This window comes from Haliotis rubra, unplaced genomic scaffold, assembly GCF_003918875.1.
Source record: "Haliotis rubra isolate DU_JTF1 unplaced genomic scaffold, ASM391887v1 Scf88, whole genome shotgun sequence".
Classification (NCBI taxonomy): Eukaryota; Metazoa; Mollusca; class Gastropoda; order Lepetellida; family Haliotidae; genus Haliotis; species Haliotis rubra.
The window spans coordinates 1,334,977-1,407,065 of record NW_025767612.1 but is presented as its reverse complement, the minus strand read 5'-3'; the positions used below and the strand labels follow the sequence as shown (position 1 = coordinate 1,407,065).

The 72,089-nt window shown below is 40.7% G+C and overlaps 3 protein-coding genes across 3 annotated transcripts; all 3 read right to left on the bottom strand.

Annotated features, from left to right (window-relative positions):
* Positions 1–22,558: 22,558 nt before the first annotated feature.
* Positions 22,559–23,766, bottom strand: LOC124263377. Its single transcript, XM_046697994.1, has one exon. It carries the CDS (start codon positions 23,723–23,725, stop codon positions 22,613–22,615), a length of 1,113 nt encoding a protein of 370 aa, XP_046553950.1. The 5' UTR covers positions 23,726–23,766; the 3' UTR covers positions 22,559–22,612.
* LOC124263346 lies at positions 23,727–25,299 on the bottom strand. Its single transcript, XM_046697925.1, has one exon. It carries the CDS (start codon positions 24,885–24,887, stop codon positions 23,727–23,729), a length of 1,161 nt encoding a protein of 386 aa, XP_046553881.1. The 5' UTR covers positions 24,888–25,299.
* Positions 25,300–41,728: 16,429 nt separating this feature from the next.
* LOC124263345 (organic cation transporter protein-like) lies at positions 41,729–55,528 on the bottom strand. The gene is made up of 7 exons (XM_046697923.1): positions 55,390–55,528; positions 54,815–55,007; positions 51,008–51,220; positions 49,309–49,535; positions 48,566–48,747; positions 42,269–42,420; positions 41,729–41,801 (listed from the first exon to the last, which is right to left on the bottom strand). The coding sequence occupies exons 1-7, from the start codon at positions 55,526–55,528 to the stop codon at positions 41,729–41,731; spliced, it is 1,179 nt and encodes a 392-aa protein (XP_046553879.1).
* Between the last annotated feature and the right edge of the window lie 16,561 nt (positions 55,529–72,089).

Below are 72,089 nucleotides of genomic sequence, written 5' to 3'. Positions count from 1 at the left end.
GAAAGAAAACACCCAATGAAAGATCATACAGACATGTGCAATTTTAAGATCAATACATCTGATAGGACTGCAGGAATATCTTTCTCATCACTCACGATGTCACACTTGTTCTGGCATTAAAGTTGTAAGGGTGTCATCTTCACAGTATTATACCATTAAATAGTTTATGTTGTCAGTCAACAGATGGCTGTAAAACCATAATAATGAATCAATATTTTACGCAGTACTCAGCAAATGCGTTTGTTATTATGTGTATCCGCCATCCATACGCCCGATGTCGATTTGTTTGTCGTTTAGTGCTGCACGCAGTAATAGTCCTGCAATATGGCGACGGCCTGTAAACATACGAGTCTGGGCCAGACAACCCAGTGACTGGCATCATGACCTCCGCAACTGGGACACGATGACTGTATCAAACATGACAACCCGATCCCGTTAGTCGTGTTAAAATATAAATTAGTGTATATGTAGAAGATATACATGCAACTGACATGCTTGAGAATATAACTTGTTTTCCTTTTAATCAGTTCAGTACAGTGTGCTACATATATACAAGTAACTTGAGAAAGTAGACGAGAATAATGGTTTAGATATACAGACAAACAGGTGCATCTTTTTGTATCTTTGGCATACATGTAATAACACCTGAGTTGAAAACAGGACTTAAAGTATCATTTCAGAATGATCTATTAATATATCAATGTACCCCAAGATGTTTCCATTAGAAAAAAAGAAAAACTCAATTTATACCTGTTTTCATAAATTTTAAGTGAATTTTTTTTCTTCCATTTGAATCATGTTTTCTATTCTGTCTGCGTGTGAATTATACAAATTTGGACTGTCAAGTTTGTGTGATAGATATCTACTTTCTCTAATCATTTCTCCTTTTTCAGAATTTCTCGTATAAAGGCTTCCTTTCTAGCTCAATCAGAACGGTTTGCTCATCCCACCTTATTCAATTAGAATACTGTTCATTTGTTAACCAGCATTGCTCCCGTATTGACAAAATGGGACAAAAATAGATTTTGTGGCTTCTACATTTCCTTGTACAGGTGTTTCCTATTTGTAATACCCTTGATTCTACTTTCCTTTTTTTCCAAAAGGACTTCGACAATGTTTCATTAACACATGTGTATATTATATAGTAGGGCTCGTACAATGAATACTGCTCTTAGCAGTGATATATTTTTGGTTGCGACTTTCATATTGCTGCTTTTGTTTAATTATTTAGTTTATATCTTACAGCTTTGATTGATTAGGGTCCATACAGGCAGTATTCGTACTGAACGTCCCGATCCGTAGTATGGTGATCTATCTTCAGTTGTTGGTGATCCACGGCCCGTTTTTACTCTGTATTGTTCTCTATAGTGATCGATGCTCATGCTGTTGATCACTGGATTGTCTGGTCCAGACTCGATTATTTACAGACCGCCGCCACAAAGCTGTAATATTGTTGAGTGCGGCGTAAAACTAAACTCAGTCAATCAATCTCTATAGTGATACCTTTCCATGACAAAAGCTAATTTTAAGTCAAAATCCGTCATACTCAAGTAGTTGTACAGTCCATTGAGGACAGTTGTTATGTTCTAAATTGATTCATTTAAATGTATAAATTGTTCCTGTCACCATGTGGCTGACGTATTGCCAATGTGACGTTAAATAATAACTCACTCACTAGTGTTGGGAATTGGTTAAAATCTCATAATTGATGATTGGTTCATTACAACCGATCAATCACCGAAAATAATTGGTTTGCGTCATTTATGCAATGTTCCTGTTATCTTTGTTAATGCACACAAAAAAAATAAGAAAAAATATGTAGTAATTTGGGTCTTTTGCAAATTGCACTAAATCCTTTGGCAAATTTCGCATATTTAAAGGATGATTAGTATGTTAGGAACACAGATTTCCCGGATTCTTTAAGATCAATTCAATCATGACTTGGAACGAGCTTGTAGTGCTTATGAAATGTAAATTTCATGACACAGACAAACCCAACCTTGTGTAAAATATTGTTGATGCAAACAAGTGTTCCAAAATTGGTTGTGTTCGATTATGAGAAAACACAATCGATTGCTTGGTCGTTTAGGCACTGCGACCAATCTTCGATTATTTCAACTAATCGGACCACCATTATCACTCACTCACAGTTGACCCTTGTCAATGGTTAGCCATTCTAATGTTAAGTGATGGAAGTATTATCATTAAAGACTCCTACGGCTCTCTTTAGACTATTCTGATCCTGAAGTCCCCTTGCGTCTTAAGACGACTGCTTGCAAAAGGTCACTGCTCATTTGGTTGACCACTGGCTGGGGTAACATGAAACACGGACCGAAGGCTGAATGGGAACCCTTGGTACCCATCACTAGGGGAGCAACCGTTTGAAAGACTCGCTGGTACACTGGTATGAGTTTCTTCACATTATCACGGTATTGTTTAGTTTTGGTGCCAAGGTACTATTTGCTATGGTGTCAGTGTTTTTAACATTGAATCGTTTTCATGTAGTTTGTACTTGGAAACCAAGAAAAACACGCAGCTTTCATTCATTCTCATAGACTGTCTGACTGCAAGGTAGCTGCATAAATTATAGGGTATTCTGTGTATTTATGAGGCTGAACTGTAATTAACGGGATCGCCACAATGGTCTCGGTTTAAAGTGTAATCTTACTTTCTGAAATGATCGTGAGCTCGCTAGTATGTCCATACAACCTCTCTAATCACAAAAGTTTTTTGTACCAGTTATAGTGCACACCTTAACGAATCATAGGACTCTACTGTTACTGAAAGTCTGTAAATCGTTCTGGTGTCACACAGCTATAATTATAATGCCATTCAATATCTCTACTGTTCAGCAGTTAACAAAAGCGACAAAATAATTTCCATAATAATAGACATCTGCCAGACAGCACGTTGTCAACAACTCAGAAATCAATAAAAAAACCAACAACTCTTGGCCATACCTAAACTTAAATCGACATTGAACCTACTTTTATCTCTGTAATTCTTATCATGAATTAAGGAAGCTGGAAGCTGCCCTGACTGAAGACTGTGCTCAAAGCACAAAGTACTAGGCTGTCCGGACGAAAAATACAGATAATAGAACGGTAATTGTAATATTGCCGTTTCTCGGAATTTCTTATTGAGCAGTTGTTATGTAAACTTTCAAAGTAATTACTCCCGACTATTTAAGCCCCGTTCGCTTGGACCCATTTGCACACCATGTAAATATACATACGTATGCAAATAAAATACACTTGTGCAAATTGGTCCACGCGGACGCAATTTATACACCGTGCACAAATTTGCACTAGGAGTAAATTTGCATCTGATTTGACACAGGTGTAAATATACTTTTACACATGTGCAACTTTGCATGGTAAGCAAATTGGCGAACGCATGATAACTGTACACGTGTGCAAAATAAACATGTCTAGAAATCTATTCCTCCATAAAACTTATTTGTAGGCAAAGTGCTTCTCCGTGGATCAGACTTCAAAAATGGCAGAGAAGGTAAAGAGGCGGGGCACGTCCTGGTCAGACGATGAAACACAACAAGCCTTGCTGAACATCTGGCAAGAGTTACATGTGGAGGAAAGCCTCGATGATCCTAAAACCAACAATACAAGTATTTAAAAGGCTATTTCTTCAGCCCTTGAGGACTATGGATTTCAAAAGACACCAGAACAATGTAAGGTTAAACTGCACGCTCTCAAAGGAAGCTACAGGATGTGTAAGGGAAAACTAAAGAATAGTGGTAGAGGCAGTTCACTCTGCAAGCATTTTGAGAAACTTGATGAAATACTGGGATGTTGACCTGCGTCCTCCCCTGTGAAGATTATTGAAAGCTCGACAAGAGATAAAAGCCATGATGACATAGATACTGACGTCTCTAGTTATACAGAGATTGGTCCTGATGCAGAAGTGTCTGGGTTTACTGGTGATACCGAGGCTGACAAAAGGGATAACCCTCTTCCTTCTGACCATGAGCAAGAGCCAAGACCTGGAATCAGTGCAGGTAACCTTGACAAAGATGATGCTCATCCAAAGATTCAGCCACCACGAAAGCGCTCATTGTTTTCAGCTAAAGATAATGAGCAAAGTCAGAGTTCACAGAAACGGAACAAGAAAGCTAAGAAAAGCAAACTTGAAGTGGCCATGACAGCTGTAATGTCTGGATTCACGAATAGCAACGGGGAAGATTGAAGATAAGTATGTCAACCTTGAAAATAGAAAAATTGAGCTTGAAATAAAAAAAACTAGAGATGAAAAAGTAATCGAGAGTCATAGGAGAGAATGCAACAAGGGACAAATAAGCATCAATTTAACATGGTGAGCATGATTCTTGGCCAGATGGGTCAAGGTCAAGGTCAAGGCAACTTTCCATGGAACTTTCCCAGCTCCATACCAGGAACCTGACGAGGCGATGATCCGGGATCTGATGTGCCATACACTTGTGGGAACACATGTTACAACATGTGAAATGAACTTGTTCACTGTAGCTTCCGTTAATGTTAAGTGTTTGTTTGATTTTATTATATTACTGTATGTTTGTTTTCAGATACAGAGACATTCATGCAAATTGTTTCCAAGGCGGCGTGGTCACCTTACATCACAATTCTAGAACAGATGTCGCTCCTTCTTTATGATTTTGACAGCTGGAATCATCAGAGAATAACAAGCATAATCTGAAGTATGATGTGGTCAACAATAGACTCATTACCTTTCATCAGTCGACCAGAAAACATGACTTTATTTTGTTCGTTTTTTCAGGGAGCTTCAAAGATAATGATTCACTTATTCCGAAGCAATACCTATTTGGACCAAACATAGTTGCGATAACCTGTTTAGATTAATGTTATTTTGCTATTACTTCAAAGTTAATTTTCTTTGGATGTTAATAAAATATACTTCTACTGAATTATATGTATTTGTCATTCAAAATGCAGGGAACGCATTTCAGCCGTTCAAAGTAGTTATGAAATTAAGGTAAATGAAACAGATACGATTCTACAACAATCATGATGCGCATGATTCTTGGCCAGATGGTAAATGAAACAGATACGATCCTACAACCGTATTAAATGAAATTAATAATTTCATCTAAAATGATTTTAAGAATGACTGAAGTGAAGTTGAACGCCGCTATCAACACTTTTTCAGTTATATCGAGACGGTGCCAGTTTATTCCAGGAGGAAAACATGTACCACCAATGTGGTTATGTGATACAGTGACACCTGCGAGCTGCGTGCGGCTGATACTGACGAACCCAGGGTGATACTACACTATAGTCACGTGTAGCATAGCACTCTACCGTCTTTGGATTTTAAGAAAATCTCTGGTAATGAAACTGTCTTCTCTACATACACTCAAATATGAACTCTTAAGGACAAAAGCAAATCCACAAACCCACAAACTATTTTATCCTCAGTCTAAAGCAAATGTGTTACATTCTGAGACAAAAGAACAAAAACAAAATAGAATGTTTACAAATATATGGAGTACATCAACTGTCGTTAGTATGGCAAGTTATTTCAGTTTGTACTGTTCTTCTATCATTCAAGGCTATCTAGCCTTAAAGTAGTCCAAGACAGAAGGCTTCTGTCAGATGTTGACGCAACAGTTTGTCTGAGGTGTGATTGTCAACATCACGGACCTCACACTCATCACCCTGGTCATCTGCACCAACAACAGTACGTGCAAACTCCACGCCCACGTCCAAACGCTTTTGTAAACATCGCCAACGGCCTTTCAACCTACCAAAGACATTTTCCACAGTCATTCTAGCCCTGCTGAGCCTGTAGCCTGCTCCTCCGTCAGACTGTCTCTGTTGCTGTATGGCTTAGGGTAGGCTCCATCTCCGAGAATAACAGTAGGGAGGTTAAAATCTCTTCCTGGGAGGTTTACCCTTTTATGAAACTGAGGAAACAGTTTTCCAGACTCGCCTTTGTAAAAGATTTCCGAATTTACGAAGATTCTCCCGTCATGGACACGGCCTGGCCAGCCGATGTTTATATCACGGAATACATACTGATGATCACACAAGGCTTGCATTACTATTGAATAAGCGCCTTTTCTGTTCAAGTAATCGCCGTGGGCTTCTTTGGGACTCTTGATTGGTATATGTGTGCCATCTATGGAACCAGCAGTTTCGAAAATTCCATCGCCTTTCATAACCTTGGATCACAAGATCCAGCTCCTCATCCTTGGGGCGGTGGGGTAGCCTCGTGGTTAAAGCGTTGGCTCGTCACGCCGAAGACCCGGGTTCGATTCCCCACATGGGCACAAGGTGTTAAGCCCATTTCTGGTGTCCCCCCGCCGTGATATTGCTGGAATATTGCTAAAAGCGGCGTCAAACTAAACTCAGTCAGTCAGTCCTCATCCTTGGGTAAGATAACGTAGGTCTGCATTAAGTGTTCCGTTGCTGTAGCTATGATCCCACCAGGATGTTGGCCTGTGAATCTTCCATACATTCTTCTCATGATACAATCCACCAATCAGAGCCGGTATCCTTCCATGGCAAAGGTTAGAGAATGAATGATCACATGGCAACAAGTTGTTTACTCACTTAACAGTAAACACATCCCTTTTTCTTCATGCGAACGCATAGTAAATTTTCTTTTTGCATACGTATGTAAATATACATTAGGGTGCAAGTTTACACGTGTAAATTGGGTTCAAGGCAATAGAGTTTATGTCACATTACAATCACAATTGGTTTCGCAATAGTTGATAGAACATTACTTTACACTGCAACAAGCGTTCAACAAATAACGTTAGCATTGACGTGATTAAGCAGACAACATAAGTGCTTCAGTTTTTGTTCAACCTATCCTCATAGCTAATGACGATTCAGGATCAAAAGGGGAACGCAAAGGCCACGGATCGTTTTCGAAAGGATGTGTACTCAAGAAGATATTACATCCATTTGTGCAAAGACAACAAAAAGCTGTATCAAATATACTGAGCAGCAAAAGAAACGTCAGTTTGGAATTTTCCTTCGCAGAAACGGATAACTGTAAACTCATTTCATGTTTTGATTGTATATTTATGACAACATCTCCAACTTTACCTGAGCAAAGACATTATTTCCCAAACTCAGAATTGAACCCAGGAAATGGTCTCAAAAACGCAACCTGATATCGATGGTACAGTGTTCTCCATGTTTTTCATGCAACTCATGCTGCACGTGCTGTTCACAAGGACCAGCCCTATAAAATGCACCCCCAAACCTGGTTGAAACATTCACATTACAACGTCAGCAGGATGCCGCGACTCACGCCAGTTCAGAGGAACCAGGCACCAGGAAGACTTGATGCCGGCCACACTGCACAAGCCGTTGCCAATCACATCCAGGTCAACGTTCGGACCATCTACAGGCTGCAGCAACGTTTCCGGGCCACCAGCACCACAAATGATCGCCCCCGTACTGGCAGACCAAGGGTGACCACAAGACGACAAGACCGCCATGTTGTGCGACAGCATGTACAGAATCCATTCATGCAGGCATCCGAAACAGCACGCAAGACAGCGGGAACACACTGAAGACCAATCAGTACTGATACAGTACGCCGACGTCTTAACAGCAGGAACCTCCATTGCCGTAGACCTTACCATGGACCTATCTTCACCCCTCGTCATTGGCGTGAACGTCTACAGTTTGCCCTACAATACCAAAACTGGCGATACAGGCAATGGAGAACTGTTCTGTTCACATATGAGAGTCGGTACTGCGTGTCGGTTACTGCGTATCGACTGCAGATGGCAGAACAAGAATATGGCGGCGACGTGGCCAGCGTTACTCAGACAAATGTGTTATGGAAAGAGACTCATGGGGAGGTACAAGCATCATGGTATGGGGATGAATAGGCCTGAACCAAAACCTTGGTCCAGGGAGAGGAGGCGGCATCACAGCGGTGCGCTACATCGACCAAGCTCTCAGACCCCATACCACATTTCGCACATCACCGGAACAACATTTTCCAGCATGATAACGCCTGGGCCCATATTGCCAGAGCAACACGGGACTTCCTACAGCAGAACTTGTGTCAACATTATACAGTGGCTGGCCCTTAGTCCTGATTTAAACCCAATTAAACATCTTTGGGATGAAATTCAGAGGAGACTTAATAATGTCATACCAAGGCCGAACACAGCCGATTTATTGCGCCAGGCCTTTCTCAGAGTGTGGTTCAAGGTGCCAATGACCTTCATCAATCGATTGGTGCACTTCATGCATAGACGCTGTGCTGCAGTTAATGCCGCTCGTGTAGGTCACACTAGATACTGAAATCAAGAGTCAGAATGGACTGCAAACGTTCACGTAATGTCTTGAAATTGTGCTGAGTTATTCATTAATGTGTCAAGATATTGTACACAAAAAATGTTTTGGATCTGCTTATTTCTGTAATGATTTGATTACATTGCCTATCTAATTTTGAATTCGTACAGACGTTTTTTTTGCTGCTGAGTATACGAACCTTTAATAAAACATTGGCATTCATATATATGTACAGTATATACATAGGGGCTGCTCGGCTGCTGATATGGAAAGTGTCCTGCGGACATGAGTATGTGCAAATACCGTCCTGCGGACGATACAGTGATTAGTGATTTCCTGCGGACAATGCAGTGATTAGTGATTTCCTGCGGACAATGCAGTGATTAGTGATGTCCCGCGGACAATGCAGTGATTAGTGATGTCCTGCGGACAATGCAGCGATTAGTGATATCCTGCGGACAATGCAGTGATTAGTGATGTCCCGCGGACAATGCAGTGATTAGTGATGTCCTGCTGACAATGCAGTGATTAGTGATATCCCGCGGATAATACAGTGGTTAGTTATGTCCTGCGGACATTCCAGTGATTAGTGATGCCCTGTGGACAATGCAGTGATTAGTTAAGTCCTGCGGACAATGCAGTGATTAGTGATGTCCTGCGGACGATGCAGTGATTAGTTAAGTCCTGCGGACAATGCAGTGATTAGTGATGTCCTGCAGACAAGTGTGGAAGCTGTTGCCGATGTACCGAGGACAATTGGATGATGGGTTAAGTAATCGAGTCTGGACCATACAATTCAGCGATCAACAGCATGAGTGATTATTTACACACCATATATAATATGATATTTATCAAATACATTTGAAGTGGTGCATCTCACAGCACTTGAGGTTTCCCCAACCTGTTGTCCAGAATAACATGAGTGTGAATGGATTCTATTATTCGTTCCAATCAGTAGATTTAATACATCAATTGTAAGTTAGGATTAATACCGCAGTACATTTAAAACATTCTAACACTAAATATTTTTACGTCAACAAGAATTAATATCGTAAAACATCTATAACTTGAGCATAAAAAACCATATAAACAGAATCAGAGTATTCCACATAGCTGTACATCTTTCAGCTGTACGTTCTCTCAAACTGGACGTATTATTTGCGGTTCCGGTAAATTGTAATATTATACATTAGACCAACAGGTTTATATCTAAGACGTTTAGAATGTATAACACCATAACTCTACAAGTTCTTCACACTGAGATTATGGATCCAGTTCCTTCATACATCGGGAGATTTGCAGTCTTTGCTGTCCAGGAGAATCGTGTCTTGTCCACGTGCTGCTCCATCATAGGCAGCTCTGTTGGTATGGATAATGTTTATTTACATCTTCCAGGTATATGGTGCGTAAATAATCACTTTTGCTGTTGATCACTGAATTGTATAGTCCAGACTCGATTACTTACAAACCGTCGCCATTTAGCTGGAATATTGCCCAGTGCGGCGTAAAACTAAACTCACTCACTGTAATTAATCGAGTCTGATCAAGAAAATGTGAATTAATGTTCTATATTTTGTTTACCAATTCACCCCATTACTGAAAAGAAGAGATGAAAGTAATCCAGTAGGGTCAGGCTTAGTCAGCAGTGCATCTTTCAGAGTGACTGGTCTGGATATTAAGAGTGAGTGAGTTTAGTTTTACCGTCGGCAATTGGGAACCGATTACATGTGTCAACCAAGTCAGCGAGCCTGACCACCCGATCCCGTTTGTCGACTCTTACGACAAGCATGGGTACTGAAGATCAATTCTAATTAAGATACTACAATTATGTATTCTACATTCATATTACGTTTACTCATATTTGCGGACATATTTTTTTCACTCACGTTCCGAGTTTTTCTGCTTCTTTGATTGTCTCCGGAAGTTTGGTATTTTTCGTTTCTGGGAGAAGAAGAGTCAGAAGTCCTGACAGCGCCGTCACTAACCCAAACACCAACATGAGCAGTATCTGACTGTATCGGCTACTGATGTGCATGGTCTGAAGAAGGCAAGTGATTAGTTTAATCATGCTAATTTTAACAATTAAACATGATATACATGATTATGCCGCAGTTCCGAATGAGTGTTAAACGTTCTTAAATGTTCGGGGTGAATGAGTGAGTAAGAATTTAGTCACATCGGCAGTATTTCAGCCATACCGTGACGATGAGAATTCCATATTAACAACATATTTACACAATATAAATGTCTGTCAACGAAGGACAGTCAAATAACTAGACGATCACAGTTGAACGGTTGAAAATTAGCATTTAATCATAAAACGATATTTCATTACAGAAAAAGACAAAATATAAATGGGCTACACAGATCGCCAACGACTGAAGGTAGATCACCTTGTACCTTGGCTACCTGCGTGGACCCTAGCTGGATTTACACCATCCCCTCAGATGTTAGCGATTATAGACACTTTTAACCATGAATTAAAATTACATTTATTCGACGATTAAAAACGTGATAAGATTAAATGTGCTTTGAATATCCTGGAACTTACGTATCCTCTCAGGAGGTATATGATTTTACACTACTTTAACCCCCTTGAGGAGACAGCCTCTAACAATCTCAGTTGATTATTTAATTTTACCAATTATAAAATGAATGAACATTTACCGATTTGCAAAACATATTTCATAAAATGTATTATGAAATTGTTCTATATTTTTAAAAAATCCAATAACTAAAGGAGTATTAACAATAACAAAAAGCTCCTTCATTGTTTTATTGACATCGAAATATTGATCCCTTGTGATGGAAATATCAATACAGTCAGTCAGAACATGCTCATCACAAAACGGAGGATCTTCACCTTGTAATAAGTATTTGTGAGTATATCGTGTGTGGTCAATCCGACATCGTCGCATAATGACCTCTTCAAACCTGGACTGGCAGCTCAAGTAAATGTACCGACCCTTTTGGGAGACTTGTTAACATGTGCAGTCACCGGTAAACTCGCTGATTTCACTGATTCTAACGTACGATCATTTTGTCTCCCAATAGTAATTAATTGTTCAATATATCTTTCGGCCATTTAATGTATTAGTTTCACATGTAATCATGATTTTTCTTTATCATATGATATCAGTTGTCCTTTTGCTGTCAAGATTTTGAGAAAGTCGTTTCATTTTATCAAAGAGGTTTTGTTATAATTACAACTGCGACTTTTCATATCAATAGCTCAATTAACACTCTTGCGATGCAAGATTTTGCCTCAACTGGACACTTCTATTTTAAAACCGTGCGTAAGATAACGTAGACTCACCAGGTCATTTATGTACGGTGATGATAAGCTTCTGACTCTACAGAACACAGAACTCGAGGACATTCCAAAGTTTCTTGATGTAGTTGGCAGCAGCTCTGCCGTGAAGACGTACACTGAGGCGAAACCAATTGACACACATGTGTTGCCTAGACACGCCAGACTGTTGATGATCCACACGTTAGCTGGAAGTACACGTTGACGAGAGAATCGGTGACACTGGCAAAAAATCGTTAACAATGGAACTACAGGTAAATTTTTCACGCGTATACAAAGTATGTATGTAAATATCAAATCTTGTTTATCTTAATAAGTTCACAGAATTTTTCCATGTTGGGCGCTAAACAAGGTGAAAATCTTTCACTTTTTTATTCATAAATGATTTAGAATAATTACTCATTTATGACAGTTGTAAAAGTGTTATGCTTGAGAATGTAAATATACAGTCATGTTTATCATTTATTGTACTCCTTTATGCCGACGACACTGATCCTTTGGCTGATTCCGCACCCGATCCCGTGCGAACTACAAAGTACTTTAGATTCTTTTAGCAAATATTATAAAAACTGAATCTTGATAAAACGAAATTCTTAATTTTTGGAAGTGGCTCTGGCAAGAATAGTAAACTCAAATTTGTCTTTGAACAATCTCCAATTGAAATCGTTGATAACTCGACTTCTCATTTAGTGACATTTAGTAGAAATAGGAAATTTAATCTATGAACTAAAAACCTTGCAGCAAGTGCATCCAAAGCAATTTTATGTCTAGAAATCATAATATCCCTTTCAGGCCTACCATACAAACGGTGAACAAATCATCAAAACCGAACTCATATACACCAAAACAGAACAAAAATCACCAAAATAGGAAAATAAACTTTCAAAATTGCTACAATATCCTCTAAAACCGAAACGAACGCCTCTGTAATTGCTAACTAATCGTTTGAAATGGAAACCAAACTCGTGTATCTGCTACAAGAGCGGCCGAGAACGGTCGCCGTGCCTTCGAAACGGCAGTCATAGCGTCCCGAAACGGCACGCAAATCGTCAGTCTCGCTTTCAGTCTAGAAACATGGCGGCGCTGGAAGACGAACAGGTTTTGGTAAGTAATGTTTTTCGTCACTATGAGTGTAATCTTGAAAAACTTATATCGGGATGTAGCGCATAAACCCCCTATTGTAGTAGTCACCCATGAAGGGCCACCTCCTCGTGGTGGGTGCTGGGTCACGCTAAGCGACCTTCAACCCCCCGTTGTGGACCCGGGGGAATATTTGGTCCACCAACCCGTTTGCCGTGGGTTGCGCCCCTGTGTCGGTGGAGGAAGGTAGTCTGGTGGTTGAGGGCACTGGTTCCAGGAACAGTGTTCCTTTGCCCAACACACCACTTCGGCCCTAACTTCACCTAGACGGGTGGTTGAACTGGCCCGGTTCAATCAATCGGCTGGTCACGCCAAGCCCTGTGCATGGCAAATATTTTTGCACATTTAAATTATAAATTGGTCTTGGATATTTTGATCTATTGTATGTAAATTATTGCTTACTTTAAACTGCCTAGAGTCCTATGCCAGAAGGCGGTGGCTCATGGGCCAATCTGGCAATGTTGACCTCCACATTCAATATGTGTCCAGTTACTTGTCATGGGCAGAACCACCCTGGCATTTGATTTGGTACACAAATATTGCTATATGTGTCATATTTGCTGGTGTATAACATCCCTGTATCCCTGGTGTCGGCATCTTGGAGATCCAGTGCTATTTGACATCGTCCTTGTTGACACTCCATGGTGGGTGGGGAGCAGGGATGCTGAATTATTTTCCTTTCATTATGGCATCCCCACAAGCTGGTTCATCTCGTCACGAAAAGAAGAGACGTCTTGACGAAATAGATCATTCCCGGAACACATTCAGAGAAATGTTGACTCATGGGCTCGGTTTCTTGTGATAGAAGCTGCGGATTTTCTTCCTCTCAAACTCAATCCTTTTGCCATTTCAAAGGCTATTTCTGGTATTTGCGGAGAGGTGAAAAATGTTACTCGTCTCCGTAGTGGCTCACTTTTGGTCGAATGTTTAAGGCAACAACAATCTGAAAATCTATTGTCTATCAAAACATTTGCAAATGTAGAGGTTGGTGTCTCCATACACAGGACATTAAACTCTTGCCGTGGCATCATCCGCGACAGGGCACGTTGCCTCGCTGATATGTCTGAGGAGGACATTGCTTTAGAATTACAGGATCAGGGCGTTTCAGCAGTGAAACGGTTCACCTTTAAGAAAGAGGGCATTATTACAAAAACCAATACTTATCTCTTGACCTTTTCTCGCTCTTCACTTCCAGCATCTATAAAAGCAGGCTATTTCAATATCGGGGTGGATGTGTATGTCCCCAATCCACTCCGGTGTTATAAATGTCAACAGTTTGGTCATGGGACTTACTCATGCCGTAATCCTGCAGTATGTTATCGCTGTGGAGATCACCATGACGGCACAGGCTGCGAGAATGATCCCAAGTGTGTCAACTGTAAGGAGACGCATCCTGCTTCTTCTAGGTCATGCCCTGTATATCAAAGGGAATCTAAGATAATGAAAATAAAATGTGAACAAAACCTTTCCTATTTTGAAGCCAAAAAACCTTTTCACCAGTCAATCTTCAACTCCATCAAACATCACATATTCCGCTGCAGTTAAACTCTCTGTAGCAATGTCCTCAGCTACATGTCAGACTGACTTGACCTGGGTCAAGTCAGACAAACCTGTGTTTTCTTCTAACAAACCTTCTTCCCCACCAAAAAAAAACCTACTGCCTCATCAACTATGTCAACGTCTGAGTCTCAGACCGAAATTCAGTCTGAGTCATCACAGATGACTGCTTCGCAAATAGTGTCATCACAGCCAGCCACTGTTCTAGTGAAAAAGAAGAAAGGGAAAAAATTAACTAGGAAAGAAACACCTGTCGTACCTTTACCTTTAGAGGTTCTTTTACAGAACACTTTTGGGCCTCTAGACATGGAGGTGACCCTGTATTCACAGGATAAGCAGAGGGGCTTACCCCCCTCACATTCTCGTGAAAGATCGCCAATTGAGCCACCATGAGTCAATTGGCCAATGTAATTCAATGGAACTGCAGAGGGCTTAAACATAACTTCAACGAGATACAATTACTCATACAAGATGATCACCCGTCAGCGTTCTGTCTCCAAGAGACATATCTTAAAAATACAATCTGAGACAGTATAATGCTTGTCATTCTTTTTCTCCTCCGGGAGATCGAGCAACTGGAGGCGCTTCTATTTTGATACATCACAGCGTTATTCATAGCCCTGTCACTCTAAATACGGATCTTCCAACGGTTGCTGTTCGCCTGACTCTGCACGTTGCCCTGACACTGTGCAGCTTATATATCCCTCCCTCTTCTAATATCCGTCAGACAGATCTTCAAAATCTGTACGATCAACTCCCTAAGCCATGTGTTATCATGGGCGATCTTAACGGACACAACCCACTTTGGGGAGGTGTCCATACCAACACTAAAGGTAAAATCCTTGAGGAATTCATTTCCGATAATAATTTATGTATTTTTAATGATGACTCAGCCACTTATTTACATCCAGCTACGTGAACATATTCTTCCCTGGATTTATCACTTGCTGACTCCATCTTGTATAATGAATTCGAATGGATGGTACATGATGATCTTTGTGGGAGTGATCACTTCCCTGCCATTCTCAAGACAATCAGTCCTGGTGATGATCCACCTTTATCGAGAAGAAACTTCGCCAGGGCTGATTGGCCATTTTATGAGACATTATGTGCTGATCACTTAAAACATGATGTTTTTGCGAACAGCGAAGATCCGATACAGTTGTTTTCCGATTTACTCAATGACATTGCTGACCAAACTATTCCTGAGTCCTCTGCAGTTCCACATATTCGCAAGCCATGGTTTGATAATGAATGTAAACAGGCCAGAAAGATCAGGAAGAAAGCTGAAAAATATTTTCGGCGACATCCTACTGTCCATAATTTGAATAAAGTAAAAATGTTAAATGCCAAGGCTCGACGTACATTTAAACAGAATAAGCGTCAGTCTTGGAGGAAATATGTTTCTAAAATAAATTCACGCACACCGATTTCAAAGGTGTGGAACATGATCCAAAGAATTAAGGGCAAAGGTTCCAAATCTACTGTTCACCATCTGAAGGATGGTGACAATATATTAACTGGTAAGTCTGACATTGCCAATAAGCTTGGTGAAACACTCGCCAAACACTCTTCTTCGTCAATATCAGAAACAACAGGAGAAGAAGAGAATAAATTTTAACTCGGACAATGGCGAAGACTATAATGAATTATTTTCATTACATGAGCTCCACACTGCCCTTGAGCAAGCTCATGACACAGCAACAGGAGCTGATAATATACAATATCAGCTCTTGAAGCATTTACCGGAATCATGTTTGGAAACTCTTCTAAATATTTTTGAAACAATATGGACTTCAGGGAATTTCCCACCTTCGTGGCGTAATGCCATTGTAGTCCCTATACCAAAGCCTGGCCGGGATCATACTGATCCGTCTAATTACAGACCAATCTCTTTAACGAGTTGTGTCTGTAAAACCATGGAACGAATAGTAAATAATCGATTAACATGGTATCTTGAAACAAATAATCTCATAACAAATATTCAATGTGGTTTCAGGAAAAATCGTAGTACCATTGATCATTTGGTACGATTAGAATCCTTTGTCAAAAATGCAATAGTCAATAAACAACATGCAGTATCGCTATTCTTTGATCTCGAGAAAGCGTACGATACCACCTGGAAGCATGGCATTTTAAAGGATTTACATGATTTTGGTTTAAGGGGTCGTTTACCTCTTTTTATATCACAGTTTTTAAAAGACAGACAATTTCTAGTCCGAGTGGGTTCAACCCTGTCTGACCATTACAATCAGGATCAGGGTGTCCCACAAGGCAGTATTTTGTCTGTCACTTTATTCAGCATTAAGATCAACAGTTTATCCAAGGTTTTAAACGATTCCATTTATGGATAACTTTTTGTGGATGATTTTAACATTTCTTGTCGCGGTAAGAATATGCATACTATTGAACGACAACTGCAGTTGTGTTTAAATAAAATAAATAAATGGTGTCTTGAAAACGGCTTTAAATTTTCTAAATCAAAAACTAATTGTTTACACTTCTGTAGAAAATATAAGCCTCATAAAGACCCAGAACTGTTTTTAAATGGCACTCCCATCAAGGTTGTAAAAGAGGCCAAGTTCTTGGGTCTGATTTTCGACTCCCATTTAACCTTTCTTCCGCATATTAAATCCCTAAAAACTAAATGCCTGAAGGCACTCGATTTATTGAAAGTCGTGTCTAATTCAAGGTGGGAAGGGGATCAAGCTACGCTCCTACACCTTTACAGATCACTTGTCCGCTCGAAGCTTGATTACGGCTCTATCGTATATGGTGGGGCCTGTAAAAGCAACCTCAAACTACTTGATTCTATCCATCACCAGGGACTAAGACTTTGTCTTGGGTCTTTCAGAACCTCTCCCATTGACAGTCTCTACGTTGAGGCCGATGAGCCATCTTTAAAACTTCGCCGTATCAAATTGTCCCTACAATATATCACAAAGTTATATTCTAATGAATCAATCCTGCTCACACTTGCGTTTTTTTAATCCTCTTTATGAGGATTTGTATAATAAAAAACCTTCACTTGTCCCACCTCTTGGGATAAGAATCCAACAATATATTTCTGCTGCTGGCATTGAGTTGGAGAATATATCTCCTTCCCGTCTTCTTTCTTCTCCACCTTGGCAATTGGTTAGGCCACAAGTCGACCTAACACTCACTAAATTTAAAAAATCAGAAACTAATGACTTACAATATAAACAAGAATATAATCAATTAAAAAGTAAATATAATACATATAAATCCTTATTTACTGATGGGTCCAAGGATGGTGGCGCGGTTGCTTGTGCCACTGTCATTGGGTCCAAAACAATATCTTCCAGATTACCCAATGACAGTTCAATTTTCACAGCTGAAGCAAACGCAATCCTATCAGCTCTCAAATATATAAATAGACACCCTAAATATAAACAATACATAATCTTTTCCGACTCTCTGTCTTGCCTTCAGGCGATTAAAAATATTTCTTGTAAACATCCGCTTTAAATAGAAATTATAGAATTATATAATGATCTTGCAACTGGCCAATACGACATCGTCTTTTGTTGGTTACCCAGCCACGTTGGCATTTCTGGGAATATAATGGCCGATTTTGCTGCCAAGGCAGCACTCAACAAATCTGTGACACCACTTCTGATCCCATACTCTGATTATAAAGCCAGCATTAGAACATACATCCGCGATCTGATGCAGAAGTGGGATGCCCAAGTAGGTATCAATAAATTACATGCAATCAAACCAACTATCGGTTACACCTACTTGGGTTGTCAGTCCAGATTTGAGGAGGTCATCATACGACGATGTCGTATTGGCCACACAAGATATACTCATGAGTACCTATTGAAAGGTGAGGATCCTCCGTTTTGTATCCCTTGTGATGAAAGAATCACGGTCAAGCATTTCCTGCTTGACTATGTTGAATATTCCATCACAAGGGATAAGTATTTTAATGTCAAAACATTGAAGGATCTTTTTTATAATGTTAATTATCATTTAATAGTTGAATTTTTAAAAGAATTAGATTTGTTAACTGATTTGTAAATAGATATATATTTTATTATTGGTAATTTAAATTAGTCACTGAGATTGTTAGTGGCTGTACCCTCAAAGGGGGTTGACGTAGCGTAAAATTATTGTCCTCCTGAGAGGGTACGTAAGTCCCAAAACTTTCAAAGTAAAATATAAATTATCACATTTTAAACGTAGTATTTTTGTTATTTTAACTGTTGGCTAAATTTTCCTACAATCGCCAGCGGCTGAAGGGATGGTGTAAATCCAGCTAGGATCCATGCAGGTAGCAAAAGTAATGTAAGTCCCCATGGCTCCTAGCATGGTGATCTACCTTCAGTTGGTGGCGATCTATAGCCCATTTTTATATTGTGTTGTCCCCTATAGTTAAAATGTTTTAGATTCAATTACTAGTTTTACATGTATATCTGTGATACTCTAGTTGTTTTACTGTCCTTCGTCGGCAGGTGTTTTATAATATACATATATTTTATTTCAAATATCAAATGTTCTCGTCACGATATGGCTGAAATATTGCCGATGTGACGTTAAATAATAACTCACTCACTCACCTATTGTAGTAAGGTTCAAATCTATGTTCATACTTCTCCGTGTTAGGCTTGCAATTCCGCACAATGTTGTCCCTCGTTCGACCGAAGGCGGTTTTTTGTTGGCCTTGACTCAAGTCTTGATTAAGTTTTTGTTACATTATTCGCGTTTCTTACAGCTAATAGAGACGATGTGGGTAATTCCTTCAACTCATGGACGCGATATCATACGCAAGCTTTAAAATACTTTTACTTTGAATACGATAATGTACAATAGAATGGAGATTTTTTGTAAACAGTTACTGTTAACATCAACTTAATATTTTACTAACCGAGAGCCGCGATGCGGTCGGTTAATAATTTACTTATTATGTCAAGATGTTTAAAAATCCTAAATCATATTTCTGTATTTACTCAAGGGACTCGAATACAACGACAACAATTATCGGCTTCCATTAATGAAACTTTGTTATAAGAACAACCACCAGAACATAAGGCAACAGACCAATCAAAACATTTTTTAGCAATTTCCGTTTAGATGAATATCGAAAGGTTTAACAGGGTTCAAAGTTTGCTTTTGACTTTCTGATCATAGATAAGTAAACTAGAAAAATCACCAGCAAAAATCAAGATTTTATTTATGCTTAGCTATTTGTTATTCACGTGTAAATACACTGGCCCTGAGGGATAATTTGATTATCAACCTCTGGGTAAAATAGGTTTCCTTTGATAAGATTTTCATTGGAACAAGTAACTATGTTTATGTATTTCATTTCAGTTTTGAAGATGGGAAGGCATAAATACAGACTAACATTAAAGAGAAAAAAAGGCGGAGGTAACAATGCCTCAGCGCCAAGAGAACTCCCTTCGGACAAAGAAAATACCAGTGCTGACTCAAAAGAGACTGAACTGGATCACAGCACCCCTGTCAAGAAGCATTGCAGTGATTCATGGGGAATTCCTTTGTCTCCAATTAAGGAAAGTGAAAATAACACCCCTAACAGCATTTCACTTTGTATCGAAAATAATCAGACCAGTTCAGACCATGAAATAAGTGGACTGACATTGTGTGATAAATGTGGAAAGTGTGATGCAGCTTCAAAATCAGTGTCATGCATTCACAACTACAGTTCTGATGCCCTATGTGAGAAATGTGGAACAGAATGTTTGCGGACAGGCACCCACACTGTAAGAGGTAATATTGCTAGCAATGAAACACAATCAAAACATTGTGACATTGACTATCTTTCCACCTTGTGTGAAGCAGCACATGCTAAATTAATGGATATAGGGTAGAGGAGACTTCTTAGAAAAACTGTTGGAAGTTATAGTGTCGGGTAGACTTGACTTTGAATGGCTTACCTTTCAAATAATATCAGACACTGTAAATGCTCTGAGTGTAGAAATGAGTGCTCAAATGAGATTCTCATGGCAGTCCAAATGTTTCTGGAAGCTTCTAACAAAATGTGGAGGGATGGCTCTCCGATTGTTAGGCGGCTGGAAATCAATTGGAAGTATTTTGACAGAAGAGTGCAAACGTGGATTTCTTCATACAGAAAAATCAGACATTATTTTAGATGTCCCAGATGAAGAAAATTTGAAAAATTGATCCGTATGATGGAGAATGGCCCCAAAAACTTCCTCCTGGTTTCTCTGGTAAAATTGCGGCTACGGTTGCAAATTCTACCTCTGTACAAGAAAGCAGTGTATGTCTGTCTTTGGATGGAAAGAAAATCACCCCTCGACTCAAAGATGAAAGGGGAGAAATTGATCTCCTCGGAATGGAAGAAGATGGCATAACTTTACAAAAAAGACGGGAAACTTATGCAGAAGAACAAGAATTGATTGCAATAACCTGTCAGCTTGTCGAGGAGTCTCAGACCATATCACAAGAAAGTGAATTTGTACAATCTCTTCGGTGGAATATGACCCTCCTAAGTGAAAAATCAATAAAGCTGAATGAAGAACTTGATAAGAAGAATTATGCTCTTGACAGATTGAAGAAATTGGGTGGAGAAGACTACGAAAACTCACGGTACTGTTTTGTTATACAGCTGGTAACAGCAGCTCAAGTAAAACGAGAGTGCATGGAAACTGGTCGCAGTTTGAGAAATAAACTTGTGAAGATCCTTGCCACATTGCATAGGAAACAATCATTTGTTCTGGAATCGCCTGTTTGTCCTCTAATTTGCCAACTTTCTATGCCCTCCATGACATTGACAGTCTCGTGGACAGTGGCAATGAACGGAAAGAGGAGCTAGCAGCTTTCCTGTTACGTGAAGGGACACACTATGTGAAGCAGAGAAGTAAGGCCTGGTTCTCATTCCGAAAGGAAGAAAAGGTCACAGGAAGCACGATTTTCGCAGTTGTAGGAGCGGATGGACTAAAGGCACAACGGGAACACTTTCTGCAGAAATTGAGAGGAAAGGAAGTTCCGGAATTCACTCAGGAAGTACAGGATGCCATAAGACATGGCGAGAAGCATGAGCCAGATGCCCTTGCCACATTCTGCACAAGATTTATTCCTAGTTTTCTGCCTGATTGCGCAATTTACGAAGCTGGTTGTTTCCAAGTTAAGGCCGGAAGTGTTCCAATGTTGGTGTCCCCAGATGGAATAGTTACAAGGGAAGGCTACCGGTAAAGGGACCACATGGTCGGTATTGAGATAAGGACAGATTCATAATCTACAAGATTTCCCCCAATAAATGCAAAATGAATTAACCCGATATCTTTTAAACTGACAATGTAGTGCCCAGTTAAATGATGGTGGGGTTAGAATTTGGTAGAAATGCTTAAGTGAGAAAATACGGGTTAAAAGAGATGCGTGTATTCTTTCAGCCATAAAAGAATTATAAGTATGAAGTTACCGTGTGCTCATTTGAATGTGTGTTGTTAACAGATAAGGTGTGATAAAGCAAAAACGAATTTTATTTTCATCTGTTCAAATAGCGCGCGCATGCGTAATGGTCGAAGTGGTCCCTTTTTAGCTTAAGTTTTTATGATTATGCATGAATATTTTATTTACCCAATACACCTGGTAGATAACAAGTCATAAACGTGTGGTTATTTTAGACGAACAACTGGATACCTAGACATACAAAACAAAGTTATATTAATTTGATTTCTTTGATTGCATGCATTCTGAGGTTACAAAGACTTTGGGAGAGACAGTGGTCGTATTTTGATCAAACGGTTTTGGTCCGGAATCCTACTGGGATCTAGATATCTTCTCATGTAGTGACACTATTGTGCAATGCATGATATGAAGACTAAAGTTGCAACAGCAGGTTCCACTGTTCACAACTGTGTAGTTGCAGGCCTTCCCATTGAATTTACCCATGACGATCCGGGTTAGAATATTGAGCTTCAGTAACACATGCTCGTCGTAAGAATCGACTAACAGGATCGGGTGGTCAGGCTTGCTGACTTGGTTGACGCAGGTCATCGGTTCCCCACGCAGATCGATGCTCATTCGGTTGATCACTGTATTGTCTGGTCCAGACTCGATTATTTACAGACCGACGCCATATAGCTGGAACATTGCTTGATGAGGCGTAAAACTAAACTCACTCACTCACCCATTGAATTAATACTAGTTTGCAATGAGATACCGTTAAAACGCCGTAAAACCAACTCTCTCACATTGGTTAATAACAACTGAAATGGTGCTTGAATTTCAGATACTTTTATGTATAGAACCTTTATGACAAACGGAGACCCTGGAATGCCACCCATGCCTCCTTGAACAGTTCAACATAATGTTACGATCAATCAGTATCCACATGGTCTGCAGTGGCTGGTTTCATAATGTCTTCCCGTCTTTTAGGACAGACCAACCTACCCCTGATTGTTTGATTTCTGTGACCTGCCTGGAGACAGTAAGAACAAGTTGGGGTTTTACGCCTCTTCTTTTCTGGTGTTTGAAACACAAATGGTTCAATTTGCACTGTGCCTGTTTGTCTATTATCTTTGTTGGTTGGTCCATCATCATTCTGCGCATCCTGAACCATTGATGTCCCGGGTTCCGCAGTTGGCTCAGGTGGTACATATGCAGTGACTGCACACGGAAGAGGACAAAGTGTGTCTTTTGAGTCATCAGGAACATACTGTCTGATAGAATTGTACAGGTACAGCTTCCTGGCATAACTCAATCCTACTGGATGGATGATGTTTGGGAGCGATTTGTCCAGTGTAGAAACTTCACCAACTGTGAAACGGACACTATCGCTGTTCAAACTTGTTTTGCAGCTGACAATCCCTGGTGACTGGTTTGTGAAGAAGAAATGGTGAAACTTCTTTATCTCAGGTATTTTGTGGAATCCATGTGCCTTGAACTTAGACTGCCAGTCATATATCGGCACGAAAGTGTGGCCAGCTTCATCCCCGACAGCAACAGGGAAGACGTTCCCTGGGCAACACTCTCTTGCTATTCTCTGTACATCTGCCACTGATGAAGCCTGTTCACGTCGCCATCGCTTCTTAAACAATCCAAACAACAGATCTGGCCAAAACTTGGTGTGTCCAACAGGCATAAAGCTGATCTGAAATGACTGGTTCTGACCTGTAGCTGTACGCCAAAGACAGTATTGCATCATGAAATTGTTCTTGTTCTGACCACAGCAGTTGTCAGCATGACACAGCGAGTCGGTTTCTCCTACACTAAAGTTTGTGTAGAAGTGGTGAAGAAGTGAGATAACCACATTTGATCCTTTCCCACAATGAGCTGCTTCAGGTATAATGTAAAGGACAAATTTCCTGAGTGGTTCTACGGCAATTCCAAAGAGTCCAACCTTGTAGCCACATAGAAAGTATAAAGGTCCAACTTGTTGAGAATCCTGTGGCAAAAACACTTGCTGAGCAAAATCAAAACTCTGATGCATTTTACCTTTGTATGTCAGTAGCTGATGGGGCGAAAGGGTCAGTTCGGGGTGTCAACAGTTCAACGTCTTGACGACATTCGTCAATTATCGAAATGTAGAATCCACGTTCAGACGTCACTTGGTCAATATGTTCTACAACTCTTTTGGCAAGTTCTCGTTTTTTATTGTCGCAGAAAGTCTTGAGTTTCGACATGGTCATACTGTTCTGCTGACAAACAGCACACAGATCTGTTCTTGGTCTTTGGATAACAATGTGGGAACAAAACAACATCCATGTTGCATACCATGTGTGAACTGACACGGGTTCCTCGTCAGTGTCATGACACGCATCTTCGTATTTTCCGTATACAAGCTTTTTGGTCATGTGAGAAGGCAAAAGTTTTAAGTCAGTGTTTTTCCTTCCCGAAATGCGACCAGGCATCACTAAGGCATTCTGCTCACCATAGTTTTCAATGAACTGTACAGCCTTTTTTCGCTGTTCTAATGTGAGACATGTTGATTGATTGGTTTTATCTGCCCTGCCATGTTTCTTGGCATTTATTCCAGAAACTAACATATGCTCTTTGACGTTTTTAAGACGCTTAATACCCGACCCAAAAACAAACATGAAAAATTCTCGACAAACTGTGACACCTCTGAACATGTACGTTGTTCTGGTCTCCTTTCTTGGCTGAGGGGCATGACCTTTCTTCACGGTATGAGGCTGGTTCTGTACAAGGGTATTCAATGCTCCGAGCATTAAGATATGATGATGATTAACGTGATTATCACAATAAAAATCAAATTCAAGACAATCCAGTCTTGACTCCTGAATCATATCAAGTGGAAACTTCTTTGTGCAATTCCATGCACAACACCCACTTTCAATAAAGGATTGCACCTCCAGTTCACAATCAGAATGGGATAAGGGTATAGACAGAGTTGGAAGAGTCACTTCAACAACATCGCGGTCAACATCTAATTCAGACACATTAACAGTATCCTCTCCGTATTCTGGTGGTGTACAGAGGCTAGAATCTAAGCATGTTTCAGCAAAGTCTTCCAATACATCATTATTGCTTGCATTATTATCATCAGTACAAAAATATTCAGAAATAACATCCAGTGCTCCTGGTACATCGGCAATGCCTTTGCCAAAATCTAACAACTGTTCCTCAGCCATATTTGCTCAGTTACTTATACCAACCACAGTGCGAACACCAGTAAAAACCATCAGAATTGATGTCATGGACGGTTGTACTATCTGACAGATTGTCAACACAGAATAAATGGAACTGTCTGTGGCATGATGCACAGTATAGCCAGAGTGTTCCATCTGCGTCAGTCAAAACAGTGTTATCACTACAAACTAGTTCTGTTTCAAGTTTTGAGGGGTCAATAGCTGATAGCTGACACTCGTAGCAGACCCATATTTCTGCCTCGACAGAACTGTCACTTGCTGGACTGTTTGGGGGAGCAGACATTCTGAAAAAGCAAGATATACCTTCCAGTCAGAACAGTTACAAGTGTTCAGTATTTAACAGTTCATTTTGGAATATTGTATAATCGAAAAGTAAAAAAAATCAACTGCAAAAAAACAATTATAAAAAATCCACAAAACCCTGATTCTATAACATTCTGGTTAACCGCTTATGGCCCTTCTATTAATACATTTTTAACATACCTCTTATTGATGATTTCAATCTCAGCCTGATCAGAACTACTGCTTGTAGATTCTTCAACAAATCTAGTCTTATTTGAATAGGTTGACAAACTTTCAATTGATGACGGGATAGGGATATTGATTGCTCTACCCTCTACACTTTGATAATCGGAGGTGTCATTTCCCCATAATTCCATATGCTGATAAGGATGATTATCAAATGATTCGCCACATATTTGGCAAATTGTGGGATGATAATTCTTTTCTGGAATAACATGTCGTGGTATGGTGAATGAACGAAACTGTGGATCGACAAAGTTATGATGGGAAAAAGACCGAGATATATGCTCAAAACGGGGAATTGGTGGGTAACCAGGCCCTGTGTAACAACGGCTCAAGTCTGGTTCTGACTGCATACGCCTCAATGTATAAGGGTAGTGAGAGTTGTGCAAAGGCTCAGTGCACAAATCAAAATGATCAAGGTCATATTGGTACGTTTCCCATCCATATGTACCTTCATTTCTTGGTACAAAGTTATGTAAGTCTAAGTAATTCATTGAATTCGAGCTGTTTGTGCTTTCGGCCACTAAAATATTGGGTTTAACGGGTTTGTATAGTCTGTCCATAGTGAATGTACGTACTACCGTCAGGATTTTGAAACCTGAAAGGAAAAATTAATCTACTAAATTCCACTTACATTTTGTTTTCAATATTTAATTCAGTTCATAATAGTTGTTTACTGAAGAGGATCTTTCTAGGAGATTAAATTCTATTTTCATTGCAATAATGACACCAAAAAATAACCAAAACATCTTTATAAATAAAGGGACCAGGTGGTCGTAATAAGCACGTTGATTTTAGCTAAACAATATGTCTACGAAAAAAATATAATTAAGACAATTTTGGACAATAATTGAGTAGTCACACCTTCTTTGTATAATTACCAATGTAAAATACAACTTTGCAACCATGTAGCTATAAATCATATTGTATTATCAATGTTCAAACGCGGGCTCGTGTAAACTTACCCTCCACCGGAAGCAGGGTCAGGTCAAATGCCGGTCAAATTAGTTGCGATCAAGAACTCGGTTACGCTGTGAGGTTTAAATGAAAGGTGTCCAAAGAAGCACATGTAAAATATTGCCTAGTGAAGCCTTTCTCTGCCTCGTTTGACGTTTTTATACTGCATAAAAGGTTGCGCCGACCATGTGGTACCTTTATGGAACCTCTTAATATTTTAAGTTTTGAGGCTTTTATTGTAAACAATCTGTAATTCCAACAGTCAACACGTAACAAATGAGGGTTTTTAAACCATTAAAACACAAAAAATTTAAGAAAGATCGTGAAATTTAAGAGTTTTATTCATCGGTTCACGTTTCTGTCAGTATCTCTGAATCTGTGATCGACCATGTGGTCCCTTTACCGGTAGCCTTCCCCGTTGGATGTCAGTCCCAACGGCACATCCTATTATCAGTCTCAACTCCCTGGGGATCATACAACTCTTGCAGCAACAAGGCACACCGAGTTATTGTGGCTTTCTCATCCTTACGAGGTACCCATTCACAGCTGGGTGGACTGGGACACATAGTCAAAGTACTTTGTCCAAGTTTACTGCACGTTGCTGTACCCGCAACTGGGTGTTTGCACGTATTCATGTGGCCACCATTTGGTCATATACCAACGGATCCGTGGGTGCTTTGTGACAATACTGAAAGAGTCTGCACAAAAAGTTTACTCCAAGGTTTTTACACCCGGTCACCCGGATACATATACTCCTCACAAACAGTTTAGCAACACAAATTTTTAGTCTCATTAATTACATTTTCATTTATTGAAATTTCAGATCATGGCATGATACAATGGAAAGGTGAAACATGTACACACGACTAACAAAATGAAATTTTATTGATCAATAAAAGCTTGCAAATCGTCAAAACCATGTACCCGTGAAACAGTGGTGCAAAAGTGTAAAGTTCAAGTCAGTTTTGGACAGTGAAGCAGTGTTAAGTAACGCGTATGACCATCATGAGCACAAATCCAAGCTTCTGCACGTCTTTGCATTGGCCAAATGAGCCTTTAAAGTTGCTGTTGTGGAATGTTCTGCCATTCTCTCTGTAACGCCTGCTCAAGGTCATCCAGAGTCGGGAGGTGAACATGGAGACCGTAAACACGACTTCCAGTAATTTCACAAGCATGTTGAGTGGGATTAAGATCAGGTGACCTTGCTGGCCAGTCCATAGTGTGATGTTGTTGATCTAAACAACATCATTAACAACGCTTTCTCGGGCATTATCAACAATGAACGGGCATTCTCATCCATGAAAATGCAGTTTGGACCCGCTTGTTGTACCAGAGGAATGATTACATGAAAGGTTTTAACCGATCCGACAGCATATGTGCAATGTGGAGCACATTCTTGCCACATATTTTGCATGTTGTTTCTGAGGGTGGTCGTGTTCGGTAATGTTATCAATGTTGTCAGATAAATCAATTTGCCGGTCACTAAAGGTTATGTATTCTTTGAATATTTACCTTTCAGTAACATGCCGGCAAAAATTGCTATCGCGATTGATAAAGATATTACACTGAAAATACTTGTTGCTTAATGTTTGGTGAGGAATATATATAAAATATTATTCCAATATTCGTTCAAAAAATCAGGAGTAACACTTAGGGCACAATCCATATGAAAACAAAATCACATGTTTTTATCAACCAATAAACAATAAACAGACCTAATCTCTTGATACGCGTATTACTGATCTCAAGTAATAGAGTAATAACAATGGAATAATTCATCAATGACAAAAAACAAAACAAAAATTGATGATAGGATCTTCAGAAATTAAGATATTTAAGGACTAATATTTTCTCCTTCCGGTTTAGATTGGGATTGTGGTATCTGAGGTGAGGTGAAATGAAATGTAGTGCTACATTATTATTGTACTTACATACACAGACTGTGTGACATAGGCTCTTCTGCTCTTCGAACTATGGCTATGCACTGCTAGCCAGCTGACACAGTTTTTACTTTTCGAACTAGGTTGTATGTAGTGCTAGCCTGCTGACATAGTGTTGGTTCTTCAAACTAGGACGTATGCTGTGCTAGCCCGCTGACACAGTTTCAACTCTTCGAACTAGGCTATTTGCAGTGCTAGCCTGCTGACATAGTTTTGGCTCTTTGAAATAGAGCGTATGCAATGCAAACCTGCTGACATAGTTTCAACTCTTCGAACTAGTCTGTATGCAGTGCAAGCCCGCTGACACAGTTTCACCTCTTCGAACTAGGGCATATGCAGTGCTAGCCCACTGACACAGTTTCACCTCTTCGAACTAGGCTATATGCAGTGATAGCCTGCTGACATAGTTTTGGCTCTTCCAAATAGAGCGTATGCAATGCAAGCCTGCTGACATAGTTTCAACTCTTCGAACTAGTCTGTCTGCAGTGCAAGCGCGCTGACACAGTTTCACCTCTTCGAACTAGGGCATATGCAGTGCTAGCCCGCTGAAACAGTTTGACCTCTTCGAACTAGGGCATATGCAGTGCTAGCCTGCTGACATAGTTTCGGCTCTTCGAACTAGGACGTATGCAGTGCTAGCCCGCTGACACAGTTTCTGCTCTTCAAGCTAGCGTATGTGCGATGCTTGCCCGCTGACACAGTTTCAACTCTTTTTGAACTAGGATGTATGCAGTGCTAGCCTGCTGACACAGTTTTGGCTCTTTGAACTAGGACGTATGCAGTGCTAACCTGCTGACACAGTTTCGGTCCTTCGAACGAGAACGTATGCAGTGCTAGCCTGCTGACAAAGTTTTGGCCCTTCGAACTAGGTCGTATGCAGTGCTAGCCAGCTGACATAGTGTCGGCTCTTAGAACTAGGGCGTATGCAGTACTAGCCCGCTGACACAGTTTCGATGTGTGCGATGCTAGCCCGCTGACATAGTTTCAGCTCTTCGAAGTAGGGCGTATGTAGTACCAGCATTCCATGCCACGGTTTAACATACCCTCTCAGACACATCATACTGATTCCGAGACGACCAGTTCTTGTTTTATCCATAATGCCGAGCGCCAAGCATGGTGCCAAGTGAAATAGTCTCATGTTATTTGGTATGACGTGACCAGGGGATCGAGCCACCGGCCCTTCGCAAAGACCGAAAGACTGTTTCCACTAGGCCATGAAGGTGATCAACTATGGTATGTGGGTAAATGTATTTGTATGTTTAATAATGAGTTTGTCATATGGGGAAATGATATATATTGTAAGTGTAATGGGTACGCACTCTAAATCTAGACACAACTTACTTCCTGAGCAACAGTTGATTGGTAGACACTTTTGTCATATGTCCACATATGGCATGGCTCGGTATTGTTGTTCGAAAAACCTGACGATGCCATTGTAGAAGCTGAGAAAATCTCGCAGGACGAATACTTCCAACCTCCATCGCTGCCATCCACATAAGGTACTGTCACGTTGATGAGGTCGGCATGAACCTGGTTCTGAACGTTGAACGTATCGTTCACCAGCCCAGGGATGGCGCACCTGCAGTTTAGATAATGTGTCTAACATTGTAACAGCGGTCGTGTGGCCCAGTGGTTAAAGTGTTCGCTCGTCACATCGTAGGTTTATTTTTTTTATATTTTGGGGTCGATTCACCATACAGGTATCATGTATTGAGCCAGTGACCCCGACGTGAATTTGCAAGAATATTTCTAAAAACCTTGGACCGCCTCCGTGGTGTAGTGGTTATTAAAACAAAATAATCTCATAATGAAAAGGAGCCAAGAGATTTTCTTCATTTTCAGACTTGACACATATCAAACATGGGCTTTCTTGATTGTATTTGTTTCAGGGTCTGTATGACAGACTAGGGGGTCACATCATCTACCAACCGAATCGGACCCACAAAGCTACGACACCCCATCGTGAGATGACGTGACAGATGAAGAGGTTGATCATACTGGTGAAGCCTCGGCCACGGATGCACAGGGGGTAAGCCTTGTCCATGCTCAACCAGTACAGTTGATCTATCTACATGAGCAACTACCATCAGCGCGTACAGTTATTGTTTGGATGTTTTGACAGAAGCCAAAATCTTGACACAGTGGCTACATAGTACATAACCTCATTTAGCCTAAAAATACACAATACGTGAAATGAATTCAGTTGGTAATGTTGTAAAGACGTCGAAAGTGGTAAATTTCTCGGCTTTTTCGAAAAGACGTGTCAAGAAATGCTTCAAATGTAAACAAAATATAACGTGTCATGACCAAATGATATAAGGGTTATACTCCATGACCATTCAGCTTATAAGACAAGTCAATTTCATAAATATTTACTACTTCAGAATATCAAAATCTTACGAAGTTTGGGACTCACTCTCTACCGGGATCGACTGTCTATCGGGAAAATGGTAGTTGATGACGACCAACTTCCGGTTGAGCATGGACAGGGCCTATCCCCTGTGGGATGACGTGCTGACAGTTGAAGGGATTCCAACTTAAACTCAGTCATCCTGTAAAAGGGCACATTACAAAAATGCGTCCCCTAGAAAGCTAAGACTTTTCAATCCCTATTCTTTTGGCATTTTACAACCTTTAGAGATTACTTCGGCAGTCAGCTTGGCACATTATTTCAATGGGTGGTTGTTTGACCATGACAGTCACTGTTGCTATTCTTATAATGGAATGAGTAAGGTTTTACACCACTTATTGCAATATTTGAGCTATATTTTGTTGGGGACACCAGAAATCGGTTTGACATATTGTACACGTTGGGAATCGAACCCTGGAGCGAACGCTTTAACCACTAAGTTCGGCTCGTCGGCTTTGATGGCCACTTTATCTATGTTGTAAGTTTTGATTGACCATATCGGATCGGTGGCTCGTTTCCGAGTGTCCCCTTCGTGTTCCCCCGGCTGGTAGAGGTACCTCACGAGGGCCCTATCGGGTATCTGTTTCTCCTTCCCACGCAATGGTGCAGACGACTCAGCCACTATTGATTTTAGTTTGATAACGTCGGCTGGTTTCTTGCCAGTGAGCCGAGTGGTTTCGTGGTTGATGGCCGACACCACCTCAGGTAGCCGCGCTACCCATTCAGTCGATCATTTCCCCGGGTTGGCCATCTCTCTCGCATACTGATGCCCGAATAAGCGCTCGGCCAAAGTCCTATTGAATCTCTCAACTATGGCTTGGCTGCGATGGGCTCCGTCCTGCCACGCCTGACCTTGGTATCGTGTTTGTCTAGCAGGTGTGACACGGCACCCATGAACTCCCGCCCGGGGTCGACTTGCAGCTCTGTGGGCCACGTCAGCGCACTGCGTTTGTACATGCGTTCGAATCCGCGGGCTACCTGGGCCGAGTCTTTCGCGGTCAAGGGTTCGGTTTCCTTGTAGCAACTGGCCACGTCCACGACGGTTAGGGCATACTTGTACCTCTTGTCGTGGGGTAGGAATAGGAGGTCGGCCTGGTGAACGCTATTGGGTATGTTAATACCGAAGTTCCTTTGGGGCACGTAGCGTGGTGCCGGTAAATAGATCGGCCACAGGGCTTGTTTTTCAAGCCACGCTTTGGCCCCCGTTGAGGGTACTCACGCCATTTTAGCCAGCTTATGTACCGCGCTAGCTCCTTTCCAGTACCCAAACGGGCTGTAGTAAATAGCCTCAAACTTTCTCTGGTTCCGTGACATTGTATCGTATATATACACCTATGTTCTTGGTTCAATTTTCTCATGCCCGTACGCGTACGTGTTGATCCCATCAATAGCTATCCAACGCTTAGTGTCCATCAGCGACAGGGACGTCTTGTTTATAGTCAGTCCGTATATCCTATGCCCATCACTTTTACGCGTGTTCATTTTATGTCTGAAGGTACGAGTCTTGAACAGGGCTTCCTTGAATCTGGCGTGTTTGATGTGTTGTTTAACCACGTACTTCTTAACACCCTTCGCCTTCCAGATCTCACCATTGTCGGCCTTCAGGATGGAGTACATCTTGGGCCTCAAGCCTATGTACTCGGCTATGGGGGTGCCAGCACACTCGTCCTTCATCTTACCTAGGACCTTTTTATTTACCGTGCTGTGTATGGCATGGTCCTTGGGGTAGTCGCTGGTGTCGAACAAATCGAGGCGTTTTTTCATGTCCTCGTACACGTCCTCGTTCGATTCTGCATCAGCAGGGAATCGGTGTCCATGTACAGCACTTCACACCTGTCGCCATACTGTTTCTTCAGTTCGTTGTACTAAAAGTCGTACATCAGGTGTTTGGATAAATCGAGGATGCTCATCCCCACGTAAACAGGCCGGTTGAATTTGATGTTACTTTTCTTCATGTGTAGGGCCACCAGATCGTCGGTGAATATCTTGCTCCGGCTGAATGCCGGGCTGGCTATCAGTCTCCTGAGCTTGTCTTCCTCATTCGACCGAACCAGCTTCACAGTCATGCGTTTCCTCAGGTTCTCCATAGTCTTACCGAACATCGAGTTGTTCATGAGCTTGTTTTTCACTGGTGGCCAGCTTTCGCAGGTCCGTGTTCATTCTGATGTATGGCTCCATCCAGGGGCTCTGGTCGAACACGAGCACCCTATGTATTTTGGTCAGCCTCATACCCAACAACAGGTACAGCTGTAGGTTGCGATAGTGAACGATATACTTGGTCTTATTCATTAAGTTAAGCACTAGTTTTTCAACGTCTGCCACCCGCCCACCTAGCAAGTTAGGTTGGTACTCGGACATCCAGTCTGGGTTAACCTTCATATGTTCGGTGGCCAGGGGGTAGCTGTTGTGCGATGTGTGTAATGCCTTGGGGTATTTCAAGTCCACCTCGAGGATATAGCCTTTGTTCGAATCCGGTGCGATGCTCATAACATCAATCTCGTGCGATGCCCATTCGAATCCCCCTGTGGGTAGATACTGGCTCTTGGCCCAGCCGTACAGGTTGTTGGCGTAGAGGTAGAGAATATGATTGGTTGGCTTGCTCGGGTCATAGCCCTTCATGTATTAATTATTTGCTTTCGCGTATCGTTTGGTAGCCATGGAAATCCCACCTCGCAAGCCTTTCTCAATGAATAGGTGCATGTGGTAATCGGTGAGCAATTCCAACTTAACTCCGGTCTTTTTCAACAATGCATCCCAAGATAGACCTGGGCTGGTGTAGTACCATGCGGGGTCGAGTTGGTACTGCTTAAAACACGTCCTCCTAAACGTCTCAAACATGTCGGCTATCAGGAGTACATCTGTCCTCAAATACAGGTCGTGGTAGTCACCCAGATTCTTACAGCCCAGTTTATTCCATACGTTAATCGCATGCGAGTAATCGTCTTGGGATATTGTCGAGTCGGTCAGGTTGCTGTAAAATCGGTTGATAGGAGGCAGTCGGGTCTCAGCGAACTTGGCCCAAGCATCCATGTTCTCGTAGGGGTACACACCCTTCCTCATCAGCAGGGGTCGAGTCTCGGCGTTGGTATATCGATCAGTGATGGGGAAGGTATCGTTGGCCTTGACCAGACTGTCGAGTGACGACAGGAGGAACTGAACTGAGTCGATGAACCTCAGGCCATTAAAGCTGAAGGAGATGTATCTCTCCATGTTGTCGGGGATGCACAGCAGGTTGCCGTCGACTTTCGCGATGGCCTGCATGATCAAGTGAGAGTCGTACCCTCTCAAGTTGTGGAAGACTACGGGGATGTTTATTGTCTTGGGGGTGATTCTAAGCTTGAGGTTGCACGCGTTGTGAGCGGCGCCTCTATACTTACCGGTGACGTGGCAGTGATCTCTCACCGAATCAACGTTCAGCGGTTTATCGCACACGTGGCAGGGAGTGCTGCAGCCGTGAGCTAGCCGGTCGGCTTGAGTCATATGCATGGGAGCGACTGTGTATAGTGCATTCCTAATACTTTTCTCTTCCTCCTGCAAACACTTTAGAAACTTTTCAGCCGCGTCGGGACCCTTGTACACTACGGGAGCTTTCGTTTCCCCATCACATCGGACGACCACGTATCCAAACCCACAGGCCTCGTGCTCCTGTGTTTTTTGTGTGATGGGGTTCCCCCCATCATCAACGGGTTTGACCAAGGCTTTGAAGTCGGCGTAGATGACATAAGGCACGGACATCTGATTTTTGTGGTTGTCGAATGTTAGGATATTGTCGCCTTCCTTAGGCATGTCGACTTGTATGGCCGTCTGCCCCACACCTTGGCAATCCCCCCGGTGGATATGAAGCGCCGTATCGAAAAACGGCTGCGTGACTTGCAAGATGAGAGACGGACTCGGTTGGAATCCGCTTCCTCGAACCGGGAACAGCTTTGATCCCAGATCAGCCACATGCGGGAAACCATCGATCGAGTCCTAAATGAAGACACCACGCTAGCTGACAGGATCCGAATCCTCTTCCGAGAGCAAGGGATTACTATCGCCAGCATTCTGACTGCATTGGGCTTCATCATATCAACCCTGGTCGTGTCATTGACAGGGGGTACCCCCACACCCCAAAGTGGTGGTACACCCACTGGTGGCGTCAGAGACTGGATAAAAACCACCTGAAATCCCTCGGGGAGGCCCTGGCTAAACTCGCTGGTAAGGCCGCCAAAGCCCTGCCCGGCATCCTGGGTAGCATCGTCTCGTGGCTGCTGAGCTCTCTGGATAAAACTGCCATGTGGTTCGGTCAAAACCTGTGGGCAGCCATCGTCGCCGTGGCGGGTCTGGTGTACGTAGCGGCTAAGGCATTTTTAACCAAATGAGTCCCAAACCGGCCGCGATCCCCCCGACCACCAGCGCTGTTTTACGGTCGATGTGCTGCTGATTGGATGCCTGAACGTGTGGGGGCTGGGACTGTGGGGGTGTGGGTTGAACCCTTGACTCCGGGGTCGGTACAACTATTCCCGTTTCACCGGTCGTGGGAGGTGGTACGTGGGGGACGTTGACATCGGGGTTGACGCCCAACTTTTGGTCTGCCGTGGCTACGACTATTTCGTTGTTGTAGCCCACCACTTTGTTGATTCTCAGTCGCATGTCGCTCAGAGCCATGTACAGCCCCACGTCGAACACATAGTCGACTTTTGACCGGGCATATTCCAACACGTCTTGGTATCGTTGTATGACACCCAGTAGATCATCTGGAGCATTGATAGCATCCTCAACTTTAACAACGAACTGTTTCTGAGCGTCGTAAGCAGTCCCCTTGCCGAGGATGTTGGAACGCGTTTGCGTCTGCGCACCCAACAGCGCCCACACATACGTTCGAATAGAGTCGTTCAAGCGTTCGATATCGGCACGAGTAAACCCTATCGACGTGTCCAACGTGAACTTTTTCCAGTCATCTGCTGGCCCCTGCTCGAACCTCCAGACTCGGTAATCCTTGCTTTTGTCTAAAGCCATGTAACGGTCATCCCACTCGTTTGTTGTGAGGTGTTGTGAGGTGATGATACGACTTGTACCCCCATTCTTTCATCTTCTCGCTGGCATCTACGATAGGCATATTATGAGCGATGGGAATACCCAACCCATGGTTCGGCCCCGGCAAACGCCAATCCGTCTTCGGGTCTAGCTTAAATTCGTTGCAAATACGTTCGTAGGGCCGTCTATCGTACTGGTTGTTTACTGCGTCCCATGCTTTGTCCTGTGGCAGTGGAGCGCTGATCTCTTTGAGGATACCTGGCAGTACACGTGAAACGTGAACACAGACTGGCTCAGCAGTCCCCACCAAGCTCGGACTACCTTAGCGTTAGTCACCTAAAACCTATACCTAGCAAATACATCTATAAACTGGGCGCCGAAATACAACCCAGCAGCGACCACAATCTTCATGTGTGGGAAATCTATGTCCAGTTTAGGGTAAAACACTCCCGGGGAGTAAAACACTCCTTGGGAGCATGCTCCTCCTTGTTTGTCCATTTTTAAAGTATTATATAATGGGTATATATACTCTAACATGTACGTAACACTTCCAGGAATAACGAGCGGCGAGGCAGTTCAGCTGATACACGCGATCGATAACATGTCGGGTCAACTCGAAGTCGTACTCTGCGATATCACCTACCTACCGCGATGGACTAACATCAACGTCAACAACAACAAGCTGTTCGTCAGTGGCACCCGCAACCAGATAACTGACGGCTACTACAGCGTGTGCTCGCTAAGTGACGAGGTCTTCAAACCCTTGGGGGCCGAACACAAGATGAACGACTCAAACGGCACAGTGGTGTTAATCAACAATGGAATAAACCCCTTGAGGCTCGGCCGACAATTGGCGAGGACACTCGGGATGCCCCTGGACGAGATAAAACCAACAACTACCGTCACAGGCACGAAGTTACCCGACCTAGTACCGTACCGAGAGCTGTGCGTTCATCTCGGCCAGTTGAGCACAACGGACAACATTCAAGGGGGTCACCCTTTCACGATACTGAGAGCCGTACCGGTGAAAACGGAGAAATACAACGACGGCAGAACCGAGTCGTTTTCACCGCGGCAGTATAAGAGGTTAATTCGGGGCAACATCCCTGAGCTGGTAATAGCGGTGTTAGATATAAATCATAATCCTGTGAATATACGATACCTCAGCATAACGCTGCACATAAAATGACTAGCGCACAAGGCCCCGGAATGAGGTTGAAAAAATGCATCAATGCGGGGATCTCTGACCTCGGGGACACACGCGGATTCGACGACCCCGGAGTAGATGGTAAATTGTATGCCTTGCAACTGAAAAACAAAATTTACAACCGCGTTGAAGTCCCCTCCGGTGGAACACTAGGTGATATAGTAGATACCTCAGGAGCGACCGTCAACACTCGGTACACCCTAGTCCGCGACCGCTGATGATAAATGGATGGTATACCCATCGTTCGGGGGCAAACTGTTCGACATAGAAGATGTTGAGAGAACGACCGTCGCCTGAAACAACCACATACGCTCGTCTTCACCGACGATGACAGTCGACTGGTTTCTCAATATTAGGCTCGGCTCCCCCTACGTGTTCACGGAGAACAAAGACAACTACCTAAACAAAGTCGTGAACAACCGAACCCTGCTCGTGGCTTACGTCCCGGCTCAGAGACGTAGCGTAGTCATCAGCCCAGCCGCCAGTATGGACAACGTGTATAGGCGGGCAGCAATGGTCGATCATCTACCCAAAATCACACTCGGGGGTCTAGGAGGCACAATGGGGTTCGATCAGCCCGGCGTGAACGGCACCTGGTACGTCCTGCTCTTACTAGGCAGCGTGTACGTGCGGCAGCCTCTGCACGACTTTAGAGAGCCCAAATTGTTTATCAACATGACCCTCTACGCACCCTATATCTCGTTAAACAAAGATGGCTATGTCTCCGAAATAAGGAATAACGGTACCTCTCTCGGGGTTTTCGCCCGAGTCCAGCTAACCCGGATCGAACGAGCAACATGTTAGTTTCAACCAAAAATAATGAATTAAAGTTTTACACCCTCAATTCCTGATTGAATCCTATATATCTGACCGCGCCCTACACACTCATCATAGAAGTCCATTTCGGGGGAACCTTTCATAGTTCAGCACTACCACTTTTATCCGGGGTGACAATACAATGGAACGCCATACACGGGGGCCAACGTTGCCGTATCGTCATACAACCGAACCCCTCACTGGGTTATATAGTCCCCTTAGTAAGCCTCCCTGGGGTTCATGTGAGAGTAGAGGGGCCTATTATCCTCTCACCTATTTACCTGCCTGAGAGTCTGCACGTTATAAGTCTCAAATACATTCAGGAACGATTAAATAGTACACAATTAGAAAATATCTCATAAGATATATTATATGCACACAGGATGGGGCTAGAGGAAGTCGCGAAAACCCTGGAAACCGTAGACGGATTCCGCTTGAGACAGTTATGTGATGTAAACACCAACTAGAACAAGACCGCGACACACGGAAAGCACTATATAAGAAGTACCATAGAGCTTTCAATATCGTGGACGGGACTGATACTGCCCTTATGGCAACCAGCATGGGACTAGGGGCGGCAGGTGTTGGGTTGTTAGCCACCATCGTGGCCACACCTATAGTGCTAGGCATTGAAATAACAGCAGGGGTGGTAGGGGTGGCAGGGTTGGTGTTTAAGTTTGCATCCCGCAGACTGCATCGTAAAGCTTTGAAACACGACGAGATCAGGGTTCTGGCTGAAGCAAAGCTGAACACAGTAAGTGAGCGTATTTCCACGGCACTCATTGACAGTAAGATCTCGGAGGAGGAGTTTCGTTCAATCCTCTCTGAACTTGACACTGACTGAGTTTGGTTTTACGCCTCTTTTAGCAATATTCCAGCAACATCACGGCGGGCTCTGAACTTGACAAGTACCGTAAGATGGAACAAGAAATCCGGTCCAAGTCTCATAAGTCTGCTATCAGCGAAGACGAGAGAAAAAGTACATAGAACAGGGGGTACGAAAAGCCCAGCAAGCCTTTATTACGAACACCAAAGAGATCATAGGCGATTCACATTAAACTGTTTCATCGAGGTCAACATGACATAGTGTCAAGTGCTAGTTCGCGGTCATAGCGACACTATTGTGCCACGTGTGCCGGGAAGTTAACTGGGGCTTCAAAAGTAGTAGACAATGGGGGGTGAGATCTAAGAGCCTGACAAAAGCTTTATTTGTGAAATAAAGCTTTGCAGAGGCTTTTGTTGGACTTGGTCTCGGACCGCTATTGTATCTACTACTACTTGCAATAGTTCTAAATGAGTCACCAACTTTACTTGTAACTAGGTCTGCAGCTATACTGGTAATGCGTGGACAGACGCTAGTTCCACTGTTCTGAAGCTATACTGACATACTGCCTTTTAGTCTGCCGCTATAGCGACACACTGCCTTTTAGTCTGAAGCTATACTGACACACTGACTTTTAGTCTGAAGCTATACTGACATACTGACTTTTAGTCTGCAGCTATACTGACATACTGCCTATTTGTCTGAAGCTATCTTGACATACAACCTTTTAGTCTGAAGCTATACTGACATACCGGTATTGCAGTGAACAGACGCTAGGTCCACTATTCTAAAGTTATACTGGCATACTGCCTATTTGTCTGAAGGTGACCAGAGTTTAACCGCCTGCAGGTCTAGTGGATATTTGTTGGAGCCATTACAGTCCATTACAGTCACAACCAGAGGAATGTGGTTGTCACAGTCACAACCAGAGGAATGTGGTTGTCACAGTCACAACCAGAGGAATGGGGTGGTCACAGTCACAACCAGAGGAATGTGATTGTCACAGTCACAACCAGAGGAATGTGGTTGTGACTCAGTAGATTCATTGGTGAGTGATCCACGAGATGGGGATGATGTCATTCTCTTTTCGTCTGTGATTATCAACTAAAGACGTTTTGTTCTTCATTTAAAGCTGTTATGTGCCATAACCTGACTGTCATAGCAAACCGTACATAAATGAAACAATGAAACAGAATTTATGTTGATGAAAGACCCTGTGTCGAATGTCGAAAACAGATGATCTATTATGTCTAAACTTGACAGGCATCTCAGATTGTACTTCGGAAGTTGAACTTGATAAGTCTTCCACACAAACCATCAGCTGCATTATCTCAGGAGAGTTATATCCACGGAATTCAGAAAGAATACTGGAAACGTATGCTCGTGGAAGGCAACAAGAGCAATGCTGAATCTTCTCCCAACATTCTCACAGTGTTGGAATATCTTCCGTTATTCCATTTTGGGGGATAGTAATTGCAGGGTCTGCCGTTCGTCTTCAAAGTTCGTCGATTGCTGAAGTTGATTTTCCACTTGATTATAAAGATACTCGTTTTATAGGAATCGTTGTTCACACACGACGCACAATGTCTCGCTATTCAAATGTTAAGAACATTGAGGAGCGTTGATCTGAGGTATGGCCCGCTACTGACTTTTGAATGCCTCACTTAGAATATAGTTCAGGATATTACTTACCTGGGCACCCCATGTCTGATGACAGTATTATGGTCATAAGAAAGACTAATTCAGACTTGGAACTATAATGTTGTTTATTTAGTTGGAAACCTACAGAAACAAAACACAATTCCAGATGGACGTTTTCGATGAACGGAGCAATTGTTTACATTCCATATCTGCAAGTGTTCTCTATTTCGAAGCTGTTCGCCTGGAAGTTTCAATTATCGATTTCAGGCAATGTAAAGGATAGTCTTTTATTGCATTAATAAGTTTTTTATTGCATTAATAAGTCTTTTATTGCATTGCATTAATAAGTCTTTTATTGCATTGCATTAATAAGTCTTTTATTGCATTAATAGGATGCTAAAGTGTGTGTACATTCCCTAGTATATACTGAACAGCAAACGAAACGCAACTCTGGCTTTTTGTCAAGTTTGTAAATAGAAGACATAAACATGAACGCTTACTTTTATGTGAATTCATTTTTTCAAAAAATGCGTTTCTTTTGCTGTTCAGTATATATAATAAAGGCCAAAATATTGTCGAAAATGTGTAACATAGTGCTTTTTAGGGAAGATACAGTTGGTAATCAGCTATCAGAAACATTTCAGGAAAGCCAGATGGATTAGGACCATGTTGAAATGCTGGTGTTGATGTCAGCCATCCGATTTGTCTCGGCTTCCGCTGCTATTGGGGTTAATGTCCCAGAGATTGGCATTTTAAGACAGCATGTTGGGTTTCATTAACTCTTGCTGTTCAAATAGTTAATGACAAATGCCAATTGGCAAACAAATGCCTGATTGCTTGTTTTTCAGTCTCTGGTGGTGGCATATCTGTGTTTGCAGTTCACTTTCATGCCTGGATATGTAGAAACCGGCATGCATACATTCATGTACAATACATATAAACATTACTGATGATTCTGATTTTAAAGCATTGTGATGGATAGTAAATATTAAGTGATGATGTGTTCGTTGATGATTGGAAATAGCTTTGAAATACGAAGTTAAACCGGATATCTAATAACGTCCCAGAACAAATATGACATGAAACAAGTTGGTTGGTTTCTTGGTTAACGCCGTACTCAGTAATATTCCAGTTGTATGGCGGCAGTCTGTCTGTGAATAAATGTGATCAACGGCATGAGCGTCAATCTACACAGATGGGATACGATGACCTGTGTCAACCAATCAGCGAGCCTGACCATCTGATCCCAACTGTCACCCCTTACGACAAGTATGGTCAGCTGAAGACCAATTCTAACCTGAATATTGTAGCTGGAATACTGGTGAGTGAGGCGGTATACAAACAAACATCTAAACAAAACAAACATACCGCTTTTTGTACACAAAATATATCACGAAGAGTGATGATCAAAATCCTAATTATGCTCGTGACTGTGTATGTTTGAGTACACTGGAATTAGTTATACTACACTGGTATTTTCTTGCAATTCTAGAGTTTAGTGTGCTGATAATGTGTTTCAGCAAGGAGTTGTGTATCGGCGTTCCTTTCCTCGAAAGCTTTTCTGAAAGCAAAACAGCATAAAATTATGTAGAAAACAACAAAATATTACAAACACGGATTTGGTTGGTTGGTTGGAATGTTGTTGTTAACGCCGCATTCAGCAATATTCCAGCTTTATGGCGGCCGTCTGTAAATATTCGATTCTGGACCAGACAATCCAGTGGTCAACAGCATGAGCATCGATCTACACAATTGGGATACAATAACAATGTGAAGAAACTGAAATGCAAAACGAACAGAGGCTATCCTACTTCAACAAAATAGCAATTACAGTGCACCCTGCTTATCATGCCGGTGACATTATAACCAGGGTATTTCCCTTTTGTTTGGAGAGTTTTACATTATTGCTGTTGAGTGAATAACTTAGATTTGAAGGCAATCTTTCATCCTGCGTTCACAAGTGGGGCTTTTTCCAGGGTTTGGGGGGATATTGCTTAGTTGAGGATTTGTGTTTTGTTACGAACTCACGTTCCAAGTTGCTCGGCGTCCTTGACTGTTTCTGGCAGTCTGTTGTTGAATGTTTCTGGGAGAAGTAACGCCAGGAGTCCAGCAAGCATGATTATGCCCCCGAATATCAACATGGGCAGGATCTGACTGTACTTGCCACTGATGTGCATTGTCTGAAACAGGAAGACGTTTTCAAGGAACGATCACAAGAACAATGGGAGCTGAGAGCGAGGGAATGAGTGAGTTTAGTTTTACGCCGCATTCAGAAAGGTTACAAGCCGGGAGAGCCACATTTCCGAAACAGTTAGCCTAAATTGATGTGGCTCTCCCGGCAATAGCTACGTTTGAGTGAACATGGAATGTGGCTCTCCCGGCTATGCTGTCAAAACTGCTTAGTGATTCAAACGCGTGACCGTATTTAGCAAAAAAACAGATCACAACAGGTTTTGTTTCTGAAGGTGCTGTCCACTGGTCAGAAAGTCTCAGGACAACAACCTCTGTGAGAGACTGCTCACGCTGAAAGAGCTTTACTATCTCGTAAATGTTAGGGTGGCACTTCAGGACAAGTCTCTTTACCTTATTGTGCCATCCTTTTAGGTTAGTGTTAGATTAATCAGTTAGATTAATCTTAATCTTGGGACAGTCTTTTAACGATATTGCGATGTCATTGAACGTCTTCATTTTAAAATCCTTAAATTAGCTACCGGTCTTAGATATAACACCCCGAACTTTATGGTTTATGGAGAACTTGGAAGACAACCTATTCAGCTCCAAATCTCCAAACCATTAATTACTTATTGGTGCACATTGAAATTTTCTCATCCAAGCAACAACAAAATAGCAGCTTTCATTCTAGATTATATTATGGATGATGCTCCCTGGCTAAATCATGTGAAACATATATTTTGTAAATGCGGCTGTATTTGTAAACCCCTTTCATTCAATCCTGGATCACATCAAAATCTGAATCAATCCTGAAAGACCAGTCTAAAGGACAATATTATAAGATTTTTAAAAACTCACCTTCACCCGACAAATACTTACTGCTATCTGAAAATATTTGGAAACCTATTCTATATTTTAAAACATCTAACCACAAATTGCCAATAGAAAGTGGGAGATGGACGAATCTCGCATTAAAAGAAAGAGTATGTTACCTTTGTAACTCGCAGTTAACTGGGGATGAATTCCATTATAATATCTTTAGATGTTCATATTTTTTCCTTCCCTAATATCTCTACATATAAAAAATTGATGTCAAGTACTAAACTTTCAACAATCAAACACCTATCTAAATTTATCAATGGATATGTTCTAGTTTTCAGTGATCATTGCGTATAATCCCTGTGACCTTCTTGCATACTTTGTATATTCTGTATTCCATTTTATGTCCATTTCGAGTAAGAAACTCTCAGCGAAGACGCTAAACACCGCGCTTGTGAGTAGGAAAGATTATTAGAATCTTGTGAAAACAATATTATACAATGTGATTTAGAATCATAATTCTATAATAATGCTAAACACCAGGCTTGTGAGTAAGAAAGATTATTCGTTTCTTGTGAAAACAATATTATACATCGGGACACTCTTTAACCCGTTGCGGAAATCCATTAATTAATCTATTTACCGGCTACAGCCATGTAATTGAAATGTGGCCTTCCCGGCAATAGCATTTTTGAAATGTGGCTTTCCCGGCCTGTCACATTCAGCAATATATACCATTCAGAAAAAGTAGGGGATATTCCATTTTGCGAGTACACCACTAGCCAATGCCAATGCATATGAGAAAAAGTAATATATATCCATACAGATGAAACATTTCCAAAGGAATGGAATAAAATGTCACATTTTCCCTTAATTTCTCTTCATCATCTGTTTCCTCCTTGGCTTCATCAGTTGCATTTGATCAATCTTGTAAATCCAATATCTGCTACTTTTTTTATGGTATATATGGCGGCGGTCTGTAAATAACAGATTCTGGACCAGACTCTCCAGTGATAAACAATATTTGGAATATGAATGGCGAGACCGTAGTGAAGTAATAATAGTTTACAGAATCATTCTAGGTTATAGCAGAAGTATATATATATATTTTTTAAATGTCATGCTTCACTGATTCCCGCCTACGCTTCACTATGTTGATATTTCTCCACTTCACTTGTACATGCAGTCATGAGTGATTTAGGCTATTGTCGCAATGTCAAGATCATCACAAGAATGAGAACTCATATGGAAACATGTTCGAGAAAATAGGATGCCTCCTGCTTAGCTCTTCACATTTTAAGATTTGTTTGGTCGTGTGCTGTTTAATGCACTCCATTATTTTCATGCTATATGGCGGTGGCCTGTAAATAATCGAGTCTGGATCGATAATCAAGTGTTTGACGTCAAGAGCATCGATTTTAAGAGTCTTATTGCCTGCGACACCCTCCTGTTATAAATACACAACGCCATTTAGAAATGGCTCATCTATATTTGAGATTCAAGTCAAATCATTGATTACACAACAGTCTCGTTTCCTGCTGATTGGGCACCGTCCTATTGCGCAACTTAGTACAATAACCAGTCCAGAATTTTGAGACCAACTCATTCAACTGGATATCTAATATTAATCAGTATTATTTCATACCTGTAATCACTTATAAACTAACGGTCAAAAGAAACTCATCACTTGATGTTGTAGCTCATAAAGAAGACACCAAGACATATATGATAGAAATATTGTTTATAACACAAAATTTAACCCTTTACCAAGCATGACACAGAGTCACCAATGTCCAATCGACAGTAATCTGGACACGGAATCAAGTACAAGAGACGTGGGGTCAAATTGAAATGTTACCCAATCACAGACCATTCACAAGATGTGTTTCAAGTCACACTATGGAACTGTCCAAGAGTTCAGTAGCGTGTGTGACTACCCCTTGAATCGATACATGCCAAAACACGTCTCCTCATGGATGACGTCATTCGCCGGATGACGTCAGCAGGAATTCTGTACCACAGATCCAAATGAATTTGTTCGAGCTGCTGTCTATTTGCTGGTGGAAGTTGCCGGTGTCTCAACTGTCTATGATGATCCCAGAGTTGCTCTATCGGATTCATATCCGGAGATCGTGCTGGCCAGGGCAATACGTTGATGTTCACGTTGTTGAGGTAGTCTTGTACGAGCCTGGCAGTATGCGGACGTGCATTGTCCTGTTGCCAGATCAAACCCCTCGGCTGTTGACTCACAAATGGTTACACACCTGGTCTCAATACCTCGTCTCTGTACCTTTTAGCAGTCACATTTCCATGAAGGATGACAAGTAGTGTCCTCTGTTGACCCAAAATCACGCCCCATACCATGACACCTCCTCCCCGAAAAGGGTGCACCTCTTGGTTGGACACAGTTTGGCGCCAATCGCTCACCCCTACGTCTGTAAACACGAAATCGCCCATCATTTCGGAACTGTCTGTCACGTCTTAGTTTGTGGCAAGCATGGGTTGCTGAAGACATATTCTACCCCGGATCTTCATGGGTCGAATTGGTTAATAAGACTCATGTTTCGGTTTGACGTTCTCAGTAAAGCACAGATTCTAGTATCCTTGTATTGCTTGTAGACATATCTTTCATTAATACTATATGTTGAAAATAGCTATAGTTTCATATATTAGATCGATATTTCCGATTTATGTATTGTTGTATCTGTTTTTCACTTCATACGCGGCTAATGAATTTGTTTATATATCTGTCACTATGACATTAAATCGGTATCTACTCTAATACTTAACGTCCGACCCGTCTAAAGCTAATTTGGCTACTGATATGTCCATATATGTTTTCGGTTGCATTAATCCTTAAAACAACAAAATGGGTTGTAGTCGTTGTATGTAGATGCAAAGCTTAGATTAGTCATGTTCATGGTTAGTCATGATTTACCTGGTTACCTTTTTAAAAACAAAGGTGGAGCAAAGACAATGTTGGTGATTTATAGTTTTATATCTTCTTATCGTAAACAGTGAAAACGAGATTTTGGTAGTCATTGTCTTAAGATTGAGTTTCTTTTTAACTGAATGCTACTCAGGAAGGTATACGTGCAATCAATTTGTCATCTGGAAATCAGGGCTGTTATCAGTCGCTCCAATGGGACTTTGGTATATTTGCATGATTTGTCTACTTGTTGTCGTGCTTGATACTTGACCGTTTGTTTTGAAGGGACTACCTAGGCATTGTGACTGACCTATGTAATGACCGGGATCAGCCTCGCTGACTTGGTTGACACACGTCATCGTATCTCAATGGCTTTTACAGCAGCAGCCCAAATCTCCCTGCTTGCTGTCTTCGGGGGAAGTACAGACGTTTCTATCGCTTTACCCATTTGCCTTTCCACGGCATTTGCCTTTCCGGTCCTGTCGGCGCCATCCACACCGCGCCCTTAGTCATCCACACATCAGTCCTGCTTACTGTATTATTCATGCATGCAAGGTCAAACACAACAATCTCTCATAACATCAGTATGCGAAATAGCCACAGGCCCGTGACTAGTAAAAATCTAGTCGGGCCAGTAAATCACCAGAGTTACTGACCCGACTGGCTAGTGAATTTTCATGTGGACATTTTGAAAATATATCACTCTCTCCGACTTGTTACGTTAAACACTTTTAAATCTTGCAAGATTATGTCCTGAAAAAGTGTTCATCATATTAGCAGTTCTTGTAAGGGGAGGGGTTTAGCAGAATAATGACGGCCATTTTGTTTTTAATCACACAGATGTGTGTGACCTTTTTGTGACCTAATCGATTTTGACTGTTGAACCCTTAAGCCCCCTTTGTAGATGAATCCCCTTCCGGACCAGGTGTGTGTGTGTGTGTGTGTGTGTGTGTGTGTGTGTGTGTGTGTGTGTGTGTGTGTGTGTGTGTGTGTGTGACCTTTGGGTTGACCATGGTGGTCTGTGACAGTAATACAATGTATCCTTCTATTTTGTTTTATCACGTTATCACACACTTGTGTGATCAACTGTGTACCTCAAGTTCATTCTAGGTGTGAGAAAATGAGGACCCATGACTCCATCCCCTGGACTCAATATTAGTGGTCCATTCAGATATTATGTTTTCAATTCTGGATTATCTATTCAATTATTTTATGAGGGGTATGAGTTTGCCGACTCGAGGATTCACACAGCAAAATCTTTTATTGAAGTTCATAGAATTAATATAACAATATGAATATTAGGTGAATTTAGCTGCTATTTATTAGGTCAAAAGCTGTGAAATATCAGAGTGCATTTTTTTAAATCAAAGGGCGAGGTATCATTAGGCTGCTTAAAATAGATTTCATTCACTCGCTATTTGGTACAAGAGACAACTCTGAAGTTCTGAGTATTTATTTTCCATATCTGTGAACAATAAACGATTGTAGCTGTTAGCAAAATCAAACATTAATTTAGTGCGTGAATGGGGTGCAGTCTATGCACTACACTAAAGCAGAAATTGCTTGCTCACTGAGCCAGTCCGTAACTGAAGAGACATGTGACAGTTGTGATTGGATGAAATAATGTAAGATGTTTATGTTTCTTACACGCACCTCCATCCAGTCATTAAAACTGACCACAAGTATTTAGTGCTGTCAGTTTTATCACCATGACTTATGCTTATGTGTGTACAGATATGTTCAAGTAGGTGACATTTGGTGCAGACCTGGAGTTGATGTGTTTAGCTTCCTGTGTGTGGCTTCCTGTGCTCGCAAACTTAGCCGGTTCAAGTTGACCAGAAGTTGTTTTATTGTAGTTTAAAGGTCAGACTGTAATCATGTGTACATGGAATGGCTGTTGGTAGCCTGGATAATGGCCTGTTACATTCACTTTACATGTAAAATCAACTACGCTTCTTGTAATTGTATATTCCCTGAGGTCACAAAAAGGTCACACACATTTGTGTGATTAAAAATAAAATGGCCGTCAATTTTCTGCTAACCCCTCCCCTTACAACAAACAGTTTAATGATGAAACCCGTGTCATGCCGACAATATTTAATTCTCATCTATTTTTGTAATCTTTTGCTTAGTTTCTACAATAAAATGTTGGGTAAGTGAATTATTTTATAGAGAAGTAACTTCAGGCATAGTTAGCCCGACTGGCTAGCGAAATTTGGAAACTATTTCGCACACTGCATAACGTCACCATAACAACTTTAAAGGTCTGTATTATAAACTACAAACAAAGGAACAAACAAGGTTGTGCTAGAAAGGACAGGAGTTAAAGATAATTATGATGTCTTTGTGGTTAATACCTTTCTAATACCCTAAAACTGTAAACCTTAAAAGTTATTACAACTCACCAGATCATTGATGTATGGTGACAACATACTACCGCATCTGGCGAAAACCGAGCCTAGCCCCATGCCGAAATTCCTCGTCGTCGTCGGTACCACTTCCGCTGTGAAGACGTAAACGGTGGCGAAGCCAGCTGACACGCAACTGTTTCCAAAACAGGCCAGGGCTGTGATGATCCACTTGTTAGCTGAGAAAGATGAATCAAAGTTGAGCAAATTGGCTACGGGTATTCACTGTTAAGGAAGTACCTAAGCTGGGTCCCGTTTCACAAAGTTATCGTGGCACTAGGATTGTCGTACCTCCTATATTGTAACATAGACTTATAGCGCTGCGATAGCTTTCTGAAACGGGGCCCTGTACCATAACACATGTATTGTTAATGTATATTTGTCAACCTACCCTCTTGTTTAAGTAGAGATCTCAACTGGTACAGAGTTATTGCTATCGTGCTATATAATACCGTTATCGAATTTGAAAGGGACCAACATATATTCTTCTAGTTATCCAAGGCTGGACACAAGAGAAAACACTGAAGAAGGACGCGCAGGGACCAAATTTATCTTCGACAGAACCGTAATTATAATTTTGATGGATCGAAATTCTGGATTCCCCACATCGATTCCCCACATGGGTACAATCTGTGAAGCCCATTTCTGGTATCCCCCACCTTAATAATGCTTGAATATTGCTAAAAGCAGCGTTAAGCCATACTCACTCACTCACTCTTGAACGGAGAACCAATTCTTACATGTTTTCTCGACAAAGAAGGGAATGAAAGCAGCAATGCATGCAGTTCCTGCCATCAGCATGGTTCCACACAACATCTTCCTTCGACCAATTCGGCTGATAAAGAGCGCACAGAGAGCATAGGAACACGCTTCTACCACAACAAACAGGAAGAAGTTGAGGTAGACGTTGCCAGAGAGGTTGGTGACGTTCATGCTGAGGCCATAGAAACCCATTCCTGTTGCAAACCTATATTACAGAGATGTCAGTATGAAACAATTGCCTAAAAATACCCTATGAAGGTCCTGGAATGGTTGGTTTGTTGGTTGTTTAACACAGCACTCAGCAATATTCCAGCTCTAAGGCGGTGGTATGTATATGATCGAGTCTGGACCAGAGGATCAAGTGATCAACATCATGAGCACTGATTGACGCAATTGGTGAGGTGAGGTGAAATTGGGTTTAACGTCGTGCTTGAGAATAATTCGCTCATATGACGACGTGCATGCGTGTGTATCTGTATGTGCGGCTGCTTGTACTAGCCCAGACTGAAGCTGGTTTTATAGTGCTAGCCCACTGAGATACCATGCCGCAGTGAAGCATGAATACCCCACTCACTCAGTAGACCAGTCCTAGATCTACCTATTTATGCCGAGCGTCAGGCAAGGACCAACAAGTACTATATTTTAACGTCTTTTGGTATGACGCGGCCGGGGATCGAACCCGCGACCTTCCGCTCTCCGGGCGGATGCTCTAACCACTACACCACGGAGGCGGTCTCAACGCAATTGGGATGTGATGACATGTGTCAACCAAATCAGCGAGCCTGACCACCTGATCCCAGTAGTCGCCTCTTACAGCAAGTACTGAAACCAATTCTAACCGGGATCTTCACGGGTGTCCTGGAATGAGAAACAGTCACGAGTCTCTAACCATTGAAGAATGAGAGGGCGTAATACGGTGTGTAATAGTGAGTGAGTTAGTATGGTTTTACGTCTCTTTTAGCAATATTCCAGCAATATCACGGCGGGGGACACCAGAAATGAGCTTCACACTCTACCCATGTGGGGAATCGAACCCTGGTCGTTAGCCTGACGAGCTGATGCTTTAACCAATAGGCTACATCACCACACCTCGGAGTGTATTAAAGTTGACATCTCAAGATTCAGAACGTGTGATCAAGGTATTGCAGTTGATATCACAGGGCCATGTTACATACATCTCAAAAAATCTAAAAACTTAGCAGATAAGAAGGTTGTACTACTATTGCAAAACGTCAGGTGATTCGCCATGGTATAACCCTGAACACGGAGGGGGCGGTGGGGTAGCCTTGTGGTTAAAGCGTTCGCTCATCATGCCGAAGACACTGATTCGATTCCCCACATGGGTACAATGTGTGAAGCCCATTTCTAGTGTTCCCCCACCGTGATATTGCTGGAATATTGCTAAAAGTGGCGTAAAACCATACTCACTGAACATGGAACAACGACAATTGTATTATTGGCCTGCTGTATGACAAGTAAATCAACATTCATTTTACAAAAAAACATTAATTAAAACAATATAATATTTACAACACATACACATGTACGCATGCACAGTTTACACCAAGTTTCAGGCATGTAAATGGAGCACATCCCTAATCAGCGAAGAAGTTGACAAATGGAATTACACATGCAATAGTACTGAAGAACAATCTTTAAGGATTCACTGAATCTCACCAGTTAAAACAAATCACTGCCATCCTCCTCCTCATGATGGGGGACTTCAGCAGCTCCCAGAAGCGCTCTGTTGGTTCGTCGACGCACGTTACCGTCTCTAATGTTTCTTCAGACATTTCAACTTTGTTGCATTTGGCAAGTTTCAGTATTGTTGTCTTTGCTAATTTGTTCTTGCCTTTGGTTATTTGCCATCTTGGGGACTCGGGGAGAAAGCTGAAAGGTGTGGACATATCTCAAATTACAGTATCGTCATTAAATAAAAGCGACAAAACCATTTCCACATTCGTCACCACGAAGGGATAGTTGGGTAGCCTAGTGGTTAAAGCGTTCGCTCGTCATGCTGAAAACCCGGGCTCGATTCCCACATGGGCACAATGTCTGAAACCCATTTCTGGTGTTTCACCCCATGACATTGCTCACTCCATAACCATTGAAAAGGTGTGCCTATTCAAGCTGAATAAGCATGGCAAAATCTTTACAAATATTCCAGGAAATATATACTACAAGCAAAATCAATTAACGTTCTAATCATATTATAACTTGTCCCTTAATTACTCTCAAATAATGGTGATACCAGTTACATTCGCTATTTAAGGGGACCGCATCCTCATCCCACAGAAGGTAAGTCTAGCGTTCAACTGAATAAACCTGGGAATTTATGGAACTTTGAAAATCATTGCCAAGATCTTGGTCAAATAAGATTTCAGCAAGAACTCACCTGTCAACGTATTGAAACATTGTAATGATGACATTGTCCTCAAAGCTGTAAACCCGATCAAAAAACGTTTGAGAAAGAATCATATGACGGTCTTCGAGATGTTCGTAGTGATGGCATGATTAAAGGGTGAAGACAGCAAAGGATGGAGCTGTTTGAATATTGCAGGAAATGATTGTTGGAAACTTGAAGTCATCCCTCGGGAATTTATTGTTCACTCTACATCTAGCAAACTAGACCCGTTACTGTAAAGTGTGAAACAAGTCTTGCCTCAAGATGTTACTGATTGTTTTATACATACTTTGAACATGTCCAACGTTCTACCCATTCTAAAAAGGGACGGAGTGACAACATACTTCAAACGAAATTGCCGTACTACGAACAGAAGTGCCGTTCTACGACTGCACTGTACTGCAATCGTACTGAAGTCGTACTGGTGTGCGGACGTAGTGCAGTGGGTCATCAATTGCAATACGTTTATACACAGTTTCCACCACGTCCAAACTCGACCGAATTACGTCCTCATACTCCCATTTCTCTGGGCGACGACCAATCAGCAACCATCCAGATCTATGCCGAACTCATAGCGGGCTCATTTGTGGAAAAATATCCCCATGTATGCAATTACGCTTGATCTACGCTGAACACACAATCAACGTACGCTTTATGTGACTATGATACGATGCACAGCTACTCTAGGCACGATGTGACTGCAAACATGTCCCGACTTTCCCCGATTTAACACACTCAGGTGACATGCTGATCACGTTCTCATCACGTAGTGACGATAAACGACCGCTGTAGTGACGATAAACATCCAATCACTGCCGATGGGATGACGTTGGACATACGCCCATGGTGATTCGTTGCCAATCTATTCACACTTTATCCGATCAACTCCCGATTTATATTAATTTTCCTAAACATTTGGTTATAAAAGTCCCCGATCGCAGCCGCTCTTCATTTCTCCAAATAACAGCTGCAATTGAAAACATGGACCCCAAAGCTTTACAACTATTGCTCATCCTCCAGCACCAGAGACAAATGACGACGCAGTTGCTACGAATGAAGAAGAAGAAGAGGTGAGGTGAGGTGAGGTGAAATTGGGTTTAACGTCGTGCTTGAGAATATTTCGCTCATATGACAACGTGCATGCGTGTGTATCTGTATGTGCGGCTGCTTGTACTAGCCCAGACTGAAGCTGGTTTTATAGTGCTAGCCCACTGAGATACCATGCCGCAGTGAAGCATGTATATCCCACTCAGACACATTATACTGACTCCGAGCCGACCAGTCCTTGTTGTACCCATTAATGCCGAGCGCCAGGCAGGGACCAACAAGTACCATATTTTAACGTCTTTTGGTATGACGCGGCCGGGGATCGAACCCGCGACCTTCCGCTCTCCGGGCGGTTCTCATTACGTTCTACTCGTTGTTAGTACGTTTATGTAGTTCTCACGCAGTTATTACTACTTCCAGACCGTGTGCAGTACGATATGACAAGGTAGGGTATAAATACATGCGTTTTTAACACGTTCGTCATTTGGGATAGAGATTTCTACCCGTGAAACATCAACAAGTTTGCAGCTGTCAACATGTTGAATGCTGGTTTCCGGCAATTTTTATTTGAAGCAGACCAAGAGCACAATGAGTTGGTAGAGCAAGAAAGGAGGAAAAGAACAAGAACTTGTTAGGCGAGGAACTGGCATAAACCTGAGAGGCGAATAGCTGTGGGACATTATCATGAACTGATGGAGGAGATCTGTCTTAATGATCAGGAGACCTTGAAACTGAGAACGGGAATGAGAATGGACAAGAACGTGCTGGGAACTTATAGAATACGGACTAGGACGTGATTGCTTTAACGAGTGCACGCTCTACGAACGGAATGAGAACGGGAAGAACTGCCTGAAAACGAGTTGGCCGAGTTAAGAACGAGTTATAACGGGGTTGTGCGTATCAAGAACGAGATAGGTCTAGTTCAGAACGGATATAAACTTACTAAGGACGGGATTGAACACCTTGAAAACGTTGTCCACACGGGGTGAACGAGCAATTTTATCCAGTCTAAACGTAATACCAAATGTCTGGGGACGGGGTAAAGACGAGATCGAGGTACTGAGAACTGTTTTTGATCAAAGTAGCATCGTAATTTTTACAAAAGTTACGTTCTATCCAGTTCGAGCCCGTTTTACAATTACTTTTTGGGACAGGCCAGGACGTACTACTGACTGACTGACTGAGTTTGGTATTACGCCGCTTTTAGTAATATTTCAGCAACATCACGGCGGGGGACACCAGAAACGGGCTTCACACATTGTACCCATGTGGGGATTCGAACCCGGGTCTTCGGCGTGACGAGCCAACGCTTAAACCACTAGGCTACCCCACCGCCCCCAGGACGTACTAAGTGACTCAGGCTTAACTATATAGTAAAAAACTAAATATTGGAAATCAATATTAAATCATTTTGTTTCTAAATAGGTCATATACATTATAAGTTCTTCACTGGTCACGAGGGGAACATGGGTTGATATACCCGTTTGTTTGTGTATGTTCCCTGAGCCCAAAGAGGTACATCAACCCATGGGCCCCGAGGGACCAGTGAACAACGTATGTATTTTACCTCAATGTTAATTTTGAATTGTTTGAAGCAAAACATTTTGTAGCCATCGATAGATTTTGCAGACGACAATAAAAAACAGATTAGACTTATCTCCCTTCCATCGATTTGCATGCGTAAAACATCGGTAATTTCCGTACATCATACGTGATTCAATGTTATTCGAGATAAAGAATTACTACCACGAAGTACCAAATGAGTTCGGCATTCCCAGCGGGGTACATAGAAATGTTACTTGCTTGTAAGCAGGGTGCACTGAAAATAATAGAAGAGCGCTCAGCCAATCAGAAAACGACATTTATGTGTGAGGTAAGATAAATATTAATGACCAGATCTGAGATGGGAAGCCCGACACACACGAGTCAATATAATGGGTGACAAAACGAAGCATATGAAAGTAAAGTTGTTATTTTGGGTTGATTTCTAGTACATAACATATCTATAGGGAAAATTGTGTCAATGCACTCACAACATATAGGCAAAGATGATACCAGGGATACTGACGACAAGCTGCCTAGTTTTCCAGTCTCTCACCAGGTAGGCTACAAGAGCCAGAATCATGTTCCCAACACTCCAGAAGAGATTGACTGCAACTCCCGTCATCATTCTCTTAGACGGGCCGACTATCTCCATGCCTGTGGCGACAAAGACTTCGGATGACACTGCAATATGGCCTTTTACTACAAATGTGGATTTTTTAAATTTTATACTTTTCTCTTGTGGTTGTGTTGGCTGACTTGGTTGACAACTTGACACATGTCATCATATCCCATGTGTAGACCGATGCTCATGCTGGTGATAACTGGATTGTACGGTCCAGACCCAATTATTTACAGACCGAAGACATATAGCAGGAATATTGCCGACTACGGCGTTAAACAGTCAAATCATTATAAGAATGTAAAATGCAGTTTTGTCTGTGAGCCTTTGAGAATCTTCAGTGAGCATTTGGAATTCATTTGTGTAATTGTGTACTTCTCCATTTCAGTATTTCGATTTACTTCAATAATAAACCAATTTTACGGATTTGGTTTATGTACTTACTGTGGACGAAACTTGCCACAAACTGCATGTTGAATGAACCTCTTATAAGGAACACACATGCAAGGAGAAGATAGAGGTTGGTGACCCAGGTGGTGCAGATGCTGAAGAACACTGCACTGGATAATCCGGCCAATATCATTGTCCTCCGTCCAAACCTGCATGGACACACATGTTAGCCCTTCAGAATAGGCTTATATATTTCTTGGTAATTTTAAGCAAAAATTACGTTACATCAGGTACCCCACAACAATTTGGTAAGTTATCAGTCTAGATAAAAGCTAGCGTTATACGCTTTGTTTACAATGTCGTACATGGGTGAATGTTACGTTATGTGTACAGTAAACATGTTGAGACCTTGTAATTACGTAACGCCTACTGAAGAATAGTTTTATACAGAATAATCAAGTACCGTAATTATGAATTAGTACCAAGAATTTTGTAAGTGATATATTGTTGTCAGTGAGAAACTATTTTTAACATGGTACTTAGATATTAGGCAATTCTGTATGAACTTCTTCCTAAATAGTTATCATAGTTCTTAATTTGATGTTATTGTGACATCACTGTTACATCAGCGTTATGGTTTTAGTTAGCACATGTATTTGGTTGAAAACAGCTATGGCAGTATGATGTATCTATAGATATTGGGACATGCCCTAGAGTAAGAGATTGGAATTATCATACAGCCATATGATATAAACTCTGTGATTATTGTACTAATGTTCATTGGACCAAAAGAGATAATTATATAATGTGTATCTACTGTACTTATTGAACCAAGGGAGGTATCTCCATAGGACTTCTGTATTGAAGGGTAATCCCACGCTATCTTGTTTACACATTGTGCTGTCTTATTTGCTTGTTATTGTCAGATGCCTTCTTCATCTACGCCATTTTGTGTGGGGATTAAAACGTCATGCGATAGACTAAAGCAACTTTGACTGATTATTTCAGTCATCTTTTCCCGTGGGTGCAACACTAACAGACCAATATGTGTGCTGAGTATTGTAGATTTAGGTATGTATAGCGTCTACTCTGGGCATAAACTACATAACGTCAAGGCCAGAAAACACGTGTTTCGATCTCCACATGGGTCAGATTTCTGTTCACGCAATAACGTGATTTACTTATAACGTTGAATGTAAAAACGATGTTGATGTTGAACTACGCCTACAGTGTACAAGCACAGAGACATCACTGCCTACAAGAAAAGAAACAAAAACGTTTAAAATTTATGGTCGTTCTGTAATGAAGCCATGATACTTGTCCAAGAGACAAAACATCGGCCACCCTTGACAGAAAAATCCATTGGTTTCACTATGCTAGAAGTGATGTTTATGGAGGTGATGACGTAAGGATTGAAACCACACACAGCAAAAATAACTTAGTTTCCGTTCTTGCGGAAACCTAATCGATACTGGGTAAAGTAGGCTTCCGCTAGGTTTCAGTATCCGGAAACAGACAATGCGAGTTTCCGCATAGTTTACAAAACTGAAACTAACAAATCTAGGTTTCCGTCAAGTTTCTACAACTGAAACTATCATTATACATTTCCATTTAGTTTCAGTTCGCTGAAACATCCATAGCAAAATGACTTAGTTTCCGCTATTGCGGAAACCTATTGGATACTGGGTAATGTAGGTTTCCGCTAGGTTTCAGCTTAGATAACATGGCAAACTTAGCTTTGTGCTGTTCCATTGGGGTACCATATTTACTTACTGTTTCATTTGCAAGATAATTTCTATATACAGAATCCAGCTAGGGTCCATGCAGGAAGCAAAAGTACTGTACGTTCCCGTAGTCTTATGTGTGTAGCATACTTTCTTGTAATAGGTGTAATATGTGTGTAGCATACATTCTTGTAATGTGTGTAGTATGTGTGTAGCATACATTCTTGTAATAGGTGTAGTATGTGTGTAGCATACTTTCTTGTAATGTGTGTAGCATGTGTGTAGCATACATTCTTGTAATAGGTGTAGTATGTGTGTAGCATATATTCTTGTAATAGGTGTAGCATGTGTGTAGCATACATTCTTGTAATAGGTGTAGTATGTGTGTAGCATACATTCTTGTAATAGGTGTAGTATGTGTGCAGAAGATACATGTAAGTTGCCTGTGTATGAATAATTCATATTACCTTATAAATAAGTTTATGCAAATGCCAACTTGTAAATATCCGTGTGTGTATGCATGTATATGGACAATTCTGTATTGTTGGATGAAACATTTATGTATATAACGGCGAGCCTATACGTTTGGAAGTGAACGTATAGATTGTGTAGATATTTAGTCAACCAGCTTGTAATTGCTTACCTGAAGATTCTCCGTTGTCCCTAGTTTTTGGGTTGTTCCTCCCATAAAGGCGCATCTTGTCTTTTTGTTTCTTTTATTAAGCCATATCATGGTTATGGCTTACTTTATTTTCCTTTCTATTTTCTTTTCATTGTTTCACTCAAAATCATGTTACACAGTGTCAGTTGACCTATACCTACATCAAATTACAACAAACGTATTTACATGTATTAGTTACTTTAGTTCAGTTTGTGTGTGTCTACCTCCATGTAATCCCCCACTGGAACCCACTGTCCTACCTGATACGACTATGTGTGTGATATTTGATTATGGCTGATATTGAGCAGTACAGACAGGCAGTGGGTTCCTTTGCTGCAAAACTACAGTCAAAATCTGCAGTCCGATTTATGAAATCCATACACAGTTTTAAGTTCTTGTGTCTCTACAGCACCCAAGTATCTGTAATTGCCTCTCTCATCCTTCTCTGCTGTGGCGATATCCATCCGAATCCTGGGCCGAAATATTTCAGAGACCTTAACATAATACATTTGAACGTGCGCAGTTTGAAAGACATAACTGATTTACTTGACGCAGAATTTCGATCTTATGACGTTATATGTCTTACTGAAACCTGGTTGAATGCAGACATTCGTAGTGTTGATATAGCAATACCTGGATATCACCTACCATTCAGGAAAGATAGGCAAACGCGTGGTGGCGGTGTCACGATCTATGTCAAAAGCAACTTACACGCCAAGCATATGGACAACCTTGACACCCCCGGGCTCGAGGCGGTGTGGATACAGATAAAGTGTAAACATCGTTGTTACCTAATCGGATCCGTCTATCGAGCAGATAAGAGCGCGGGGTACTGGGATCTGATTGAGTAATCTGTCGGTAACGCCGTCGACCTGAACATGTATACTATCGTTGTCGGCGACTTGAATATAGACGTCCTTCGGGAAAATCGAACTAAAATAGATAGCCTTCAATCGATGTATGACCTTAAACAGATTATATCCGAACCAACTAGAATTACACCACATTCAAGTACCCTGATAGATCTGATTTGTTTCGAATATTAAAGCTGTAAACGACTCGGGAGTCCTTGACCCTATCTGCAGTGACCATTGTCCGATATTTGTGACCATCAAACAACCAATTCCCCTTCTTATAAATTATAAGAGGAAAGTTTATTACTATTCGTTCGTTGATGCTGTAAGCATGAACAAGAGTGTCGATGATATTGACGGTGATATTTTATTTTCTTCCAATAATATAGATAAGATTGCAACCGATTTAACATCCACAATAATGAAAATCTGCGATCAACATATACCAAATAAGACTGTCACTATTAGACCTGCAGATCCGCTCTGGATGACGAGCCAAATACGTTCTTTGATTCGGAAACGTAATCGCCTACATAAAATTGCAAAGAAATGTAACCATCCAACGAAGTGGGCTAACTTCAGATCAGCAAGAAATAAAGTTACTTCCGCTATTAGAACTGCTAAACAAATTTTCGTTTCTAAAATTGAAGACTCTGTTAACACCTCGATCGGTACGAAAACGTGGTGGCGTCTGACGAAAGGGTTCATAAAATCACGTAACAATGACAATCAATTTGGGACAATTATCTTTAACGATACAATCTATAATGACCCTGAAGAAATCGCTAATGTCTTAAACAATTACTTTATCGCTCAGTCGACTATTGCTGATCCAAATCGAGATTTGCCCGATACCGAGTTTCCTTGCAGCCCAAAATTAACTAACATCACTCGAACCCGCGATGACGTCAGAGATATTTTAATGTCACTGGACACATCAGAAGCGACCGGTCCGGATGGGATAGGAAATAAAATACTTAGATATACCGCAAATAGTCTAACATCCATACTTACGAAATTATTCAATTTGTCCCTTAGCCTGTCAATTTTTCCCAGTCCATGGAAAGAAGCATCGGTAATACCTATTCACAAGAAAGATAGCGTACATGACTGTTCTAACTACCGCCCTGTCGCACTCACATCTTGTTTATCGAAAGACTTTGAGAAATGTGTATTTAAATATGTATTCAATTTCCTAAGAGATAACGACTTAATGACAAATTTACAATCAGGATTCATGCCAGGTGACTCCACAACAAATCAATTAACCTTTTTGTACAACTTTATAGCCAAAGCTCTTGACGAAGGAAAAGAGGTTAGAGCAGTCTTCTGCGACATAAGTAAAGCCTTTGATAAGGTCTGGCATAGAGGAATTATTTATAAACTGAAAACCTATGGTATCCAAGGCGAACTAATACAATGGTTTGAAAGTTATTTAGAAAATAGAGTACAACAGGTCGCAATTAACGGCTATAAATCTGACAAGAAAACTGTACTAGCTGGAGTACCTCAGGGCTCTGTCCTTGGACCACTTCTTTTTCTGATATACATCAATGATATTGTATGTGATGTTGACAGTAACATTCGTCTCTTTGCGGATGACGCCTCATTATATGTTATCATAGACGATCCATCAGTTGCTGCTACCTGTCTTAACAAAGATCTAGATAGAATTTCACAATGGGCCCGTAAGTGGCAGGTTACATTTCATCCAAATAAAACCGAAACTACTCAGTTCTCACGTAAAACGAAACCGTCTCTAAAACCGAACCTATTCATGAACGGAACAATCATAAAAGAAGTCAAAAGTCATAAACATTTAGGATTAACACTCCAAAGCGATTGTACGTGGAATGATCACACTAATGATATTGTACGTAAAGTTCGCCCTATGATCAGTTGTCTGAGGAGTTTTAAATACCGATTATCACGTAAAACGTTGGATATTATGTATAAATCCTATATCTTGCCAATATTTGACTATTGTTCGCATATTTGGGATAACTGTACTTCTGAGCAATCGCGTACATTAGAAAATTTACATCTTGATGCTCTGAGAAATATATGCGGTGCCGTCCGTGGCACAAGTCATAACAAACTTTATAATGAACCCAAATCTCAGTCCATGCAAGATAGAAGGAATTGCCAGAAGTTAACTTGTTTCTATAAGATGTACAACAACCAATTTTCCAAAATATCTATGTGACCTGATTCCAAACTCCGTCTCCGGAACTACAAACTACAGCTTGAGGAATAACTCTGAAATACAAGGAATTTACAGTCGCACTGCCTCTTATGCTAAATCCTTTTTACCTGCCACAATAAATGTATGGAATGCCCTACCAAATTCCAAAGCGTCATGTAATCTCACAGAATTTAAAAACCTTATTACAAAAACTGAAAATAAGATTTACTTTGACCTTAATTATGGCACTCGTTTTTGCCAAATCGTTCACTGCCGCCTCAGGCTCGGATGTAGCTACCTAAACGCCGATAAGTGTAACAGACATTTAACAGACAGCCCTTGTTGTTCTTGTGGACATCATAGTGAAAACGCCCTACACTATTTGATCACTTGCCGTAACTATACTCGGATAAGACTTAACATGTATTTTTACACTACCGGTTAGAACCTGGATACCATTCTTAAGGGAAACAAAGAACTTACTCCCTGTGTAAACCAGAACATAGTTGAATCCGTCCACGATTATATAACCAAGGCACAACGCTTTAAATTTTCTCAGGAAAATAATTAAATTTACTCAACAACCTTCTCATGATTGATTTATATTTCTACAATGGCTTATGAGACACAGACAACTGTAACTCTCTAACTTATGACTACTTAGAGAATAGTTGTATTTCATGTAATCTGTATATATTTATACATTTTAAAAATATTATATTTATGCAATGATCAGTATCGATGACGTCAAATCCTCCATTTTCATGTTGTATTATATGTTGCATGGGAGCGGTGTTAATATAAGCAGTAATGCTTGTTCACCAATCCCAATTCATCTTCATGAATTAAAATGTTTAAATCATACTTGTCCAAGAGACAAAACATCGGCCACCCTTGACAGAAAAATCCATTGGTTTCACTATGCTAGAAGTGATGTTTATGGAGGTGATGACGTAAGGATTGAAACCACACACAGCAAAAATAATCGATACTCTGTCTGTCTGTCTGTCTGTCTGTCTGTCTGTCTGTCTGTCTGTCTGTCTGTCTGTCTGTCTGTCTGTCTGTCTGTCTGTCTGTCTGTCTGTCTGTCTGTCTGTCTGTCTGTCTGTCTGTCTGTCTGTCTGTCTGTCTGTCTGTCTGTCTGTCTGTCTGTCTGTCTGTCTGCATGCATGTATGTCTTCAGCATTTGAGAACACAACCTCTGTATGAATATGCAAATAATCAATATGTCAAAACCCTACAACATTTTATGCATATGATGAAATGAGGTCCACTAGTGCAGGCATAACTTACTTGATGTGGTATTTATTAAACAGATTTCAAAATGAAATGTTTATTGTATGAAAGGTTATTGATGTCTGGCACAATATCGTTGCCATCCTCATCGTCCCACACAGAGTCTGCATCATCCTGCAAATACAATACATACAATGCTTAGTAAAATTACAAAAACAGCCAAAATAACACATGTATACATATTCAAAAACATGCACAGTGGTACATCTGATCACAATGAAATTATAAAATTACAACGACTAATTTGTAGATGTAACCGAAAGATTTTTTTCACAATCACAAAGGAAAGATCTGTAGTATACATGTATATTGTATCTTCCATTGGACATGTCACTTATTTGATTGATACCAGCAAATAGTAGCCAACCCAGTATTCTGAAGCAAATTGTGGTAATAATAATTACTGTACTCATATTCAAAGTAACATCTACTACCAAATCGCTAATTGAAATCTAAGCATAGGTAAAACGGTACATACATATTTTAAATAGATAGGATAATGTTTAAACACTGAATGTAACACCTGATTATATATGTGATCTTATTCATTTCAAATTGAAATGACCAACTTAACTGAGAAAAGCATACAAAACCTAACATTTTCCATGAATGAAAAATCGTGGGTATTTCATAGTTTTATCAACCCTCTAAGGAAACATTCACAGCAATATAATAACATAAAATATTATTTTTTAATATTACCTTTTCTTTAATTTAAAAACTGTAAAATGTGTAATACAACTTATTCCCTTTCAGTTACAGTTAAATATCTGATATACAATAATTAAATATATTCATTATTGATATATGATGGATAGCAAAGGGACAGATCAAACTGAAGTCGTTAAGTGAAACCTATGAAGTGAAGTATCTTTGACGACTAACCTGATGAGAAACTGCCGTCCATTCCAGACGAATTCCTTGTTTCCTTGAAACACTTGCATGTTTTGAGCTCAATACGAAAATTACTTACATGATGAAGTTTTACGACAAGCAGAAATATTTTCGTATATAGCCTACTCCTGACAGGGTTTTGAAAAATCACCTATTTGCCACTAAAACAAGTTATCATGAGTAGGACTCATGAAGCTCGATGAGGACTTTTAAGTAACGTGAATATGTTTTCAGAGTTATTCACTGTTAATTATCTCTAGGCCTACATGTTGATGCTTGACACTGAGGAGGAGCAATTAGTGCCCATAATGCGATGAAAAGACCCTTAAGCCCATACAAGCCCACTGTTGTCACTTTGGGTACTCACATTCAATCTGCTCATTTCCACCTTTCACGGTCGCCTTTGATGTTGGCAATGTAAACAAATAAACAAATGGCGACCGGATCACGTCCACCGAGACTATCTAAATCATTATAAAACCACACAGCTGACATTTTATGTGTATAGTGTATGTTTATTTTGTTGTATAACGCGGAAAGACATGGTTAAACTGTAATGTTAGATTTACATTAAAAAAAACAAGAACAAAGTGTTTTCCCGTGAGTCTTTGCGAGACGCCATTTTCATAGCCGCCTCAGTTTCCCTCAAAGCACTGGAAGAGAGAATTCGCGACCTGGAAAAGAAAGATGGAAATGGCTGCATAAACTCGCAGTACCACGACCCTGTCAGGTAAGACCAATTTATTTTGTTGTCAAATAACGTTTAATGAATTATTTACGTTACGTACAGAAATCCAGATTGGTAAACAAGCTAATCTATCGAATTACAGTCACTGGCCATAGGTATTCGTCACTATGCATTATTTCCATAGACTTGCATGTTAATTTGGTGCAGCTAGAAAAATGTCTTGAATTTATTTAATATCTGTTTGATATTGTTCATATTTTGCACATGGGTCATGAATCATCTCAGCTACAAAGACATAATTACCGTTTTATTTTCAATTCAGTATTTCAAGAATGACCACACTTTGATTGATGCGTGTCATGGTTATGGCAACTTTTAACATGGCGGTCTATGGGGAAAGAATACGCAATGTTGTATATATGTTGCTCATGTAACTACAATGCGGAAAATACTTGAAGGAAATTATGTATCAGTGACCAAGATGATTTCCTAACAACCTGCAAAATTTGAAAAACAAATATGGAAAACTGAATTATTGAAAATTACACAGCTACACTAAAACAGCCTGCAAGTCTATGAGAATTTTGCCGAGTGACGTATACTTAAGTCCCATGACTGTATAAACAGTTTTGCTCGAACTATTTTCAAAGGTTGGTGAAGTAAAATAAGTCTATCGAAAAATATACTACAATTTTGAAAAATATAGCAAACAGATTAAATATTAATGGATTTGTTTTATTCATTTAGGCTGTTGTGAGGAAACATGTGCCACGATTACTCCTGGAGGAAAAGATCACCCTCGCATTCTGAAGGTATGTGTTTATGGTACTACGAAACATAGACATAATTTCACTTTGAGTATTTTATTATTACGCTTCCCTAGATACATTTTCACAAAATGAACCAAACTAAGGTTACATTTGCAAATGGATTTGAATAACCGGTAACTTAATCATGATTTCAAATTGGACCAAATAAAGCTTAACTTCACACCTGTGTGAAATTGCAATCAAACTGACCCCTTGATTTTACAATACCGTAATTACTCCAAGGTTATGTCACATGAGATAACTAAACTTCATTCATCAGGATGTTTATGTCAGGCCCTTCACTTACTGATTGCATAACCTGAAGTGATAAATCTGTAGTTTGCCTGTTGGTATAAATGTCGCTGCAATTGTTTTTTTTGTAAAATTCGAATGAATGAATGGGGAAATGCAAAGAAAAGTAACGTGTTATTGTTTATTTTTTTCAGCAAAGCTGAGGATGAGTCTGGAAACTGTATAATGAATGACCAAGGATGGTCAGCAGGAACATGTGAAGGTAATTTGACCTATCTGTAGTGACTTTCATTATAAATAGTAAATAATTTCCAATTAATAGTGTAGAGACAAGGTTTATGGATGTCAACTCCTTTATTATGTGAAAACATGTTTCAGAGTGAATGTTTACCCCTTCGTCAGGTGTAAGCATTCACTCCGAAACGTGTTTTTTCACATAATAAAGACGTAGACATCCGTAAACATTCATGTCTTGTATTATTCACGTCTATATACACCTCAAAGACTTAATGGTGTAAACATACAGTCTCTACTGGGTGAATATACTTGTGCCTTCAACAATACGCCTGACTGACTGACTGAGTTTAGATTTACGCCGCTTTTAGCAATATTCCAGCAACATCACGACGGGGGACACCATAAATTGGCTCAACAATACGAACTGTAAGAGATTGAATATAGCAATTTGATGAACTAGTACCATTATTACCATATAGAAAATGCAATAAATGTTCAGATATATATATAACGTATTACTACCTCTGGTCTGTGGGCATGTAACTCCAGAGCATATTTTGTATAGATTGTGTGTCCTCTTTAGAAAATAAGATATTTCATTCGGTCAATGAAGTGTGATGACTTGCATAATTTGAGCTTTGAGAAAACCAGTGCAAAGTGTGATTGTTCACTTTAGTTCTCTTTTATTCAAACTTCCTTTTGGATTACTCATTTTAAATCATCCTTGGCATTGTCAGTTTCTTGTTGATTGATGTTTGTATAATTTATCAAAATAACCTAGTAATTCGTTATTACCTGCCATTTTCAGAAACTTGCACAACGCCTCAACAGACTTGCATCTATCGATTGGCCAGCTAGACGAAAGAAAAAGGTAGCGACAACACTCACCATAGACATGACATCACCAGTCGTGAGTGATGAAGATGACGTCAATTAGTTGCATTCCGTCCCCTTTGTCTGGGAGTCCAGCAAGCTTAGGGCATACACGACGACACTGGACTTGGAAAGAATCTACACCTCCACTGCTCTCGTCAAGGCCAACATGAGGACGAGGATGAGGCATCCAACCAAAGTAATAGGGATCTCCGCACAGGGATGCCCCTAAGTGGGCTAACTGACCAACTCTTGCAATTTAATTGAATTTATTTTTAATTTCATAATGTAATTTTTATTTTATTTTATTTTTGTATTGCAAGCTGTATGTTGTGTTATTGTATGATGTATATCATAGTGGATGTTTGGCGATAGTTGTGACATAGAGTGTGTGGCTGAATGCCATGGCGTGCAAATAAATGTCCGATGCAGCTATGTTTTATCACTTTGTTAAGTTGTATGTTATTGTTATTTTTCACCATTAGCATGATTTTAGAAATAAATTTCATATCTCAAATGCTATTTCAAGATAATAAGTGAATGAAAGTTAACTGATGAAATATTACTACTTTGTTATAAATGATATATGATTTCTTAAACTGGATTGAGTTATGCCAAAATGTTTTGCCCTGTTCTTTAGTGCTATATTACTAGTTATATGTATGATCTTTATTTGCCTTAAATGCTAATTCATATTCATGTTGAAAAAATAAAACAATGATTCTTATTATATATTCTGTTGTTTTTTAAGTAAACGTCATGATAATAACAATTGCTTATATTGTTTTTGAGAAGAGTTTATGATATGAATAAAGAAGAATGTTTAAATTTGGCTCTTTGAAACGCACCTGAAACCTGTGAACCTGAACCTGAAACAGGTAACTGAAACTATGCGGAAACTATGTCGGATTGTTGGTAACTGAAACTATGCGGAAACTACGTCGGATTGTTGGTAACGGAAACTATGCGGGAACTATGTCGGATTGTTGGTAACTGAAACCTTGCGGAAACCTGATGGATTCAAAGTTAACTGAAACTCAACAGAAACCTGTTGGAGTGTGGGTAACTGAAACCTTGCGGAAACCTGTTGGAACTCAACAGAAACCTGTTGGAGTGTGGGTAACGGAAACCTTGCGGAAACCCTTAGAAAGTGGGTAATTGTAAGTTTCCGTTATTGCGGAAGCTCAGTGTAACAGAACGGAAACTCACTGGATTCTAGGTGGAAACTTAAGTTTCAGTCCACTTTCCATCTGTTTCCAAGTTATATTTGCTGTGACAACTCTTATGAGTTGTGAAACTGTGTTGAGACTCTTTGAAAGACAAAGGTACGAATGTAAAATCGAAGACCCAGGTTGTAGTTTCAGTGCTCACTGAATGATAAGAAAGCGGGAAAGAAATCAGTCCTCACATGTCTGAGAGAGGTCCGCTTATGAGGAGAGCGACAAGTTGCCCAGACATCACCATCATCTTTGCGTAGGTCACATAGGACTTCCGGTCACACACAAGGTTCATCTGAAATACATTCCCTTAAGGCGTAAATGGAGGATAACCATTTCCTACTATCATCACATTCAAACACTTCTGCTTTGTAGAACACATATACAATGGAATAAGTGAAATGTTTTCACAATGACCAGTTGTCTCATGTAAGTTCTCGTGGTGACTGTTATAGATAATTGATTAATAAATAATTGTGAAGTTATACTTGATGATGCTTTTCATGACGTCACTTTAGGTAGTTGTGATTAATAACTATTGTTTCTAAAGTTTCCAAATTTGCTATGGCTAATGAACAGAATTACCTACTGCAAATCCGAAAATTTCTTTTTCATTTTACCAGACCCTGGCTCGGGATAACTGTCATAATATCACACAGGTGAGACTATCATTTTCCTTTAATTGCATATTGACACAAAAGGTAAAATCAGGAATAAAATGTCTCCATAAATTAAAGAACATTTGAAACTCGAAGAATGTGAAAATATAAGAACCATTAAAAAGACATTACTCGTCTCGCAGCTGAAAGAAATCAATTTAATGCATATACATCTGGTCGCGCATTGATATATAACTCAACAGAAAGGTTGATTTCGAGTATAAGTGACAACTCACGTCTTGCACAACTGAAGAGTCGTACACCGTCATGTCGTACACCCATGAGTGACACGCCTCAGTGACGTTCATACGATCGCCAGAATCTACATCTGTCCAATTGGAGATAGAGTACAGGTCACATGACGAGTACTTCCGGTTACCGTGGCCATGTGGAATAGTCCTGTTGATAAGATCGGCGTGAGCAGCGTCTTGGACTGCATAGGAGTCGTTCTTCAATCCGGGAATGCTGCATCTGTGTTAGAAATATACTACCCATCAAAAGTTTAGACTCACTTAAAGCACTCACTATATGTTATGTATATATGGTTACATCGAAAATGAATTTCTCCACTAACTTGGGGAAACCAACTGCAAACTTTATGCAGATGAATTGCACGAAGATCATGCATCAAATGGCTAAAAAGCATGTGCAAATATCGTGCATGTGAACACCTGCGTTTTGGTGCCAAGTTTTGTTAAGAATTCGCCATGTTTCACTGATGTCCTTAATTTACTGAACTTATGACAATAATCTTTTCAACGTTCCAAATTTGGTTTACAATACATCAGTTCATGTGTAAACAGCACCTATAGTTCGTTTGGCTCAAAAGCGGACTGATGAACTGCAATCTAACTAAAAAAAACTAAATAAACTAAAACTAATAAACATAACATACTCAATGAAATGCTGATCATAATCAAAACATCATACCCACTCTGTGAGTTTTTTGCGGAATTTTTGTCCTAAAAATAAAAAAGTTGTTTAACAAACTATCATTAAAATATTGACACAGTTCACTGTTTGTTACTAGGGAGGAGTGCAGAGAAAGGGACAGCCAGGTGTTCAAGAAGCACGTTCACAGACAAAGTTATTTATTCATTAACCTGTGCTGTGCCGTCTCCATCCGTTCTCGAACACCTGGCTGAAAATGGTTTTAAGTTTTCAAAATCAAAAACAAGTTGTATTCACTTTTGTTGTAAATACAAACCACACAAGGATCCAGACCTATCTTTAGATGGTGCTCCCATCAAGGTAGTAGAAGAGGCCAAATTCCTGGGACTCACATTCGACCGTCACTTGACATTCTTACCACACAAAATTATTTGAAAACAAAGTGCTTGATGGCTCTTGACTTGCTCAAAGTCGTTTCAAATACAAAGTGGGGAGGGGATCGTACGACCCTCCTTAACTTGTATAGATCATTGGTTCGCTCTAAAGTAGATTACGGCTGCATTGTATATGGTGGAGGATGCAAAAGCAATTTAGAAAAATTCGATTCTCTCCACCACCAAGGCCTGAGGCTCAGTCTAGTAGACAGTCTATATGTGGAGGCTAACGAACCTTCCCTTGAACAACGCCACATTAAACTTTTACTGCAGTATATCACTAAATTACGTTCAAAAGAGTCCAATCCAGCATACAATTGTGTTTTCAACCCTTTCTATGAAAACCTGTTTCCTAATCTGCGAAGCCTGGTTCCACCATTGGGAATTCAACCACACATATCAGCAGCTAAAATTGATCTCAATATAATAGCACCATACCGACTTCTGTCTTCGCCACCGTGCCAGATGATGAAACCACAGGTCGATCTTACCCTCATCAACCTCAAAAAGTCAAAAACAAATCCTTTGGTGTTCCAACAGGAATACAACTAGTTACGTTCTAAGTATAACACCCATATATCAATTTTCACAGACGGATCCAAGGATGATGGCCAATTTGCCAGTGATACAGTCATTGGATCCAAGACTGTCTCTTCTAGAATTCCAGACATTAGTTCCATTTTCATTGCTGAGGCCAAAGCTATCTTCACAGCTTTGACCTATATTAAATAATAGAACCATTCCCAAAAAACTTCATCGTTTTCACAGATTCATTATCCTGCCTTCAAGCCCTTCAAAATGTTACTTCAAGTCACCCGATCATCCTACACAGTTTAGAACTTTACAACGATCTTTCTACTGGCCAATGTGACATCGTCCTCTGCTGGTTGCCGGGTCACTTCGGCATAGCAGGTCAACACAAAGGCCTATGCTGAAGCTAAACCAACTCTTGACGAGCCATTATCTACACTGCTGATCCGGTACAGTGATTTCAAAATCACTATTAAAAGCCATACTCGTGACCTCATGCAAAAAAGGTGGGACACCCAAGTAGGAAGAAGTAAACTTCATGAATTGAAGCCAATATGAGTTTACCCACTTGGGTTGTCAGTCAAGATGTGATGAGGTCAATTTACAATGATGTCGTATTTCTGTTTTAAATAATCATGTAATGAATATATATGCTCTTAAAATAAAACTCATTTGGACTTTATACTTAAAATGTTTACGAATGCAGACTTGTCCTCGTCACTATATGACTGGAATAATGCCGATGTGACGTAAAGCCCAACTCAACTCAACTCACAAAGTTTATATTGCACTGTGGGTGAAATTCTGGAAAAGAATAAAGGAACTCTTGTACTTTTAGATGTTCTTTTATTTGTTTCCATGAGTATATTTACCTGTGTTGGGGACATCAAAGAGAAACTAAACCAAATAGATTTACCGATGCTGAGGGACATCAGTGAGAAACAGAACCAGATAGTTTTACCTGTGTTGAGGGACATCAGTGAGAAACAGAACCAGATATTTTTACCTGTGTTGAGGGACATCAAGTAGAAACAAAACAGAAAAGACTTACCTCTGTTGAGGGACATCAAAGAGGAAACAGAACCTGATATATTTACCTGTGTTGAGGGACTTCAAATGGCCAGAGAACTTGATGTGTTGCGATTTATTTACCTGTGTTGAGGGACATCAAAGAAAAAGAGAACCAGCAGCATACCAACAGCAGCGTTCAGAACCGCCGGGAGAGAAAGGAGAATGTAAAGGCGTCTCTGGTAGGGACCAAACTCGCCAACAGTCACCAACAGCTCGTCAAACTTCATGACTGCCTCAGCTGAACAGTAGATCACAAAACAATGCACGAATTGTGGTCTGCTTCTAACACTGATCTGTGCAAACCGATTTCAGGGTAAACCTCTGGGTTCCAGCTGGTAATCACTTTCAGGTATTTCGAGATCGGTAAACACGCATGAAAACATTTAAATTCAATACTCGAGATCAGCCTGTCTGTACCAACTAAATAATGCTGAATATGATATGTCCAGGATTTGTGTCTTCAGTCAGATTCAATTTATATTCAACACTACCCTTTGGCATCAGCGAGAACATTCAGCGGAAATGGTCATAACTGCAAATTTAATCAGTCCAACAAGCGTGATTATAATTAACATATCTCTGTACAATGACAACAGAATACAGTAAAACTGTCAAAACAAACGAAAATATTGTGAACTTTGACCAGGAGTGGATGCTAGCATATATGATCGACTGACACATTTTTTTCCTATTTTAGGGCAATTATTCATAGTCTGTCAGCAATTGTAATGGCAGGTAGAACGGGGTAATCCCATCAAATGCCCTAGGGTAAGAATTTTACAAAATCGCTACTATATGAGATGCATTGAAGATAATTGGTGTTATCCAAATCTAAATTACTTCAAAAGTTAAAAACTGAAAAAGTTGAAAAAGTTATAGTTTTTGCAACAAAACCATCTACCGAAAGTGCACCTTTCACTCTCTGTTTTATTTTTGTTTATCACCACACTTGGCGATATTCTAGCTAAATATCGTCGGTTTGTAAATACTCGTGTCTGGACTAGAAAATCACGTGATCAATATCATGAGCATCGATCTACACAATTGGGATACGATGACACGTGTCCACCAAGTCAGTGACCCTGACCACCCGTTAGTCAGCGTGGCATCGTCCAAAATGCGAAATGCGAAGATATAAGGGATTGCCTGTCATTGTTAAACAGGTCGTCCGAGGTCACCCGAGGTTGTCCTGATGCCCAGGTGAGTCACTGATCATGATGCTGACTGGCATCTGGTGATTACGTGGAATAATTAAACTGGCGTTATTAGAGTTGGGCTGTGTTCCTTTTCAAGACTGATTTTATTGGGATACTAGAACTATCATTAAGTAATTATATCATTATATAAATAATAATAGAATAAGTAACTTAAATAAAAAAAGAATATGATAACTCATTCTTTCACACATTCATACCATTCCATACATACCCAATAAGTGATTAAATCATGTTTTTGCATTGTTTAAGTTTCATTCATTC

Coding starts and splice junctions, on each gene's coding strand:
- LOC124263346 (XM_046697925.1), bottom strand. CDS start 24,887: ATGGCTGAGGAACAGTTGTTAGATTTTGGCAAAGGCATTGCCGATGTA.
- LOC124263345 (XM_046697923.1), bottom strand. CDS start 55,528: ATGATATTGGCCGGATTATCCAGTGCAGTGTTCTTCAGCATCTGCACC. Junction 48,748..49,308: donor CTTCTTTGTCGAGAAAACAT/GTAAGAATTGGT, acceptor CATCTTTCTCAG/CTAACAAGTGGATCATCACA. Junction 42,421..48,565: donor CACCATACATCAATGATCTG/GTGAGTTGTAAT, acceptor TTCCTGTTTCAG/ACAATGCACATCAGTGGCAA.
- LOC124263377 (XM_046697994.1), bottom strand. CDS start 23,725: ATGCATCAGAGTTTTGATTTTGCTCAGCAAGTGTTTTTGCCACAGGAT.